Source organism: Quercus lobata, chromosome 11 (genome assembly GCF_001633185.2).
Source record: "Quercus lobata isolate SW786 chromosome 11, ValleyOak3.0 Primary Assembly, whole genome shotgun sequence".
In the NCBI taxonomy this organism is placed as follows: domain Eukaryota; kingdom Viridiplantae; phylum Streptophyta; class Magnoliopsida; order Fagales; family Fagaceae; genus Quercus; species Quercus lobata.
Genome location: NC_044914.1, coordinates 49,954,174 through 50,026,262, shown reverse-complemented (window position 1 = coordinate 50,026,262; position 72,089 = coordinate 49,954,174). Strand labels below are relative to the sequence as shown.

General features: G+C 33.2%; 6 protein-coding genes and 1 pseudogene across 6 annotated transcripts in view; 3 read left to right on the top strand and 4 right to left on the bottom strand.

Moving 5' to 3' along the window:
- The window catches only part of LOC115969206 (myb-related protein 308), a 1,439-nt gene extending 976 nt beyond the window's left edge, over positions 1–463 (top strand). Inside the window, exon 2 of the mRNA XM_031088805.1 lies at positions 1–463. This exon is cut by the window's left edge and continues 113 nt beyond it. Within this exon, the coding sequence (XP_030944665.1) occupies positions 1–380 (380 nt within the window). The 3' untranslated portion in view covers positions 381–463.
- A 21,188-nt stretch (positions 464–21,651) lies between these two features.
- On the bottom strand, positions 21,652–25,758 carry LOC115968496 (proteasome subunit alpha type-7-like). The gene is made up of 3 exons (XM_031087906.1): positions 25,433–25,758; positions 23,422–23,836; positions 21,652–22,130 (listed from the first exon to the last, which is right to left on the bottom strand). Exons 1-3 carry the CDS (start codon positions 25,603–25,605, stop codon positions 21,966–21,968), a joined length of 753 nt encoding a protein of 250 aa, XP_030943766.1. The 5' UTR covers positions 25,606–25,758; the 3' UTR covers positions 21,652–21,965.
- A 10,127-nt stretch (positions 25,759–35,885) lies between these two features.
- On the top strand, positions 35,886–39,537 carry LOC115968494 (amino acid permease 3-like). The gene is made up of 8 exons (XM_031087905.1): positions 35,886–36,085; positions 36,167–36,302; positions 36,924–37,157; positions 37,365–37,458; positions 37,655–37,869; positions 38,272–38,432; positions 38,557–38,784; positions 38,894–39,537. The coding sequence occupies exons 1-8, from the start codon at positions 36,038–36,040 to the stop codon at positions 39,317–39,319; spliced, it is 1,542 nt and encodes a 513-aa protein (XP_030943765.1). The 5' UTR covers positions 35,886–36,037; the 3' UTR covers positions 39,320–39,537.
- Positions 39,538–39,885: 348 nt separating this feature from the next.
- On the bottom strand, positions 39,886–45,312 carry LOC115967655 (annotated as a pseudogene).
- A 445-nt stretch (positions 45,313–45,757) lies between these two features.
- Positions 45,758–49,992, bottom strand: LOC115968684 (protein EARLY-RESPONSIVE TO DEHYDRATION 7, chloroplastic-like). Its single transcript, XM_031088159.1, has 4 exons — positions 48,880–49,992; positions 47,669–47,835; positions 46,644–46,728; positions 45,758–46,148 (listed from the first exon to the last, which is right to left on the bottom strand). Exons 1-4 carry the CDS (start codon positions 49,779–49,781, stop codon positions 45,959–45,961), a joined length of 1,344 nt encoding a protein of 447 aa, XP_030944019.1. The 5' UTR covers positions 49,782–49,992; the 3' UTR covers positions 45,758–45,958.
- Positions 49,993–51,305: 1,313 nt separating this feature from the next.
- On the top strand, positions 51,306–54,001 carry LOC115967812 (pentatricopeptide repeat-containing protein At2g13600-like). Its single transcript, XM_031086964.1, has one exon. It carries the CDS (start codon positions 51,378–51,380, stop codon positions 53,340–53,342), a length of 1,965 nt encoding a protein of 654 aa, XP_030942824.1. The 5' UTR covers positions 51,306–51,377; the 3' UTR covers positions 53,343–54,001.
- A 7,951-nt stretch (positions 54,002–61,952) lies between these two features.
- On the bottom strand, positions 61,953–64,677 carry LOC115968351 (subtilisin-like protease SBT1.6). Its single transcript, XM_031087733.1, has one exon. It carries the CDS (start codon positions 64,611–64,613, stop codon positions 62,292–62,294), a length of 2,322 nt encoding a protein of 773 aa, XP_030943593.1. The 5' UTR covers positions 64,614–64,677; the 3' UTR covers positions 61,953–62,291.
- Between the last annotated feature and the right edge of the window lie 7,412 nt (positions 64,678–72,089).

The window sequence follows — 72,089 nt, the reverse complement described above, 5'->3', positions numbered from 1 at the left end:
ACAGGCCAATGAATGAGGCTGCTGCGGCAGCAGCTCAGGTTGAAGCAACCACAATATCTTTTGCTGCTGTGAAAGAAGAAGAAAAAAGCACCAGTGGGTTTAGTGGGAAAGACACAAAAATCCCAGTTCAAGAAAAGTGTCCAGACTTGAACCTTGAGCTTAGAATTAGCCCTCCTAGCCACAACCAGAGTGAGCCATTGAAGAGCGGTGGGAGGGTTACTATATGTTTTTCTTGCAGCTTGGGTGTGCAGAATAGTAAGGAGTGCAGCTGCAGAAATGATAGTGTTGGTAGTAGTAGTAGTGATAGCAGTGCTACTGGTTATGATTTCTTGGGGTTGAATGGTGTTGTATTGGATTACAGAAGCTTGGAAATGAAATGAGATGGGGAACTGGGTTTGAAATTATGTAACACCAACAGATTAATGGAGAGAACTTGAGAAAGAGATTGGTATTAATTTGAATCTCCCTAAATTTCTCTTCGTTTTTTTTTTTTTTTTTTTCTCTAATTTGTATAATTAGTATTAATATTAAATAGTTATATAGTACTAGTACAGTTGATCATTATTGGTGAATGTCTTTCATTTATTGGTGTATTCAATGTTTTGGCCTTTCTTTCTTTTCTTTTTTTTTTTTTCAATTTTTACATTTTAGTTCATCAGTTAAAAGGAAAAAAAGCTCAAAGGGTTCATGTACTAAATTGTAACTATTGGTGCTACGGCAGATAGAGATAAAAGAGTTGTTGAAAATAATCTAGGATTGGGTTTTGAGTTATTTTTTTTATTTTTTATTTTTGGGGAAATATAAAATCATTTCTTTCAACTATAATTAATTGTAAACTCTTATCCTTTTTTAAGATAGTCCAAAAGGCATGTTTCTCTTTGATATTATCTATCTTTTTTATAAGATTTTCTTTTTGATGAATCTTTTATTACAGAGTAATATTTTATTCATGTGATACAGATAAATTCAATTTCATGACCACTTTCCTTCCCCTTTCTTTTCTTTTTCCCTCATTTCAGATTCTTCTGAGTTGTCTTTTTGGGGAAGAGGGTTGGATTTTAATTTTAATGGATAAGTTGTGAGAGGAGGAGAAACCAGGAAAAGATGGAAAGGTGGGTAACCTATCCTTTCCAGTTTCCACTACACAATTTAAAGCAGAAATACACTACATAAAAAACGTGAAGAAACTAACAACTGTCCTTACTAGTAGTACCATCTTTCTACCAAACCTATAAGTTGTTACATTTATTATCTAAGCCATAAAACCCAACAAATCCATAATTATATATGGCAAACCTCATAATCATTCAACCTATTGAGTATTCACACTTAAGCTCCTCCGAGTATTAATTTTCCATTTATAAATCTAAAGGTATATTTCAGTATCTAAGTTTCATGATTCTTTGTGTACGATTAAATTTTAGATCTCTTTTTCTTTCTTATGAGGAAATTTGACTTTTCCCAATAATGTATAATGAGCACAATTTCTTTTCCCTCCTCTCAAAGGAAATATTTGACGAGGACCATGCTAGTTCTTGAACATGTCACCACGCTACCAGGTGATTGTTGGTAAAATCTTGAGAATGGTCCAAAAGATTGGTTGGATACTAGTATTTTGGAATTAAGAGTGTCAAGAAGACCCCAAGTAAAGGTCTTATAGTTATAGGCGTTTCGCCCCAAGCTACAAGCTACAAGAAAAGTACTAGCTCTCAAGGTGAGAAATTCTTATGTTTTTTTATACATTTGTTTATACATATAATTTCTAGGTTAGCTCAAACCATTAGAGTAGACTTAATTTAGTGGTATATTTTGACTAGTGAGAATAAATTTGGTTGTTCACATGGTCCTATAATTAGAGCACGATACCAATTTTTTAAATATTTCCCCTCTTAGTGGTTTTGCTTCGAGATATAAGTTAGTTAATTTGTAATGTTTGACTATAGGTTTACACTCTAAACTCTAAAGTATTGAATGCATTATCTTTTTTTTATTAGCTTGGTACCAACTACATGAAAGATGGAATGAAATTATTTGATCATGAGAAGTTGTTGATCAATGTTTTCAGGTGTTAGTGTGTATTTCATAGGTTGAAGAGGGAAAAAAAATTCGAATTAAAGGGTCGTCTTGGTAATATAAAGAGCCTAAAATTGAAATACCCAAAAAAAGAAAAAAAAAAAACTATGAATAAGCAACACAAAAATTGGATCTGAATGAAGTCTCATAGTGTTGACTTGATGTGCCTATATCATGTATATATATATATATATATATATATATAAAAGATTAGTTCAAGAAATAATATTGGTGAGATAGTTGATGGAATCAAGCCAAAAGAAGAAGAAAATATAAAATAAACATTTCTTTTATGTTCTTTGTGTTACTGTCAGAAGAGATGAGCCAGACACATTTAATCTAATCATTCCAGAGTCTATGCCACACATGCCAAAAATGGTGCCAAAGAAATCAACATTTTTAACATTTAAAAACCTAATTAAACCTCTCCTGTTACAACGGTTGCAAACAGCTAGCCCAGAAATGTTGAAGTTTATTAAGGATTTAAAATTTGTTTAAAAACGTGCAAAAGTAAAAAAGAGAGGCAAATTTATACATTCTTTTTTGGAAAAAAGTATTTTGGAAGTAATAGGAATAGATGGCATAAATTATTAATTGGAAGTTTGCTTAGAAGTTATTTAATAATCAAATGAGGCTAAAAAAGTTTTCCATTTTAATATAAACACAAGTACCTTTCAAACAAAGTTTTCTTTAATTAATAAATGGCAATTAAAGTTTGGATTTTTCTTAAGGAGGTATTAGAAAGACTTTGCCACTGGCTCAACTTGATTTGCTGACCTTTTGTTTAAAAGATTTCATTTTCCCAGAATAATGTTTGATTGTTTTTGCTTTTGATTTCTTAATCTAGTCTACTCAGCATGTAACAAGATTGCTATTTTGTATTTTAGGTTACTTTAAAAAAAAACATGATTAAAACACCCGATGTTATAATGATTTAGACCTAATTTTTATTAAAGAGTTAAACCTTAGCACTGGTGAAATATAATTTTTTAAATTATGGGTTAAAAAATCAAATTTGATTACCCAAAAAATTAGGTATATAAAATATGCAGCTACGCCGAGATAACTAAGTGACATGTGCAAAAGCATGCTATAGAAGGAGATAGACATTAAGGCGTGTATATGAGTCAAAAGATTTATAGACAGCTCAGGCTTAGTTCGATAAAAAGTTTTTTCATAATTGTTTATTTATAAACAATCAAAACACAAATTTTAATTTTACGCTTGTTTAATAAACAAGTTGTGGCCAAGCAACAAAAAAATAATTATGAACAAGCCCATGAACAATATATATACATAAACAAGCTTATGAACAATAAGACTCCATAATAAACAACCTGAGTCTGGACTTTGGGGTTGGTATAAGCTTGATAAGAGATTGAAAATATCTCACTAAACATTTAATTAATTGGGAGTAGGGACCACTCGTCCAAATCAAACAAGATTGATAATATTTTTAATATGAGTTTGATAATGTACTTTTGTTGGATCTTAAGCTCAAAAGCTTAAAATTGAGCTTGAGCTTTTGGACTTTTTGACAAGCTCAAGTTTGAAAATTGGTTGTAAGCTTGGTTTGAACTTGAGTTAGGCTTGAACATTTTATTTTTATTATTGAGCTAAGCTCAAATATTTAATACTCAACAAAATTAGGCTCGTTTATAGCCCTAAATAGATAAAAACACATAAAATAAGATAATAATTATCCCTTAAGATTTGGCTTGTAACCAGTGCTGTGGAAGACTAAATGTAACATGGACTTGATACATATCCAAAATTGATCATGTATGAGTCACGTGTCCCATTTAATTCACTAAACTACATCCTTACCCTACCTCTTTAATTCTTTTTATTGGTTGCAAAAGTTAGGACACTATGTTTGAAGTTATTATAATTCTCAAACTTATATGGTAATAAAGTTAGAGGGGATAATGGGTCACCGAGACCTAAATTACCCACCATCCAAATTCTATCCACCAGCATTAATTTATGGTCGTCACTGACTTCATAGATGAGTCTAATTTGTGCTAGACCTTTCACTCGTTTTTGGGTTCAATCTATGATATTCTTCATGATGTTAGCTTGAGATTACACCTAGAAATTTTATAATCTTCTTCCTCTTGTTTGTACTTATCAAATATTTTGGTTTTTTGTAAGGTACCAACTAATCTATTAAAAGAATTTCCTGAAATTAAGATTTAGAAACTATTTTATATATTTAAGAAGAAGCTAAAACAGTGAGCAAAGAGAATCTCCAAAAGAAGGTAGAGTTCCAAAAAAGCAATCTAAAGACATCTAAGATAGGCCATGAGCAAAAAGACAAATTAGTTGCAGTTGCTAGCTATGTTATGAAAACCCAAAAAACAATGGCCCTTCTCACATAATATGAAAAAGGGTGTCACTTTTCAACTTTTTTTTTTCACTTTTTTCAAAGGTGTTAGGTAGAGACATTAGAAGCTTCCATGAGATTTTTTTTTTCCCTCCTTATATCTTGCTCTAAAAGAAAATTGTATAACAAGGCTATGATGTTGTTGTTGTCTTTTTTTTTGTTGTTTTGTATTTGTTATTAAAAATTATTGCTTCTCTCAACATCAATGGGTAATTATTCTTCTTCCTTCATTGTTAATGGCTTCAACTTCCACCAACATCACATGCATGATGGTCATGGTGGGTCCTTTAGGTTTCCTCTTGAATCCTACTTTAGCTTAAAAGCACCTTCTGGGTTTCAAAATATTCAATTCTTGTATTTAATAATTGTTTCCAACTTATAATGTTTTTTTTATATTTTGTTGGTTTTTGGAAAGTACTATTATCCAATTCTTTTTTGATAGATGACAAAATTGAAAATTTTGTAGTGCCAATATTATGGCAAAAAATTATGACTTGTGACTGATTCAGAGACCCACCTTGCAATCAAAGCCATTTTCCTTTTTATTTATTTATTTATTTATATATATAATTAAAAAGTCATTATAATACACTGCATTTGTTATTTATTGAAGTTTAAACAACAAAATCCATATGACAATGTTACGGGATTGTCATGTTTTCTCTGACAAATTAGGTTAATGAAAATGACTATTATATAATGTTTATATTCCCGGCTATTAAATTTTTTTTTTTGAAAAGTTGATATATTATATACCTAGTTAATGATATATATGAGTTTGATTCAACAAATATTTAGTTAATAATTTTTATCAAATTAATCTTTGTTGAAATATAATTCCTTCTCGTGACCGTTATATCTATCAAGTACCAACATGCTAGAAAAATTATAAAAATAGTAGGTATTTAAGATCTATAAAATGTTTTAAATTATAGTTCATTAAATTTTTTTTTTTGAAAAGTTGATATATTATATACCTAGTTAATGATATATATGAGTTTGATTCAACACATATTTAGTTAATAATTTTTATCAAATTAATCTTTGTTGAAATATAATTCCTTCTCATGACCGTTATATCTATCAAGTACCAACATGCAGCTTCTCAAAAAAAAGTACCAACATGCTAGAAAAATTATAAAAATAAGTAGGTATTTAAGATCTATAAAATGTTTTAAATTATAGTTCATTAAATTTTTTTTTTTTTTTGAAAAGTTGATATATTATATACCTAGTTAATGATATATATGAGTTTGATTCAACACATATTTAGTTAATAATTTTTATCAAATTAATCTTTGTTGAAATATAATTCCTTCTCATGACCGTTATATCTATCAAGTACCAACATGCAGCTTCTCAAAAAAAAGTACCAACATGCTAGAAAAATTATAAAAATAAGTAGGTATTTAAGATCTATAAAATGTTTTAAATTATAGTTCATTAAATTTTTTTTTTTTTTTGAAAAGTTGATATATTATATACCTAGTTAATGATATATATGAGTTTGATTCAACACATATTTAGTTAATAATTTTTATCAAATTAATCTTTGTTGAAATATAATTCCTTCTCATGACCGTTATATCTATCAACTACCAACATGCTAGAAAAATTATAAAAATAAGTAGGTATATAAGATCTATAAAACGTTTTAAATTATAGTTCATTAATTTTTAAATAGATAAGAAAATTATAGATCAAATCATTATAAATTAATATAATTTATGTGTATTAAATTTGATGTGTCTTGCAAGCATTTGGAAGATATATATAATTCCCCGATAGACTCGAAGAGTATTTATATTTATTAATTGAATGAAAAGCTTACAAAAAAAAAAATTGAATAAAAAGTTGTTAAATGCTCTTTAATGCTACAGTGTAGGTGTAGCATTCAATTAGACTGATGTGAATCAGTCATATGGTACTACCAAAAAGTAGGTGCACCCTCTTTTTTGGGACTAGCGCAGATAGATCCTAATCCAAAGTGAAGAACTTTGTATTACTCTTATTTCTTGGGATCCAAAAAGATCATAATGTCTCTCATCCTCACTCTTCTCCTAGACAATCAATTTAGGTCTCATGTAAATGTAATGGTTTTGCCAATCGCCTTGTAGGCAAGTGACACTCAGGTTCCTTCTAACTTTTATTTTTGGAGTTCTATCTTTCGCACTTATTTTAAAAAATATATATAAAAAAATATATGTAATAATTTTTTTTTTTTGAAATCTGATGAGAATTTAGGAATCGTTTAGTATATGTGTTTAAATATTTATTTTCAATTTTTAAACAATATTATATATATTTTTACATATTTTTTTTATCTATACATATTTCTATAAAAATAAAAATTATTATTTAAACACACGTACAAACTAAGATCCTTAAACATTCGGAAAAGAATTTTAGAACTATGCTTCGTTGGATGTAAAAATGGGAAAGAAAAAGAGAGATCAGAGAAAAAAAAAAATTGACCAATATGGTCAAAGAGAAATGAAAATGGTGAGGCATGAGATTTTTCACTGGAGCACATCCTTTTCTTTCTAGTTGTATATGATTTTCAAATGTAAAATAATAATAATAATAATAATAAAATAAAATTTAAATATTTTATAAATAGAATAGTTATTAATCTCCAACTATTTTTTTTACAAACAATAAGAGCATCTCCAGTAGAATCAGCAAATTTTTGTACTGTTTGGAGAATGAACAATGACTTTTACCTTTATTTATCCACCTTTTTTAAATATATTTTCCAACAGACTCTCTATCTCATTTAAATATTATTTCTTCATTCATTATTTATTCTTTTTTAATAACTACATATCTTCCAACATTTTTTTATTTAACACCTAATTATTATAATAGAAAAAAATGATTTGAAGAATAAATAGTAGCTTATCAGACCTAATGAGCTACTGTTCATTAGCAATTTTTTTTTTTTTTTTTTTGAGTTTTAGAGAGACTGTTGGAGCACTCTTTTCTTGTTTTTTCCGGTTTCACTCTTCATATTTTGGCTATCCATAGCCTGTTGGAGATGCTTTAAGGGTATAAAGATATAGTATAATTCAACGATGAACTTATTTTTAAAAAATAAAATAAAAAGGTATAAAGTTATAATCTGGTGTAATATTGACAAAAATAATACAAAATGTAACTTGAACCTAGAAATTGAATCATTATTTCATCTTTGAGATGCAAAAACATGAATCAATTTATTAATACCAAATTTCAAGAATAAGAAATTAATACATGACAACCCAAACTATAATACATTCAATATTAATAGGGTATAAATAATAATAATAAAAAGAAAATAAATATTACTTAATATATTTCTTCTTGATCATCAATCAAAATAAAACTCAACGTTTATAAATTTCAAAAATCATATATGATTGATCGCGCATTAAAGTTTGCAGTAATTTTTTTTTTAATGTACAAGATTAAAACATTCATTATAAGATCATTTACAGTTTGTTACAAAGTCTAATTTTGACATATATTATCCTCTTCAAAAAAAAAAATTTGACATATATTATTTATACTATTTATAAGATGATTTCTCTTTTTGGATTGGACTTTTATGCAATTCAAAACCCCTAAACCTTACATTTAACAAGGAAAAAAAATTTGAGGAAAATCCGATCAAAATATATCTTCAACTTCAATTAAAATGCTTACAAAATAAGATAGTCTCCTATTAATTCACGTTTTCAAAACAAACTTATCCAAAATTTAAAAAAAAAAAAGAAAAAGAAAAAGAAAATTATGACACTAAACCAAAAAAAAAGTCTCATTGCTCGCGCAAAGTGCGTGTGATGAGGCTAGTTTTGATATATGTCCAATATCCTAACTAAAGAACCGGTTAGTGTTGTCAAAAAAAAAAAAAAAAAAAAAAAAAAAAAAAAAAAAAAACTCAAACACATCAACAAAGTTTGAAATTACTCAGCCTCATTTGCTTAGCATTATATTCTATTGGATAAATTATAATTTTCGTAGGTTCGATTTTAGTAACTTAAATTTAAAAAGTTTGGATTTGGTCCCTAAAATTACAAAAAAAGAAAAAAGAAAAAAAAAGGACAATTCCCTGATTCAATCCCTCTATCCATTTTCATGTTTATGTGAAAAAAAGAAGATGTTGAAGCACCCATCTTTTTGGGGACCACATCAAAAAAATTGCATATTTGAGGGATTAAAATCCAACCAACCTCATATTCAATTAACCTAAATTGGTTGACCCCCATAAATGGTGGGGCTAAATTATTCCTTTTTGAAATTTAAATGACCTCCTTATCAAATTTGAAGGACCAATATCAAGTTTTTAATTCAAATTTCAAGAAACAAAATTCTAATTTGAGTAAAAAGAAAAACACCCAAACGAATTGTTTAGGTAGAGAGCTACACAATAACATGGCAACACTAAGATATCAAAGTCTCAAAACGTTTTTTACTTTGGGTTTCAAGTAACAAACAACTAGATTTTAAGAGACAAAGTACAATTAGGAGTGTTCGCGGTGCAGTGTGGTGCGGTTTTAGGCCATTTTTAGCACTGCACTTTGCGGTGCGGTTTAGCTAAAACCATAACTGCACCGCACCTTGTTTTTGCAGTCACATGTGCGGTGTAGTGTAGTTTAGAGTTTAACCAAAACTATAACCGCACTGCACCTCATTTTTACGGTCATATATGCGATACTATGTAAAATATGCGATTTGAAGTCAGTATATTTTTCAAATTTTGGGCTTTTCCTATTTAGCCCAAAACTAATTTTTCCCTTTTTTTGGGCCAAGTTTTTAATTATTGAGCTAATTTTTCTTTATTTTGGGTTAGCTTTTCTAGTCAACACTTGCTAGGGTTATTAAACTCTTTTTTTTTTTTTTTTTTTGAAAACTAGAGTTATTAAACTATTAATAATATATTTAATATTAAAAATAAATAAATATATTAATATATAGTGAGGGTGCAGTACGGTTTGTGCGGTTTTCTTATTATAAAACCGCAAACCGCACTGTACCATGTGGTGTGGTGCGGTGCGATGCACTATTACTTGCAGTGCAGTGCGGTTATGCCATTTTGTGGGTGATTTTGGTGCGGTTTATGTAGTTTGGTGAACACCCCTAAGTACAATTTTTTATATATTAAAGATCCAAACTTTAAAATTGTTATTGGGTCAATGGCCCCATTGTTCAATTCATAGTTCCCACTTTCCAATCTTATAAGGGTTCGTTTGGATACAACTTATTTTTACTGAAACTGAAAACTGAAAACACTGTAGCAAAATAATTTTTTAATGTGTGAAAAATTACTGTTCACTCTGTTTTTTACTATTCACAAGCCTAAAATCACTGTTCATGGACAATGAACAGTGACAGACATGCATCCAGGAAAAAAAAAAAAAAAAAAGTGAAATGCGCGGCTTGAAAACGCAGACTTTAAAACACTGTAGCCAAACCCTTCCTAAAAAATCACATATACTAACTATTTTAATTTTGTGCTTACAAACCAAGTATAATATATATTTTTTCTAATATGAATGGAATTATGGTAATAACTTAATAATAATAAGAATTAAAATTTGGGTTGTAATTGTTTAAGAAAAGTGGGGACCTCAAAATTTGGATAGAAGATCATAGATAGAGCTTGGAAGCATGTCTCTATCCCAAACGCTACCAACTCCTCTCTTTTTGGGCGGTAGTTGGCAGCCGTCCGACGTAGGATCATGTGCGTTGTTGCGGCTGTGGGTCCCTCACCAGTCACCGTCTCAGCCTATTGGGCCCCACCCTTTAATTACATACACATTGATATGTACAACTCTTTCTCTTTCCTTCTTATCTCCTTCCCAACTTTTTTTTTTTTCCCTCATAGCCCTTTTCTTTTCTTTTTTTGTACCTGCCTTTTTTTTTTTAATATATATATATATATATATTTTTTTTTTGGGTTGTTGTCAAATAAATTCTTGATTAATTGTTTGTATTTAATAAAACCCAAAAAAAAAAATTATAAGTAGCAAAAAATTAAAGAATTTATTAAATGTGTGACTTTTTTTTTTTTTTTTCCGAGAAGGAAGCTACACAAGGGTAGTGCAAAAAAAATTGTATCTTGTACCAAAGGAGGCTATTGAAGAAGATTTATTATTATTATTATTATTATTAAATTTCAACTTATATAATAGCCCTATCACATGCATTTTGTGCATGTGATGAGGCTTTTTTATAGTTTTTTTTATCTATCTAAAAAATATATATAAAATAATTGTGAGTATTTTTTTAATAATGTTAAAAAGTGAGATAGAATAGTGTCATAATTCTTAAGGCTTGATTGGTAGGAGGATTTTTTTTTTTTTTTCAAAATAGTATAAATTTTTTTTCAAAAAATTGAACTTAAAACTAATTTTCAAATAATAATTTTTATATTTTAAGTGTTTGACTCCCACTTTTAAGAACAATTTTCAAAATACTAAAAACAAAAATAATTTTTTGGGAAACTATTTCTATTTTTGAGATTTAAAAAAAAATATATTAACAAAAAGTAACGTGTAGAATCTATAGATTACTTTTTTTTTTTTTTTTTTTTTTTGTGGATAATGATAAGGGAATAGAGCTTATATATATTATGGGTACCTAAGGCATGCTTGGCAACGTCCTAGGTATGCTTGCAATGTCCTTGGCCGTCCTCGGCATGCTTTGCAACGTCCACGTCCTTGGCCGACCTTGACATGCTTTGCAACCTAGGCGTCCCACATCGAAAGAAAACCCCCCCTCCCACTTTCTTCCTTATAAGCTGTGAAGTAAAGGGAGTAGTATACCACCAAGTCTCTTGTGATCACAGAGATGCTTGGTGGTACACTACTCTCTTTGCTTCACAGCTTATAGGACAGAAAGTGGGGGGGTTTTCCTTCGATGTGGGACGCAAAGGTTGCAAAGCATGCCTAGGTCGGCCAAGAACGTTGTCAAGGCATGCCGAGGACGGCCTAGGACATTGCAAGCATGCCTAGGACGTTGCCAAGCATGCCTTAGGTACCCACATATAAATATATATATATATTTATTTATTTATTTAATGATAAGTATCAAATTTGAAGTGTGAGAATTCTTTTTGTGATAAAAATAAACTCCTAAATTTAAGAGATAAAAGAGTTTGGATAAATATGTGGAGTCCATTGTTTTCAATTTATTTACAACTATGTCATTAAAAATATTTTCTGTATCCTGAAAACACCCTTTAAGCTGTTTTCAAAATCCAGTTTTAAATAAGGAAAATAAGATACTATTTTTTGAAAATTGTATTTAAAAAATATTAGCCAAACAATAAATTCAAGTGTGAGACCTACTATTTTATTAATTTTCAATTCAATCATTTAAATCTCATATATATATATATATATATATATTTATATATATATATTTATATATATATATATATATATATATATCAGTCCTTTAACTTTAAACCAATTTCAATTTAGCCATATACGTCTAGTTCCATTCAATTTTGTTGTTAGTTTTGGTAATTTTTTTTTTAAAAAAAAAGATGATTTGGTGAACTTATGCAAATTGGATGAAGGACGACAAAATGACCTTATTGGAAACAGACGGAAGTTTAAAAATTGAAATGAAAAAAAAAAAAAAAATTAGAAAACTTATTGAAATATGTGAAAAGTAAGAAAGTGTTACATACTATTTCTTAATTTTTTTTTTTTATCAATTATGATAAGATTTGAATTTATGAAATTCGCTTTATATTGAATTTTTTTTTTTTTTTTTTTTATCAAACTAAGAAACCAACAGATTTCTTTTTAGTTTGTATGGAATTAGATCCTAAATTTTTTATAGGAAGACAATAAATTTTACCTATTGAGCTAGTTTGAACCGAGAAAATTTATTTAATCTAATACTATAAATTTGCAAAACAACTTTCAAAATTTTAATTATGACAAAGTTGATATTTGCCAGAATTAATGAGTGTGACCTCATCCCATGAAAGCTAAATGGGACCTTAGATTCTCGTACCATAATTAAACGTAACCTAAAAGAAGAAAAAAAGGGTTAGCCTACCAACTTGACAATGTTCATATTTTTGAATACGGTTTAGTTGTATAGTTTTGGTCCATTTAATTTGACAATGTTCAATTTATAACACAGTTTGCTTGTATATTAGCCATTTTAATGAATAGCGACACTTTAGCACCTTTTCAATTTTATGACATTAATGTTTGATAATACCTTTTCTCTCAAAATATATTAATATATCTTAATAAATAATGTTACGACTATAATTTTTTTCATGACATTTTTTTAAATATAATATGCTAAAGAGATAAGTTATGATTAGCGTAATATTACTTTTTTTGAAAATTAAAATAACTAATATATTAGGCTAAATAGAAATGTGTCTATTATAAACGTTTGCTGTCTTATTTAAGGTGGACAAGTTCTCTACCACATCCAATAGATGATCAAAAATTACAAATCAGAGTTTAAATTAGCGCCTAGTTAGCAATATTACTTTACTTTCATTCAACTCCACTACTAACATCGTTTTCATAATATGTCGTCTCAACATTTGTGGAAAAAAAAAACAGAAAAGAAGAAGAAAAATTTGGTGAGATTACAGTTGTTATATGTTAACTCTAAATGACACAATTGTCAAAGATAGGAGTGAATATGGTGATTTTGTCAAAATGTGAATCTATAAAACATGTGGGCACTGTTGTTAATGTCTTTTTCTCCTCAAAGTAAGGTTAGTATAAGATATCTGCAGCATGGAATTGCTGTCATTTGCTGAGTTTCTTGTCAGTTGGACCTAAAGCTTTGCCACTCAAAATGCAGAGTGACAGTCAGTCGATATTACCAAGGGTTCATATTTTTATGCATGAAGATCACATTTGGGTCATCATGACCTACGGAAATTGAGACTTTTATCAAATCCATTATATATATATCACTTATACCCAGATGGGTGAGAGAGGAACAGGCCAGGAGAGATGGGAGAGAAATTTGGGTTATGTTTGGTAACATTTTTTATTTTCTATTTTCAAAAATTTGTTTTTGAAAATATAAAGAAAAAACAATTTTTTATATTTTTGAAATAAAAAACATGTTTGGTTAGTTGAAATTAAAAAGATAGTTTTTTGAAGAAAAAAATAGAAAACACTAAAATATGTTGTTACTAGGATTTGAACTCTAATGCTAACTCATTAAATGAAACAGATTCATTAAATTAAATGTGTGTTTTCATTAACTTTTAAAAATTAGAAACTGAAAACAGCTTTTTGCATGTTTTCAGATTCTTTTACAAATTGAGTTTTGAGAACAGTTTTTGTTTTCTGTCAATTTTGGATGGATAAAGTTTAGTTACAAAATTAGTTGTAACCTTAAACTACAAACTCACTTAATAAAATAAATATTACTGCATATTTTGAAAATCTAACCTTTGAATTATATGTTCTTTACGCTCTTAATACACATGTCAATTTTTGTGTCAATCGAATATTATTTACTATATAATCTATAATCTTATATTTCATGCATAATTATAAATTACAAAAACTTGCAATTTAAAAATTTATTGATGACATAGCTATTGATAGTTAATTTTCTTGAAATTTTGCAAAAATGGAGGATATAAGAAGAAGACGTAATCCAATGGTGGATTTCTCAAAATTCACCTCCAATAAAAAAAAAATATTAAGTGAGTTTGTAGCCTAAGGTTACAATCAATTTTGTAGCTAAATTTTGTCCATTTTGGATTGCTAAACAAGCTTTTTAATCTCAAAAATAGAAAGTTGTTTTTGGAAACAGAATATATGGGAAAAAAAACAGTTATCAAGCATACCCTTGATTTTTTATTTTATTTTTAATATAGGTTAATTTTTTTAAAATATTTTAAAGAATTTATTTTAATTTTTGAAGTTTTTTTTAATGATATTTTATTGTCTCGACATATTTAATTAACGTGTCAAGATTTGATTGGTCCAATCGTCTAACTAGTATACATGACAGATATATGTGTCATTTAATGGACACATCAGTACATACATTTACAGAAGGTCTTTCAATCAAAACGAAAGATAATATCAAGGGATCGAATAAAAAATTTTAAGCTTTAAAAGAGAAAAATCAAAATCAGCCAAACTTTAAAATTATGATTTGTAGTTTGCTCGTTTAAATAAAACTAGATGATGTCCCGCGCGATGCGCAAAGTACTTTACAATTTAATTTGAAATCATTTTATGTATATTAAGACCTACATATAATAGTTAATTTGTTGTATAATATTTATATTTGCCCACAATATTGTTGAATACTTTGAAACTTGATTTTCTTAATTCATATTTTATTAAAAAATATTGTACAACACTCTAAGACTATAACATATTATAATATTTACCATTAAAAATAGATTTAATTTTTTAAATTGATTAAATGATTTTGAAATATATATAAATAAGAATTTAAAGCATAAAATACTTGTACATCCTAAAATTACATAAATTTAAGCAATATTCCAAACATTTCCTCAACCACTCTATTCTCACAACCAAATATGGGGACCTCAATTGCAAACACGCAATTCATTATCTTAATGAAATTAAGGAAATTATTTGTAAGTATTAACATAAAGGGAACGTGATTAAATAAAGAGAAATTGGTTAAAAACACATCCATTTATCATTGATTTTTATTTTTATTACTATGGCTTATGCCGCACAAAATAGCAGAAAAAAAAATTACGAAGAAACCTTCGAATTATGAGTACACAAAATAAATATAAAAAAAAATTCATAAATAATCAATTAGAATGTTTCCTTTTCTTTTTCTTTAATTCTAAAACAAAATACATTTATGACATTTCCAAACCAAAATCCTAAACACCTAAAGACTCAAAGCGAATTAGAACCTTCACAAAATTCACAACGTTTGACTTCAACATCAAAACCGTAAGCTACCGTCATTGAATAAAAAATGCAAGTCCTCTTCCTTGGTCATAGTCTACTCATACGGGTTAGGATCAGATGGTACCACAATGTTGAGTTATGTAGGTGTCATTGAAAGGTTGAAGGTAATTGACATCGCTTTTTTTTTTTTTAATTGTATTTGAGATGGAATGTCATGAAGGGCTGTAGGCATGTGTATATAAATGAGTAAAAGTGAAAATGGTGGATGGAAATGCAAAGAGTTTTTTGTGTGTGGGAGAGAGAAGAAGTCTTGAAACATTGAACCAAATTAAATAAAAAAAAAGTTTTAAAACATTGAATAAAAAATTTAACAAAAAGTAGTCTTGAAACATTGAACCAAAGAAAATAAAGAGCCTATATTTTTGAATTTGTTCTTATCTTTAATGTAGTTTAAGAGTATTTCAATTCTTTTCATAGAATGCGCCACATGGCAGAATCTCATGCTCTCCAACATGAGGTTTCTGCTTTTATATATATTTTTTGATGGACACATCAGTACAGACATTTACATAAGGTCTTTCAATCAAAACGAAAGATAATATCGAGGGATCAAATAAAAAATTTTAAGCTTTAAAAGAGCAAAATCAAAATCAGCCGAACTTTAAAATTATGATTTGTAGTTTGCTCATTTAAATAAAATGAAAAGATGATGACTTTCATTTTTTATAATGTGAAGAACTACGAAGAAGAAGCAACTGATAAATGATACTAATGTTTTATTGTTTTAGGTAAGTAAAGAAACTGATAATGGTTATAATTAGCCTAATTAGGTACAGTGGTCCGCAGAGAAAATGGTCCAGTGCTCAACTTCCCTTTACGGCTAAACACAATACTAAAAGGTCCCAATATTTTGGTGCTGGGTCAATTTTGGTGACTTAGATGAACACTACTGCCCTGTCCCTCTCCTATAGGCTTTGCTAATTTGGCTAAGTATAGTGTAGTGAGCAACACAAAATTGTCAATGGAAACCCTTTCCTAGTGTTTAAATTTGTGGAATGTGTTAATAGGTGTCCTTAGGCATTCATTAAAGATGTATGGATTGGGTCTAATCTGCATTGAAAAATAGAGAAAAAAGCGAAAGTTAATTAAAATATAAAATTTTCGGTGATTAAAAATGGCTCAACTCATTGTTTGCTCATAAAAAGTAGCTTGATTGCGTTGAATTTTTCATCAATAGGATTCCTAATTTATGCGCCGAATCCCTTCGAACTTTTACTTTTTAAAAAAGGCAACCTTAAAAAGTTTTGAGAAGCCGAATTTTCTCATTTTGATCGAGGGCATGACATGAAGTACCTACCTTGCAAAACTAATTTGTATTACTTTTGACTAAATCTTTTGAAATTTTTTTTAACATATAGTTTAAGAAATAATATTTCACAATTCACATCCACCTCTCGTATCTGATAAGACCTACCGTATAGCAATGGTGAAGAGAGTGACTAGGGAGTGAGTACTGAAATTAAAAACATTAAAAAAAGAGGTGACGAATTGCTGAAAGCATGAAGCAGGACAAAACTATTTTCTTACAAACAACTAGTAGACGTCTGTATTGGGAGCTCACTAGTATTATATTTGTAGTTAGTATACAAATAATACAATGATGATGATATTGGTGTACAATGAGTGAGAGGATGGTACCCAAGGGGTACGCACAATGTGCAGGATAGTGAAAGATTAGCTGGTTGGAAAAGTTAATAGGGTTTGGTGGGATTACGTCCTATTCATTGATGAGAAATATCATAAACACAACAAATATGTTCTATGGGACAAGTGATTGATAAAAAAATGAAATTAGTGATGAGTTTAGAGTCTCGGATTTGTTACAAAAATATTGTAAATATAACGCTTCTTTTTCTTTTTGTTAATAAAGAAAGAGGGAGAAATAAACACAAAGCTATGTTTATGTTAGAAGATGGGAGGGAAGGATAGGATTGAGAAGTATGTGGCAGAGATCCATGGATGCTCATGTTGTTAGGTGGTAGTTGCTTTGGTGATTGTGATGGATCCCAAAGTTTTTCCCTTTCATATGGGTCAACTCTATGTCCCTTTCACTATGCTTAACCTCACACGCACACACTCTCTCTCTCTCTCTTTCTAATTTTCTTAGAAAAATTTATTGGAGGCCTCATTCTCTCACTAACCTGAACCCCTTCTATAACCTAACTTTATTCTTAAATATCCCTACCTGCCCAACATCTTCCACTCTTCCAGCATCATCATAATAAAATAAGTTTAATGACATAATTTTTGTTTAGGATCTTTTGAAGTCACATATTATAATTATTACATAATAAAGATAATACAAGTAATGAGTTATGTGAAAATAATATTACTCCTATGAAGTATAGGATGCAAAAGATTTTACTTTTATAATTGATCAATATATGAGAGAAAGAGTAGGCATTTAAATTTGAATTTGAAATTCTTTTTTTTGGGGGCATATATAAGGTGGATTATTTAATGAAGATAAATGGATGTTTTTCAATGGGGTCATGATGGGATTTTGACACCAAATTTGAACCGTCCAGTGGTGTTTATTGTTTTGTCAGGAGTTTAGTTCTAAGTTCTAAGTTGTGAGGTACGAGTCAATTTTTTATGAAACATCATATCACATAATGTAGATAACTTTACATTTCAAGATAAGAAAAAGAAAAAGAAAAAGTTTGGAAGAGTCTAAAGTCTAAACTGTGATAACAGTGATCATCTCATGCTCATGCCTTGGTTTCATGGGGGTGGACCTCTCTAATACATGGGTCTTTAGGTATTTGTCAAATTAACATGTTGTGAACAGTCAAACTATGGCTATAGACACAACTGTTTTTATATTTAAATTTCACAATTTACTGATTTATGCAATTGAAAATGAAAAACGTAAAGTAGTGGGTCGGGGGTGGACCTCTCTAATACATGGGCCTTTAGGTATTTGTCAAATTCACATGTTGTGAACAGTTAGTCTATGGCTACAGACATAATTGTTTTCATATTTAAATTTCACAATTTGCTAACTTGTGCAATTGAAAATGGAAAACGTAAAGTAGTGGGTTGCACAAATCAACAAGTTGTGAAATTAAGTATGCAATTTGTTGTTTTTAGAGTTACTTTAACCCTTTTTTGTAATCTAATTGTCAAATGTTAATTAACTTTTTAATTAAGATGATTTATTGGTAAGGTTGTACAATTAAAAATCTCTGACTAAAGATATTAATTCAAACAACAATTCCAAACCGACACTGTTGCAGCATTGGAAAATTAATGCCAAAAGTGAATCACGAAACATACTCACCACCAACTGCCTTTCCAAATTGTGATGTTTTCAACATTTTGTTATCTTGATGTTTCAAAATTGCAAACTCAAATTGGGCAACTGAAGCTGTCTCTTGTTGAAATTCCAACTTTAATTTGCATATGTAATTAATGTTCTCTAACTACAACTATGACACACATTGATATGTTAAAGTCAAGAAGAATACAAGATTTGAGGTCCAAAATGACCCATCCAAAGGAAAAAAAAAAACGATGTCCAACAGCAACTTCACAGGGGCAAATGTGTTTCTCAAAGAGAAGTTGGCAAGTTAAAGAGGCAAGAAAATCTATGTTTGAATGATTTTCAATAAAAAAAAATTGCATGCTCATCATGATGTATTAGACTTTTACATGCAAAAACATTTTCTGGGTGCCAAAAAATTTCAAAAGAGATATACAGGATTCGCATATGGAGGACTTTTACCTCAGGAGCAGACAAACCTTACAAGATTGGGCAGCACAAAATTCAGTCCATCCATTGGTTTTGTTTTGAGGATACGGTGCAAAGACAAAATTCAAGTTTTTAATCATTAGTTGCATAAAGATTTCAACATAATCAAGTACAGAATTACAACAAAATGATTCCACAAGCTTATGATTCTTGCAGAATAATTGAAGCAACAAACATATGTCACGGTGGTTGATTGCCCTTTAATTATGATAAGTTCTTAAAAAAAAGGTCTTAATGGTGCTATTAGTTTATTTAGGATTAACTATGCAGTCAAATCCATGTAGCATGTGTAGCCTCCTAGGAGAATGTTCAAAGTTAAAGCTTTTTTCTTCTTTTTTTAGAAACGTTAAGGTAAAACTTAGATGCTATTTCTTTACTTTTGTATCTTAAGTTATTCAATATAATTCAACCATCTATATAGTTGCATTATTTAATAAATCATGTAGTTGAGGGGGCAAGAGTTGGTAATCAAGTCTCGAAGAAAGTTTCACATATATATATACACTTAGATTGGGTTATAGTGAAATTCTATTTCAGATAAAAAATTTGTATTGGGAAGAAAATGACACCCTTTGTATTACATTGACTAACACAACAAAATGCTTGAATTTTATTGAAGAATCTGAAAGTACAGTTGCTTACGAATTTGCCCAATTTTCAGTAACTTAAGAATTTACCCAATTTTCAATAACTTTCTTTCCTCACAAGTTTTTGGAAGTGGTTGGAATTAGATGGCTGTGTATATTTCAGCAAGTCAACAATATCATTGTCTTGTATGTGTCAAGAACATATGCTTAGTTACAGACAGCAGGTGAAGACTTGAAACCAGGTATTGTCAATTTTTCTGAACCTACAGCGAAACACTACCTGATACAGTAGCCCAGCCAGTCAGAATTGCTAAATTGTGACTCGAACTTTGAAGAACATTCTTTAGAAATTGTTTTAATTTTCCCTCACGTTTGTGCCACAACAATCTTCTGTTGAAAATTTGTTTGTCATTAACATCATATTATTTTGGAAGTCATAATTAGGTATTCTACAAATCTAACAAGACAGCTTTACGTGGAAACGAGTAGTCACAACACCGTTATACTACTTCTGGTGCCTCTTAGTCTTAGAGATGGAATGGGTAATAATATATGATGAATATGTAAAAAAAAAAAGAATAAATAAATAAATACCAAGTCACTACAAAGCATACTTAGGTTACTTCTGGTGCCTCTTAGTCTTAGAGATGGAATGGGTAATAATATATGATGAATATGTCAAAAAAATAAATAAATAAATACCAAGTCACTACAAAGCATACTTAGGTTCTATTGGGGATTTGTTTATTTTATTGTAATTGAAATTTTTTTACTGAAAGTACTGTAGATAAAAGTAAAAATTAGCTAAAATAATACAGTAAAACCCATTAATAATACCAAAATGTACAATAGGACTTATAAATAATAGCAAAAATAAACTGAATAATAAAATAAGTTAGCAAAAATAACTTTTGCCAAACACATGCTTTTACAAGCTATGTATTACTCTCACTGAACAATAATCTCAAAGTATAACAGTAAAGAGTCGCTGGTTAAAATAGGAAAAATTATTCAATAACTTGGAGGAATGGACACAGGCCCCTCTAACTAATATAAAAATAATGTAATTCTTATGCTTAATCAAATTCTATTTTTTATTTTTTATTTTTTAAAAATCAACTTCTAATTTTAAAGTCTCTCAAAAAACAAAGAATAGTCAAGAGAATTGGTATTGCCTAATCTCATTTATAACATGATTGAAATCTTCCTTCACCCGTAACTATCAAAAAAAAAACTCGATGGAAATCATGGATCAATACTGATTATTGACCACAGAGTTCCTTACGAGCCCACCTTATGATGAAAAAAGGAAAGAAACAACTTGCAACATGAGAAGCGACTAGGAAGCAAGAATCTATAATAAGGCCCAACAAAGTTCACCTTGCCGAGTCGAATATAGCATTGTCAAGCACTTCAGTTAAGAGCATACAAATCAATTTGGGCCATCATTACCTCGATTTTGATGTTAAAACAGATTGTTGCAAAATAAAATTAAAAAAAAAAAAAAAAATCCATATTGACTCTTTTGCACCTTATCCAATGAAAAGCTGATAGCTAATTAGTCTACTTAAGAAATTTTGAAGGACTTAAGGCCAGTGATTATGACTAAACACTGAATTATTGGGTGAAAATTCTAGTGGACAAACTTAATTTGGGTGTCTACCTAGTATTGAATTTTAAAGCAGCTAACACCTTCTCAACAACAAGATTAATTACGATTAGGAGAGCACAAAATGTATGGAATTCTTGAATAGCTTCTTTCCAAAAATAAGTATGTAACTAAACAAGAATTTTATTTTTATTTTTTATTTTTTTTGTAAAAGTCATGAATTTTTCTAAGACAGTATCAAAGATCTCATTGAGAACTTACAGCATCTTACCAAACAAAAAGTATGAGAAAAAATAGCAGAGACCAATTAGATCCTTTCTTTATCCATAGACTAAAGGATCTTGGCATACTTATTTCTTCAAAGTTTGACCATGAACAACAGCCTGCAAATAACAAAGAGCAACATACTGCACTGAAAGATGACTATCAGCAATTCCAGAATAAATAAAAGCAAACAGATGGTTTGAAAAGAAAAGTATTGAAATCAGGTCCTCATTGAACTCGGTGTGGATGCTAAAGTTGCATGAAACAGTGATGTTCAATGGCAAAAAATTAATTGACTCAGAAAGTGCAGTTGAAATATGATAATAAAACAGAACTAGGTTTCCTTTGTTGCAGGGGCCTTCTTTGCAGCCTCTGCGGCCGCCTTTTCTGCTTCAATTTCAGCAACAATGGCATCAATTTCAGCTTCCTCGAGTTGGTGCAGCCCATGCTCTTTTGTCATCACAGCAATTTCTATGTTCTTCCCTCCGCTCTCAACGACCTAATAGATAAAATCATAAAACATACAACAGGTAAAAAAACACCAATTAAAACTAAACTCCAGTAAAAGAAAGATCAAAATAAATCACTACCCAGTCATGTAATATATGTCAAATTTGTTCCTCCATGACAACGCACCCTAGCTGTATAAGGTTTCAGCTTGACCACCACAAAACCAAGACTGGGTTGGTTTACTGTTTATATTGCAAGAATCCGATTTGAGCTTTGGTTAGGTTGATCAGGAATCACACTTTTTTGGGCTTTTCTCTGGGGGAGGGGGGATAGATCGATCAACCATAACTAATGCACAAGCAGCCCATTAAGGGGAAGTTATGTGTGCTTAGCTATTCTTGTCTTCTGGCTTGGGTTTCGTTACTTGTTTTAAGTGGTTCTCCATATTACTTACTTCTATTAATCCATTTCAATAACATACTCTCTTTTCTGACAAGAAAGAAATGCAAAAAAACACTTGGAAAACATAGAACAATACATGTTTGGGTGCATTCATCCTTATGAGACTAAATAACCACTTTTATGCACTACAACATCTGACTAATTGTAATAGCTCATTTCAATCCACAAATAAAATGTAGAAATACTTTATCTAAGCAATGCAATGATAAATGTGACTTTAATACATAAAGATGTGAACTAAAAAATAAAAAATAAAAAATTTTGTGTGCATAGCTACAACCCAGTGATTAGTTGTAAAAGACTTTTGATAAATGTATCATGATATGACTTGATCATTTAGGCTTTAGCCAACTAGCAAGGGGCATCAAAATTACTGGATATGCTATATGAATGGACTTCTCCACAATAATTTAGTAGCTCAATTTATGTTAGTCAACGTACAAACCAAAAGGTGTAATTGCTCAGCACATACAATTTAGCATGGTTTTTAATTCAAAAGTTTATAGGCCTATTTAAATTAAATTTTTTTTTTTTTTTAAGAGATAAAACTCAAATCCAGTTATTCAACAAAGTGCCTCATATAAATTTCCACAATTTTTGTTTTGAATATCCACAGCCAAATTACACTATGTTCAAGTTAAAGGGTAAAGTATTGTAGGTTGCAGAGATCCTAATTTAAAACATCTCACATGAATGGACTGAATTGTGAGCATAGTACATGCAACATTAGTCCAAAACCTGCAATTTTGATAGAGACCAGTTTTGTTCTGGTGGTCTGAATATATAAAACATTAATAAGTCCAGAATAACAAAACAATAGCATATACAGACAGAGATTCACACGCAAGCACACAAACACAAGACCAAGTGTAACTTACTTCAAGCAAAGCACGAATTGTCAACTTGACAGTTTCTTGTCCAGAAGTTTCTTTATAATTCTTTTCCAAAAACTCCCTCATCGAATTTGAGTTTCTCCCCGTCGCATTGGCTTTCCATGCCTGAAATGTTCCCGATGGATCTGTCTGATAAAGAGATGGTGTGCCGGTGTACGGGTCAAAACCTGCAATCAAAGTTGAAAGCCCAAATGGTCTTACACCGCCACTTTGTGTATACTTCTGCTGCAGGCCTGCAATGTGACGTGTTATATATTCAACGGTTGCAGGATCCTCAACTGTAAGCCTATGGCTCTGACATTCAATGCGTGCCCGATTTATTAAAACACGTGCATCCGCTTTCAACCCAGCACATGCTAGCGCAATGTGATTATCCAATGATACAATCTTCTTAACCGATCTGAGAACAGAAGCAGCAAAAAAAATATGAAGTGCACAAAACTGGCAAGTATACTAAACAAGGGTAATGTAAATAGCTGCTGCACATATATGGTGACCAATTATTCTAAACAAGGGTAATGTGAACAGAAGCAGTAAATAGATGATGTAATTTTATTTTACTTTTGATTGGTCATATAAACTAATAAACATGCACCAAGTAGGTTTTGAACCCACAAACTAACTATCCACCCGTTCTTGTGGGAGAAGGAAGTAACATTTGAGCTATAGCTCATTGGTTGAGGAACAAGACGATGTAATAATACACGCAGCTCTTAATATACAAGGTAATAATAAAATCCAACAACAAAAACAACATCAATAATTAAGATAGAAAGCTAAGGTGTCGTTTAGCTTTTTGCTGTAAATAGCAAACTCAATCCAACAACAACAAAAACCAAGTCTTCATCTCAAAAAATTTGGGTTGGCTATCAATCCTCAATACACTAATCAGGGTCAACCACATGTATTCTTTTTTTCATTCTATCCCATCCAAAATCATATTCTCAGTTTCTTTTTTAATTTGCATGCCTATTTTACTACTTCTACTGATGTTCTTTTAAGTCTTCTTCTACCATATTTCGTTCATTTGACTTGAATCAACTCACTCTTCATCACTAGGGCATTAATCACTTTCACTTGCATATGAGCAAACCATTTCAAACAACTCTCCCTCATCCTTTTTATCAATTAGGGCCACCCTTATTTTTAAGCAAAGTTTCTCATATCGAATACTGTCTTTCCTAATATTGCAACTTATCCATCTTAACATTTTTATTTCAGTTGCATTCATTTTATTACTTCTTAACAGTCCAACATTTAGACTTATCAAAAACAAAAAACAAAAACAGTCCAACATTTAGTACCACAAAACATAGCTAATATTATAGCAGTCGCATTATATTTTCCCTTTCAATTTCAATCAATGGGCATTCCACAAACACACAATACTCCTTATGCATTTCATTCACTCTTCCTCATATCCTAAAATCTCTCGCTATTTGGTATCTCTTGATCATCAACTCTTACAAATCCCTCACATTTGTTCATTCTTTTACAAAACTTACATTCCATGTGTTCTATTTTAATCTGCCCACCTCTCCAAATTCCTAACTCCACATCTAGATTCATCCACTAAAACTGTATCTTACGGGAAAAGCATAAGCCAAGAGACTTAATCTTGAATCAATCTATTAAGCTTATCCATTGCTAGTGCAAAGAAAAATGCACTTAATGCATCCTGTCTCCACTTGTTCTCATCTTAGATACACCTTCGTCATACATATCCTTAATCAACATAATACACTCTAGACGAACTCTTCTCTTCTCTTAGTTTTCTAAAACCCACAACATAACGGTCAATAAAAACCATCTGGGTATCTTTAAATTTCTAAAAATCACATTTTTCTAGGCTTGACACTCACTGTGAACAAAAATAAACAACACTAAGCAACAAAACCCATAGGGAGTTAACCTTAGCAAACTAAATCCAAAAGCACCCAACTTTTTAAAAGTGATTTTAGAACTTGCTAGAGAGAGAGAGAGAGAGAGAGAGTACCTGGAGTCTTGGAGTTTGGGAGTGGATTTCTTTTCGACGCCGAGAACGACGGCGTCTAAGCCACGGACTCCGACGGCGGCGTTTCCTTTGCGGACGGCTTCGAGGGCGTACTCCACCTGGAACAAATGGCCGTCCGGTGAGAACACTGTTATTGCACGATCGTACCGAGCCATCTCTCTCTCTCTACTTTCTTCTTCTTCTTCTTCTTCTTTAGCTCTGTTTTTGCTTTTGCTTTTGCTTTTTTCAGTGTGCGATCTGACTTCTGAGAGAGGGAAAAATAAACTAAACAATTTCTTTTGCGACAAGGCACTCTCTTTTAGAGCGAGTTTATTCCAGGCGTTCGCTACTCAAACGGTGTCGTTTGGTTGAGTTTATACTTCTTTTATACTACTCCCTCTGTCGTTTATTTGTCCTCTATTCGATTTTGAGATGTCTCAAAATATTATCCTATTTTTAAAAATAAAAGTCATTAATTTACTAATATTTTTATTATATCCCTACTTTATTTTCAAAACTATTTTAAAAAAAACTAACAAATATTTAAAAAATCAATCTAATTGGGGCACTTTTTTAGTTGCCTCATTAAAAATAACTCTTTTAAAAAAAAAATTGATATATTTATTTGAAAGTAGTTTTGTAAACTTATACATTTTTATAAGGCAGATAAGACAATAAATAATGTTTCCTTAAAAAATTTGACTTTTCCAAACAGCTTCCCCTATTTGGATTCCTCATTTTTGAGTTCAAAAATGTCTCTACATCCCTATATTTAAATAGAGATAAAATTAAAGAACAATCTAATAAAAATGCAACTCTAACTTTCATTAAAACATTGCCTAAAAAATAGGACCACTCTCCTGTTAATTTTCAAATTGTTTTATCCACTTATAAATTAGATTTTCTAAATAAAAATTATATATATAAAATAGAAAAACACATTTTTTTTTTTACAAAATAGGACCACTAAAAAAAAAGCCTCATCACAGGCATTGTGAAGCGCATGTGATGAAGCTAATTATTCTTAAAGGGTAATTATAGGGGCTAAGGCCCAAAATCATATAGGGGGCCTTGGGGTTTCACCCGAGACAATTGACAGGTCCGAGGAGAGGCAAATGGTTGTAATAGTGGGCCTTGGGGCTTCACTCGAAACAATTGACAAGTCCGAGAAGAGGCAAATGGTTGTAAAAGGGACTTCCAGTTAAAGTCTCATAGATAGGGAATACATGAAAGATGATCCGAGGAGGAATACCTCTTCGAATGCAATGGATGTAGCTCAAATGCGTACTCTAGCAATTAGAGAGCCCTTTTGAAAGGCCCTAGCAATAGGAATGTGCCTCATAAACATACAGGGAAGAAGGAAACACAAAATATTTAAGGAAAAATTGCTACTATTGCATTAAATGCATTACAACTACTTTTTTGGTCGCATTTATGTGGAAATGACCTCTAAACAGTGTTGCCTTGACTATCACAACTCACAGAAGGCTAAAGGGAGGTGTCTGATGGGACGGACACTCAAGTGGGGACTCAGATGATCAACAAGTGTAGGATCAAAATGGCTCAAAAGGGGCTATATAATGTGAGAAACCCCCATGAGATGGGGATCGGATGAAAAAGGAGAGAGAATATTGTAACAACCTAAATTATCTCAATATCCAACTGTGACCAACAGATTCAACACATACAATTGTAACCTCCTCGGACTAAAAGTCCATGGACATCAATATCTCTCATTTGTGCTTGACTGTTATTTAATTTAAGACTTGCCGTTGTACAACTCATTAGGCCCAAGTTCTTCAACCCATTCTCTATAAATTTATTGTATTGGGCCTCTTGAACCAAAACTCCATTCCTTTTGGGCTTATGCCTCAAATTGCGAACCTGTAGGTAAAATATTAGTATTTCGGTGCTAAATTTTATTAAATTTTTTTTTTTTTTTTTGTAAACTTTATAAAATTATTTTCTTCATTTTTAATGTTTGTAAAAAAAAAAAAAAATTATCAATAATTTAGAGAGAATAGTGACAAAAAAATAATTTTTTTTTCAATAATTTATGGATGATAAAAGTTTTTTTTTTTAATTTTTTTATTTAGGGATAAAAAATGAAAAATTTTCAATAGTTTAAGGATAAAAAATAATCTAATTAAATTTTAGGGGTAATTTTTTTTTTAGTAAAATATAAGGACTAAAATAATATTTTACTATTTTTTAAATAAAAATGATAGTATTTCAAACTCATATCTCTTATTATTATTATTTTTAATGTATGTGTATAATTTTAATTTATGGTATCCACTTTAAAATAATTGCTCTTTGTTTTTATAGAGTTATTCTAATTATTGGTAATAAGCGTTTTGCTCATTGTTTTTACCATTTATGTCAAATTTAACAAAAATCCTAAAAAATTGTTGATTTTCCATCAAATTTAACGGATATCCTAAGGGAAGGGATTAAAGTGTTTATTACTACTAATAGTTAAGGAGAACTTTGTTTAGTTTTAATGTTTAGGAAGAAATTGCAATTACAACATGATTGAGGAAATAAAGCACAATTAACCTTTCTTCTTTGTTCACTTAAAAAAAAAAAAAAAACCTTTCTTCTTTTGGTTAGTGTGTGTGAGCCCAATGTATGGAGCAAGTCACTCACAATTTGTGAACTAATCCAACAAACCCACAATCCATGAGTGGTCAGCTCCAAATGCAATAAATTGGGTTGGGTCCAAAGAAATCCTAAGCCCGGCTTTAATGTCCCAAGTCCTGAAGGGAGGGCTTGGCCCAAGCTCAACCCAATCCAATTTGGGTTTCAAGATGTTTTGACCACTTCAAGTTTTGGTGAGCTTGGCTAGCTTGGGTTGGTCACGTTTTCCCACTAATCAGCTTTCATGCCCATGTCATTATCTATTTAAAAAAAAAAAAAAAAAGAAGCTTTCGTGCCCATGTTTATTTTGGGAACATGATATGACTCCAGTAGAAGCATGTTATGTAAAAGTGGAAACTGAATAGCCTTCTATGACAGTGATTGATTATGCCCAGATTCAGATGATGTGAGGCTAATTTGGCATTGGACTAATCTATATATATAAAACTGAAATATCTGCTGACACCACAATTTTTCACGTCAGCACAATATTTAAAAAATAAAAAATAAAAATAAAAACATTATAACACCTTAAAACCCTAGCAACTTTACCCCTTTCTCAAGTTAAGAAATATAAAGCCACAGTTTCTGCAAACTCTCTCTCTCTCCAAATGTAAATATCAAATTCAACCCCTTTAATTTCTCTTTATATTTTTGAGGCTTCTATAGAGTTATAGTGAGTTATACTAATTTTGTTTTTTGTGTGTGTGTGTATAGATGGTCATAAAACTTCGGTATTCCAAGAGAAGTTTGTGTTTTCGTTAATTGAAGGTCTTAGAGAGATAAGTGTTACAGTTTGGAACAACTATACAAAAGACGATTTCATTGGCAGTGGAAAGTAATTACTTTGTCTCATATTTTTGTTTTTTTAATTGATTTTGTGTGCCTTTTAGACCCTTTTGGATCAATTTTGTTAATTGGGTGTGTTTTTTTTTTTTTTTTTTTTTTTTTTTTGATAGGGTCCAATTGGGGAAGGTTCTTTCAAAGGGTTACGACAACCGCACTTGGTGTCTGTACACTAATAGTGGGGGGTAAGTCCTATAAATTACTAACCATTTTAAGTGTATAATCTGTTTTTAAAATTATCTATAATATTTTGTTCTCCGAAAATTTTATCTCTTTAATTTTAGTATATTGTGTTTCTTAAGTTATAGGCAGATTTTTTTTGTTTCTTATTTTCAATAATAAATCATTTTATTGCAATTCCGGTAATTGTTTGAGAAATCCAATATGTTCATATCTTTATAGAATAGAGAATAGTAGAAGCCAATTTTATTACAACTACTTAAATTGAGTTGACTTAATTCCGTACAATTACAAAGTATAGCATGAAAGATAATGAAATTAATTGTTGTAATTTTTATTTTCTTTCCATGTTTTGAATTTCCATGTTTTTATTGTTGATGAGAAATTAAGACTCAGTTGCACAATATGAGTAAATTGTTCAGAAGACTACTTTAAATAGTAAGTCAATGTGTCTCTTACATTTGGGTATTAGTTAGAATTATTTTCAAATGATTGTATCAATAAAAGTGAAAGTGTATAAATTTTATTTAACTATCCCGTGCATCGCACGGGTTAGCGACTAGTATAAACAAATTTTAAAGAAAACCCCATTTAAGAAAAATGAATATAATTTAATTACCTTGTAATATAATAAAAAGAAAATGTAGGAAGAGAATGTGAATTATGAAAAAAAGTTTATATCAATACTTTTTCCTAGATGTTGAAAGAGTATACACTTTAATTAAATTAAATCATTAAAAAAAAGACAAAAAATTAATTTGCAAAGGAGAGGAAAGTTTTAGGTTGCCTGCTAGGGTTCATAGATATGTTGCCGCTTTTAGTTTCAAAACATAGTCATCTTAGGGTTGAGTTTGGTTTAGAAGCTATTCTAAGACAATAATTTATGATATTTAATTTTGTTCATATCTTTTAAATTGTGACAAATTTTTATGTGAAATTTGTTTAGTACTTTAATTGAAAAGTAGACACTAAAGACTTCAAAATAGATATTGATTTTACTAAATTTAAATTTTAAATAAGTGAGGTATGGTTGTTTATAGTTAATGTAATTGTGATGTCTCAAGTGACTAATGTAATAACCAAACTGAGACTTCACTCGACTCTTGCTCAAGCTAATTTTCGCTCAACCTTCACTCAAGTGAATTTAAGGTAGTTTGTTTTCCTTGTTTATTTTCTTATTAAACCTAGAGTTTAACCAACCTATAAAAGTCTCACTTTGCACTTTGCACATTTTTTAAAAAGAAAGTAGCAACCGTTCTTTAGATCATTAAGTGAGCCGTAATTTCCTTGAACCTAAACTATCAAAATATCTTAATTTCCTTTGATTTTCTTTTTCTGAGTTATTCTCAAACCATGTATAGCCTTCATGCATTTACATATTTCATAGAGGCACTCTAGAGAGTTTGAGTAACAAAGTTTAGGGTTAATGTAGACTATTTTGTTGGTCGAGGAAGTTCGATAGATGAAGGCTGGAGTTTTGGGGTCACAATAGTAGGAAGCAAACAACCTTTGTAACTGCAACAAAAAACTTCCCAAATGGTTTCTCTTTTGAAGAGTTTTCCAAAAGTTTTTCACTTCCTAACCAAAAATGCATGTTCTTTTTAATTATTGCTTTAGATTGTGGTGATTTTTATCGCAATTGTGTTAGTAGTGTAGCAGTTAATTTTGGACATACACAGTCACTAATCCATTGCTTCATTAACTGTGATCGATATATTTTTTTATCACCATTTAAAAAATCTAAATTCCATAATGATAGTTCCGAGTGGTGGTGTCATTTTACCTTATTAAGGCAAGATTGTGACTTTGCAAAATGTTTTGTGCCTCCTAAATTAGGGAGGAAATTTTATTTTATTTTAGTTTTTTAGAGAGTTCCATCAACCTATGACGTCTGCTCTTGATAATATCTCTTTTATTATTAGACTAAAACACTAGTCAGTTTTTGGGGATTGAACCCTAGATTTCTTATTCAACCATAAATTTTTTTACCAATTGTGCTAACTGAAACTCACTTTATTTTATTTTATTTACATGACTTTTGGAGATTTACCTTATGAAAAACCATTACAGATAGTTTACCCCACTTAAAATATATATATATATATATATATTAAAATGCATATGGATCAAAATGATTGTTAATTACTATTTCTAGATTCTAGTTCGTCTTACTCACATTATAATATGAGAAAAACGAACTAGAATCTAGAAATAGTAATTTTTTCACTTTATTTGAAAACAAGATAAGAACGAAAATTATAATTTATAAATATAATAATACAACTTTTTTTTTTTTTTGGTTAACTAATAATACAACTTTTCTCAAATAAACAATGATTGAGTCAGTGAAAACTCTCTCCACTAAGAAAAATTATTTTACAAAATGACTTTACGTTACCGTCCATTCTTTCACAGTATGTGAAATTTATATACACGTGAATTCTATACTATGTGAGAGAATAACCAATAATTTCATGGAATCGTTTCACGAGATACCGCGTCTTCCATAATGCGTCAATGGTAGGACCATTGGTAGTACTGCTCATTTGGGTGCTGGACCGGAAGGTCAGCCCTCATTCAACAGAAAATTTTCTGCATGTGTGTGAATGGTGGTTCTTAACAGAGGTAAAAGGCATTCCAACACAAACGTTTTGACAGTTTTTGGGTGTGGTATTTTCTCATCTACCAATTATTCCAATCATGAATTTTGTGCTTTTCTATCTATCTTCTAGTTGCCATTATTATTGTCCTTCTTCACCACTAAAGCATCAATTAGCAATAATGTTGCTTGTCTTGCTTGAGCTTCATAATTAACATGTGCAGATGTGCCTCACATGTAAACTCATAGCACTTAACGAGCAAGCTTTTCCAAAAAATCTGACTCTAACAGGATAAACATGTTTGACTTAAGTCAAACATGTTTATCCTGTTAGAGTCAGACTTAATTTCATCGTATTGCATTGGTGGAAGCTTCCACCAATGCAATACGATGAAATTAAGTCTTGTTTCTTATTAGTATTGAACTGAAATATTCTCTCAGTTACTGAACTGTTTGACACAATACACTGAGGAACAATGAAAAATCAATCATGTTTAGGACCATTGATATGTACAACCGTACAAGTGATAGTATGATACTATATGGCTCTAAATAAAAAATCTTAAAGCCAGGCGATTAAATAGACTATACTTATTATTAGTTGAAAAATACTGTGTTACAAAAATATCATAGCAAAAGGCAAACTCTCAGCTTATATCTTTGCGCTTTAATCGTTTTGTTGAAGGTTTCATGTGTATAATCAATGTTAGTGTGAAAATAAAAAGAAAAGGAAATTGAGAATTCCACTATCTGAAAAATAAGGGTTTAAAACGAATTTATATTGTGCCCAAGAAAACCCTAGTCCAATATATTGAATTTTCTAATATACTTTTGCCATACCCCCAACTTATTGTTAAGTTGAGACGTAATAAACATAAATTAAAATTGTGGGTTCCAGTTAACTCAACAAGTGAAGTATCTGATGGTTATATTGGACCTTATAAACTTCTTTCCGTTCTACTTTGTTACGCTAAATTAAAAATCGGTGTTACTTTCTCATCGAAAACATTAGCTACTATTTCTAACATGTATCAACACTAAAAACCTGTCATCCTTTATAGTATTAGCTTGTTTTGACCAAGCAAGAGGGTTAATGTGGTCAGGAATAGAGTTGCCACTAAACTTTGGTTGTATTTTTTACTTCTAATAAAATGCTTACGGATTATCAAAATAACTGCATCTCAATCAAAAAATCATATTCTTAGAGTTCTCAACGGGAAACCAAAGTGTATAATTTAGACAAATATCTTTAATTAAGATGGTCGTTCCATAAACATTGAAACCAAATTTTCACTGAACCAATAATTAAAAGGTGCTATTAGCAAACCCAAAAAAAAGAAAAAAAAGAAAAAGAAAATAATAATCTAGTTGTGTGTAGTACGTTGGCTAGTAGGCACATATCTTATTGCATAAATGAATTTCAAGAGGCTCATCAACAATCTCAAAGAACAACAACAACCAAAAAAAAAAAAAACCAGATATAATAAATTAATAACTTATATATGTATTTTATATATATATATATATATTTTTTTAAAATGGAGTGTGGTAGATATCAAATTATCAAGTACTAGGCTTTAGGGTTCTGGTGATTGTGGTGATAGAGTCAGCAAGCACTTGGGGGTGCAAAAACCTTCACGAAAGAAAGGAGACCTTAAAAGTGCTTTATATTTGAGTCTTTCGAGACTAGTCATTGATAGTTGACACAAGATGAGACTCCACTTTCCATATGGAGTAAGATTGGGATGGTATTTGCCTCTTGGTACATTACCATAAGACCCATGTCCATGAATAGAAGAAAAAGGTCATACAAAATCTAATAATTAAATAACTTCGGACTCTTTGTATGTTGTCTATAGTGGAAGGTAGACATACTAGCACTTGGTTGTGATGAAATGAAATATATCCAAATTTAAAACACTTAATTTCCACTATGAGAATCAAACAAAATAACTATTATTTTGGATGATGATTAAGATGTAGACCCTCCAATTAAGTAGTGATTATGTGGTTCCTATTCTGCCACAAGCATTTGTTAGGTAAGTTGCTTTGCTACATGATGAGGATTAACACCCTTTATTTCATTGTATTGCATGATGTTCCTAGAAAGAATAAGATTTCTCATACTTTTATCTTCCATTTAAAATCAAAGTCAAAATTAAACCTTTTTACCCTACACTTTCATTACATTAACAATTTATCCCCCAAACTATTAATTTGCTTGATTAACACCCCAATTTCAAAAAATTGGATTAATGTGTCCAATGTTGTCTAAATTGAATGTTAAATAAGATGAAAATTAGTTTTTTTTTTTTTTTTTTTTTAAGAATACTAAATATTTTTTAACACACACAGGTAAGAGAGGAGAAGGTCTTAAAGAAACTTACAGTGGTGTATATTCAAAAGGGGCCTAACTCTTGAATATACAACACAGACTTTAAACATCTTTAACTCACATTTATTTTCCAATGTGGGATTAACCTACTGTTTTATCTATTGAGAATACTAAATATTTTTAACACACACACACGGGGAGAGGGGAGGATGGAAATTTGTTGTAATAATGAAATTTCCTGTTGGTTGCATTGAAAAACCATCATTTTCTATCTCATAAATTATGATTAGACGGATAAATTATGTTGATATAAGTCTTTCAAATTAGGGTGTCAATCAAGGAAATTGATCATTTGGAGGGGGGAGGATATTGAAAATTAGACAGAAACTAGAGTGAAAAGTGTAATTTGTCCATAATTAAATGTAGGCAATACTTGAAAATGTTTCGAAACCGAAGAATGTCTCATCTAATTTGTTTTTTTATTTATGCATTTTAATATTGTTCTTGCTTGGTAGGATTTGAACATGTTAGTTAAGGCCTACCTTAACTAATTACCAACTTGTCCCATCCCTCAATTACCCTTTGAGCCAATTCAACATGCTCTTTAAAGCTAATGAAAAAAAGAAAAAAGAAAAAAGAAAAAAGAGAGAGCATGCTCTTTAAAAAAGACATCGTCAAAATGATTGAGGGAAAGAACCAAAATGGTTGCAGCATAAACCTTTTACAGTGTTTACCATTATAGCTTTGACCTATTGGTGATGGTGTCCTTGCACAAAAATGGAAACATATTCAATGGTGGGAGCTATCTAAAATGTGTATGCGTTGGTGTCCTTGCACAAAAATGGAAACATCTTCAATGGTGGGAGCTATCTAAAACGTGTCTGCGTCATCTTGCTGAGGTCAAAACCTATTGTGCATGAGAGAAATCTAAGTATTACACTTGTAATTAGAGACACAATACGTAGCATATGTAGTAAATTGTAAGTTTGTAATAGAAAAAAGAAAAGAGGAAAAAACAAAAACAATAAAGTAAGAAGAAGAAGAAGCAGCTTTGCTTAGGTTTGTAAAGATGTGCCTTGAAGAATTCTAAAGTGTTATATGTGCATTATGCTAGCTATAGTATTGCCTATTGCTAAGAAGTTTCTGTCTCCATCGTGGGCCTCGGATCCCCAAAAATATACAAAGAGATTTGCTGCCTACTGCCTAGATTTTTCACTTTTTCTTATTACTAAATGAATAATGTGAGCAAATTTAACCTTTGTTTGATCTAATTTCTCTAGCCAAATCATTTGTTTTATTGATTGGCTAGCTTTTATAAAAGGATTAGAGAACTCTAATTAACTAGTGCTTTGCGCTTTCACCTAAAGCTATCAATGACGTTGAGCTTCTACATCTCCACACCCACATAATACATATTTGCTTTACACATGGTTATCCAATCCTATGTTATGTCTATTTTTTGGTAGCGTCTAGAACTCTTAGAGAACTTAACTCTTATCTGGAAGAGTGTAGTCCTTTCATTAAAATCATGACTAATATCTTGATTCAGTGTAGCAGTCCAAGCAATTACCTTGTGGGTGACCCGAATGCATTGGATAGGGGCACACTCATTTGGTAACACAGTATCCAATCATTCTTTTTCAAGATACAACTTTTTAAAACTTCATTTTTTTTAGGTGCAATATTTTCAAATAACTTCATTCTCAAAAAAGTTGAAAAATAAGGTGTATCAAACGGACAATCCATGATTTACTATTTTTTTTTTTAATATTTAAAAAGGGTAAGAATTGAATTTGACTTTAAATATAGGAACTTTTAGAAAAAGCACTAGGAAGTGTGTTACATGATTGAAAACAAGTATGTTGCACTACCATCTCTTCCTCACAGTAGTTCGGGTAATTATCTTCTCCTGTATATATAAGGCCACTCTCCGTATTGTGAAGTACCCATCACCTTCAACCTCTCTCTCTCTCTCAAAAGCATACCATTTCCACCATTACAGAGAACCATGTTGGCAAGAAGTCGTACTCTTCCATCCAGAATACACCATGGCGCTGTAAGACCAACTTAAGCCTTTTATACCTCTCTCCTAGTTGAAGTACTTATTTTTCTTCTTACATGTATGTTCATTATTCAGGTAGAAGAGAGGCATGACGTTAGGCACTACTTGCAAGTAGAAGTTCAACCAAAAACTCAGGCTGAGACTGAAGCCATAAACCCTCTGTCCAACTATTCCAAGTGCTTTGATGATGATGGCCGTTTAAAGAGAACAGGTAAATATAACATAATTTAGCTTTAGTTTAGAACTTTAGTATGTCTACTTTCATGCATGAGGATACCATTTTGAGTAATTTATCATTCTTTTTGGATAGTAAACTCACCACTCAAGTAGAAATAGTATGCTTATGTTTTGTAAAACTGACACCTAATCACAGAAGTACACTAATTATACCTTTGCTTTTAAATTCACAATCTGTTGAGGCTCATGGGGAATGCTTTTCTTCAATTTTTTACAATTTTCATAAGTTCCAAGCACATCATTTACTCGTAAAAAGTCATGAAAAAGCCATTTTCATTATTTCCATGTACATAGAAATAGTATATAGTTTATTTTTAGCTTATTTCTATAACAACTTATTTTTGAATATGGATCCTTAATAGACTAACTCAGGTCTGTCACTTGTATTCATTTTTGTAACTCTATTCTATTCAAAGTCATACTCTTTGTAATCTCCTTAATTCACATTATTTTTTTTATTACTTTTTACTAATGTTATTATTTCTTTCTAAATGTATAAATTGACTGTTCTCTAAGACCAACTTATGTCTTCCTTGTAAGACCATATCATCCAATGAGTACAAAAACTGATTATGATAATGATATGATTGTGCAGGGACTTTTTGGACTGCAACTGCACATATTATTACTGCAGTTATTGGATCAGGAGTCCTCTCACTGGCATGGGCCATAGCTCAGCTTGGCTGGGTTGCAGGACCTGCTGTCCTAATCCTATTTGCCCTTGTCAACATCTATACTTCGAACCTCCTAGCACACTGTTATAGGGCCGGTGACCCTGTTACTGGACAGAGAAACTACACCTACATGGATGCAGTGAAGGCAAACTTAGGTGAGTGAGATGATGTCTATAACTATAAGTGTTTAGAGTACCACATCATTTAAAATTTTAAAATAACGTGGCATTGGATACACCATTAGATTTGTAATATTTAATTTGAACCATGAAATGGATCCATTTCAAATGGAGAGGATCCTTTTTTCAGCTAGGAGAGTATTTGTTTTTGTGAATCTAAACTTGATGTCCATTTGGCTGTAGGGGGGAGAAAGGTCATGTTATGTGGGTTGATTCAGTACCTGAATCTGTTTGGCATTGCAATTGGATATACAATTGCAGCATCAGTCAGTATGATGTGAGTTTCCCAAGTATACTAACTCGTGTTTTGCACTCTGTTTTAGAATATATACATATATATTTTTTGTTTGAAGTGTTATAGAATATTACTAGTTTGTAACAAAAGCTTGCATGTTATACGAGAGAAGAGAGAAATAAATTTGTACTTGGGAAGAAATCAATATCCTTTGCTCTTATGTTTGATTTTTATTCAGGGCAATAAAGAGATCAAACTGTTTTCATAAGAGTGGTGGCAAAGATCCGTGTCACATGTCAAGCAATGGGTACATGATAACATTTGGAATCATAGAGGTGTTGTTTTCTCAGATTCCTGACTTTGATCAAGTATGGTGGCTCTCTATAGTTGCAGCAATTATGTCATTCACATATTCAAGCGTTGGTCTTGGTCTTGGCTTAGGCAAAGTTGCAGGTATATACATACTGATAATCTGTAGTAAACTTTGTAGATATATGCAAGTCACACTTGGGCCAATCATATGTGATTTATTTACTCAACTAGGTGATTACTAGATATGACATCACTCATTGAACATGGTTTGTATTAGCAACTAATAATATTGAACGCCTAGAAACTTTTACCCGCCCCAAAGTATATATTAAAATAAGCTAGAGATCACGCCTCACGAAACGAAGATCATTGTTTTCAATCTCCCTTTCCTTTTTTTTTTTTTTTTCTTGGGACCAACCTCACTCATTAAAAAATAAGAAAGAGAGGAAGAAAGAAATAAAGATTGAAACTGTTTTCTGCATAGAAGTATAGAACCAAGTCAGCAAGATAGGTATGATTAACGGCTACCTTTGTTATTGGCAGAAAGTGGGAAATTCAAAGGAAGCCTAATGGGCATTAGCATAGGGACATTAACAAAAGCAGGAACAGTAGTCACCGCTACTGAGAAGATGTGGAGGAGTTTGCAAGCTCTTGGAGCTATTGCCTTTGCATATTCTTTTTCCATCATTCTCATTGAAATTCAGGTACTTCATTTATATACATCTGGCCAGAAAATTAGATCATTTATATTGTTAATTCATCCATGACGATCATGATCAAATACCGTTCCAACATATCAAATAATTTGTGAAATGCTTGCCTCCATAGGATACAGTAAGATCACCTCCTGCAGAGCACAAAACCATGAAGAAGGCTACTTTATTTAGCATCACTGTAACTACAGTGTTCTATTTACTGTGTGGATGCATGGGATATGCATCCTTTGGAGACCTTGCCCCAGGAAATCTTTTAACTGGCTTTGGATTCTACAACCCCTACTGGCTATTAGACATTGCCAATGTAGCAATTGTTGTTCACCTTGTTGGTGCATATCAGGTATATATACACTCTCAAGCAGCAATTAGAAATAGATTGTTGTACACCTTTTGGTGCTAGTGAGATTAAGAGTCTTTGCATCTCAAATTAATATACATATAAACTGCAGGTCTTTTGCCAGCCTTTATTTGCGTTTATAGAAAAATGGAGTGCAAAGAAATTGCCAAAGAGTGACTTTGTAACAGCAGAATATGACATACCAATCCCCTTCTTTGGTATTTACCAGCTTAACTTGTTCCGTCTAGTATGGAGGACAATCTTTGTTATTATGACAACCCTCATATCCATGCTCTTGCCTTTCTTCAATGATGTTGTTGGAATACTTGGAGCCTTTGGATTCTGGCCACTAACAGTTTTCTTTCCAATTGAGATGTACATTTCTCAAAAGAAGATTGCACCCTGGACAAGCAGGTGGGTTGGGCTACAGATTATCAGTGTTACATGTCTCTTCATTTCTATAGCTGCTGCTGTAGGCTCCTTCGCTGGAGTTGTTCTGGATCTCAAGACTTACAAGCCATTCAAAACTAGTTACTAAGAGAGAGCCATGGGTTTTTTCTTAAATAGTTTTATAGATTACTTTTGGGGAATAAACCAAAACTAGCTCCCAGAAACCCCCCTATACACTTGCTGTATAATTAATGGCAAAAATCTTGTATATGCTGTGTTGCCATGCCAGGGCGCTTGGCCACAAAGCTGGGACTCTAATTTGAATCAACCCTTCATATAAGTTTCAAAAGCATGTTTATTTTTTATAACTAAAGTCTTTGTTCCTTTCTCCAATATGGCCTAACCACACATATCTACACGCATGGATCCAAATACTTATTTGTCGATTTGGTAAAAGTTGAAAAAGGCACAGTTGTACTGAGAAAAAATAAGTTTTAAAAAACTGTACATAAGCAATAAGTTTAAAAAGATAGATGAAAGAAAAAAGCTAATCCAAACTCATCATGTAAATAGCTTTTAAATACCCTGATATCTAGGTTAATGCAAATGCAAATGGACTATATGTTTTGGTGAAACTAACCAAATTAGAGAAAACATTTGACAAGCTTTATTTATATACTAAATCATCCATTGATTTTTTTTTTTTTTTTTTTAATAACTTAATACAATCACTAACAGCTACGTACCAAGAACCTTAGTCTATACTAATTCAAAAAGATAAAGTGTTTATAGTATCTCTAGATATATCTGGTATTCATACAGAGGAGAAAAACTCAATGGCCCTGCCGTTACTTCTTATATTATACTTAGTGCAGTAGAAATTGCTTCAGCAGCAGCTTTAGAGTTGTCGGTTTGAAAATGCTCTTTGGGTTAAAAGCCTTTCTGATCTTGAACACAGCCCAAACAGTACCAATAGCATGTCCTGCAGCATCAAGCCCCTAATTTGTCACCTGTGCTGCTTGTTCTCCATACCTGCAATGATGAAAAAAAAGACCTTCAATATTTTCATTGCTTCCAATTATACTCAAAAGAGATAAAAAAAGTTATACTCAAAAGAGAACAAAGAAAACCAGGCACAAACATTATATCTTGGCCAAAACCCGGATTAAAGCCTTTCTGCTCTTGGGTTTTAGAATGCTCTTTGGGTTAGAAGCCTTTCTGATCTTGAACACCGCCCAAGCAGTACCAATAGCATGTCCTGCAGCTTCAAGCCCCCTCATTTGTCACCTGTGCTGCTTGTTCTCCATACCTACAATGATGAAAAAAAGACCTTCAATATTTTCATTGCTTCCAATTATACTCAAAAGAGAACAAAGAAAACCGGGCACAAACAGTATATCTTGGCCAAAACCAGGTCCCATACCAAACATGGGAGACAGCTTGTGCTGTTTCCCCAACTTCTACCTGTTTTGCATTGAACTACTGTCCAAAAAAGAAAAACGTCCAAACCAAGTTACAGAAACTTGGAATCTTGGATGGAATTATGGTATATGGGGCACAACTCAAGATAAGGTTTTCCACATAGGTTGTTGTCTAGCAACCCAAAATTAGTGGAACAAGACCTCAACCAATGGCAATAAAAAGAATCCACTAAAAGAGAATCGCAACACTACAAAATTATGACAATCAAGATTGTACCGATATTGATTAGAGAAATATTCTTGATGACAATGATGATGCAGTTGTTGCATCAATGTTGTTTTCATATTAAGAATTACCTCTGTGAAACAAGCCTAGTAGTCACAACTGAAGTGGTTGACATAACATTCCTTCCAGCAACTTCAACAGCATCACAGACCCTGCCTGCATACATGCATAAATAACACACGCTTGAGTGGCAGAAGCATGAAACATACCATAGATTCTACAACTGGACAAACACACTTAAAGAAAGAAACACATGCTTCATATCACAATTCTTTGGTCGTTCCCATTTTCAAGAGCCTCCTTTTGTCTTCTGAAACTTCCAGTCCCAAATTAACCCTCCATAGATATGCTTTTATATTTCAGTTCCTAGGTATCTAATGTATTATAACTATATTACATCTAAAGGAAGTTTGTATTTCACAGTTCTAAGCCGAACAAATTGTAATCAAATTTGGCTGCAAGTCCTAATACTTGACTTTCTAAATAAGTAGCTATCAATAAAACTAAAAGTCTGAAAAAAAAAATCCAAGAAGCAGCCTATGAATTGAAAATTTGCTCTTCTAAAGTAACATAGTAAGAGACAAACAAGCAGCTTCACCTAGTGTCAGCTTGCTTTGGTAGCTATTAAGGCTTTGTTTGGTTAAGAGAATGGAAAAGTGGAGAGATGGAAAACTCCTTTGTTTAAAAAGAAGATGGAACTAGACGTTAAGGAAGGAGGTGAGCTCCCTCCCCTCATTTTTCTCCCCAATTCGGGGAGAAAATAGAACACGCCAAAATGGTGGGCCCAAGGAGAAAATATCCAAGCCTCACCAAAATCACTACCCCCTCACTCCCCCTGTCCCCCAAACCAAACAACCCCACTATTCAAAATCCCCCATATTTTCTCCTCTCCATTTTCCATCCCCCACAAATCACACCTACCAAACACACACCAAGTGACTTGAGAAGAATGCAAAAGCATTTTAGCCTCCAAGAGTTGGTCAGTCTAAATATATGATAAATGGAGAAAGCCTCTCCCTGCCTCTCTCTAAACATAAAATAAGGGAAAGGAAAGAAAAAACCTCAATTGACAAATAAATAAAGAATATGAGATGAATTTACTAAATCCATCCAAGGAAGCAAGGACAATCTCTCCAGGGAGGAGGCTAAAAAATTCCTTGCCCACTTTAGAGTTCACTATTGAGGTTGTGAAGAATCCTGAGACTTTGACAACCCCAGAAAGGACTCTAGAAGCCATCTTCTCCGTCATCTTTGTCAACTTTTTAACCCTAAAATGACCAACCATAAAGTAGCATAGCATTACTTATCCGTATCAAAATTACATAATCAAGTAAAAGGTAAATAAAAAATAATAATAATAAAAAAGAAAAAAGAAAAAAAAGAAGCGGGGGTGGGAGGTGAAGGGATGAATTATATCATAGACAACACAATCAGCTAAACTGACTTATAAAAGTCAACAACTATATCCTATATTCTTTAAACAAATAAGGGACCTGGTTCTAGGACTCTGGCAATCAACCATTATAAAAAAAAGGTTTGCACGGTGCAAACCTCCCCCTTCTGTGGGGGTCTTGGAGAGATGATAATAGGCAACTCACCCCAATTTTGGAGTGGCTAATACGTGGAAAACAACCATTTTAACAGCTAAATGGAAATTCAATATATCATCTCCCTGGCACTGCCAATTATTATTATTTGTTGATAAATTGTAAGAATTAACAAGGGGTAAGGAAGATTTGAACCCTAGTTCTTTTTATAAAGAAGACCAATCAATTGAGCCACAAGACTCTTGGCCTCCCGTAGTGCCAATTATTATTAGTCCTCTACTGGAGGACTGTCCAATAAAATGCGATGCCTTGGTTAAATCTTTTAACAAAAACCAAAAAAAGTATCCCAACATTGTTTAGAACCAGTTGTTAGGCAATGTAAGCAGGAAACGGATTTTCATGTATTCACCTCACCACCTCTCTAAACCGGCCTCAACACCAACAAGTTCAACATATTAACAGTCCATGTTAGTGTTGGTGTGTTCCAAACACTTTTATTCTTATTTATTGTCTAGCTGTTGGAAATTTATGAGTAAAATAGCCATTGGTCAATTATGAGAAAAATAGTTGTTAGACAATAATTGATAAAATAGCTGTTAGGCAATAATTGATAATATAACTGTTGGGCTTTTATGGGTTATTAGTAACCAATAACAATAGACTATTATCTTCATAAGTAGCCTATATAATAGGTATCATAACACCTTTTCTAAAGTCTTTTTACAACTCTATATTTAGATATACACAATTCTACTATCTTTCTCTTCCACTTATTTTTCTACAAGAATATTTGTTTTTAAGGAAAGGCAATATAAGGTTGTTCTTAAACCTTTTGTGATTGGAAGTGCGTACATCTCAAAGGTCGACGCTATAGTCTAATCTTGAGGGGTTGTTTGACCAATAGAACCAATCGCACTGAGTTTTACTTTGGATTGCACGAATCAACCTTTAAGGACAACGTTCTTTGCGTGATTCAATAGTATTGTGAGATTGTTCCTAAATTCACTTATATTTATATTTTTATTGCTTATTTACATTCTTGCTAATTATTTGGGATATTGTTTGTTGTATCAAACTTGTTTATTCATTATTATTTTTCCAACAGTCCAAACCCCAGACAACATCTATCAGAACTACACATGAAAAGAAACCAAAAACTAACAATAGGTAGAGTTTTGTCAGGATAGCTAAAAGAGCAAAACTTAGGTAGAGTATTGTACCTTACGTTTCCCAAATAAATCCAAACACATGGCTGCGTTGGCCAATGCAGTACAAACAATGTTATTATGAGCTGTAAATAAAATTTAATTTGAGAAGCTAAATTTGAGAAGCTAAGATACCACGCCTAAGAAAATATACCTAAACTTACCCTTAGTTAAAATCACAATTATTCTGAAAATGAACATATACAAACCAATCTACCACGTTAACCAAGTAAAATTAAACGCCAAACAACACAGATACAATAACAACCAAATAAATCAATTATTATTCATAAAATACAATTTCTAAGAAATTAAATTCAAACCTTTCGATCCTCCTCATTGTTTCCGGACTAATCTCTGAAGTAGACCCTGGCCCCATCCTCTTCTTCAAGAACTCATTCCCCCACTTCAACCTATCCACTGTCACATCCCCACACCACAAAATCCCCCTAATCAATTCCCCTGAGCTCGCCGCAATCAACCTCGCCACACTCCCACTATAGTCCTCCACATTGGGGGCCAATGTAGTCCAATACGCTACCGAGCTCTGCACCATCAATTCCCTCTTGTCCTGCTCCTCCAGAGCCATCTCTCTCTTCACCAAACCATTCAACACCTCACCATCCCCCACTTCCTCCACAGAAAAAAAATTATACTTCTCCAAAACCTGATCCAATTCCTTCAAAACACCCTCTTGTCCTTTAGACGCAATCGTTAACCCATAATTCAACATCTCACACTCTTTCCCACCAAAACCTTCAACCTTTACATCATTTTCCAACGACCCACTTGCGGGAACACGAAGAGAAAAGAAGTAGTGAGACTCATCAAGCTTCACAGCCGCTTCATCCTTGGTTAAGACCAACTATGACAAGTTCACCACAAGCGAGTTCTACAGTATGATCTTTCTCTATGAGATGAGCTACCACGCCAGGAACTCTAACAAGAACATTCTCAGAAGATGACATGATTAAGTTTGAATTTGGGTTTTGGTTTGAATTTGAAGCAGACATGATTAAGTTTTTTTTAAGGTTTGGGTATTTTATTAGAGTTCGAGGAGTCTAGGATTGAAGGAAAATGAAAGGGCGTGTCGGTTTAAGATTTGAAGGAATCCGAGGCTAAACAGTACCAAAGTGAGTCTTTAAGTAAGCTAAACAGTACCAAAGACTTAAGTTATTAAAAACAAACACGATTTTGAAACTTATATGAAGGGTTGATTCAAATTAGAGTCCCAACTTTGTGGCCAAGCGCCCTACCTTTCCTTGGGAGTGTATATGGCATACTAAGATGCCTAAATGGGTGTCCTTTTTATGGACAATAGTTAATGATGGGATACTCACCATTGATAATCTTATTAAGAAAGATCAGTCTCTGGTTAATAGGTGTTGCTTATGTTGCTGCAATGGGGAATCAGTGAACCGCTTTCTTCTTCATTGTAAGTTCTCTCACGCCTTATGGTGTGAAGTTTTTGTAGTGTTTGGAATTCAATGGGTAATGCCATGGTCAGTGAACTCTCTTTTCTTTATTTGGAGAAACTGGTTTGGAAAGCATCATTCAACCATTTAGAATACGGTCCTAGCATGTTTAATGTGGTTAGTCTGATAAGAACGTAATGCTCGCATTTTTTAAGACAAGGTGAGAACTTTGGAACATCTAAAATGTTTACTTTTTCGTACTCTATTTCTTTGGGCTTGTGTTTAGGGGTGTACAAACTGTACTGTTGTATCTGATTTTTTAGTTTCTATTTCCTTTAGCTCTTGATCTTTTTGTATTTGTTTTATTGTTCAAAGTGTTCACCATCGTGAACATGATGTTCAATTTTTTCTCAATAAAAGTCTTATTCCCTATCAAAAAAAAAAATTGTTCCTTTCTCTAATATGGCCTAACCACACATATCTACACGCATGGATCCAAATACTTATTTGTCAATTTGGTAAAAGTTGATAAAGGCATAGTTGTACTGAGAAAAAGTAATTTAAAAAAAAAAACAGTACATAAGCAATTAGTTAAAAAAGATAGATGAAAGAAAAAAGATAATCCAAACTCATGTAAATAGCTTTTAAATACCCTGATATCTAGGTTAATGCAAATGCAAATGGACTATATGTTTTGGTGAAACTAAACAAATTAGAGTAAACATTTGACAAGCTTTATTTATATACTAAATCATCCATTGAAATTTTTTTTTTTTTTAACTTAATACAATCACTAACAGCTACCAAGAACCTTAGTCTATACTAACTCAAAAAAATAAAGATGGAAGTGTTTATAGTATCTCTAGATATATCTGGTATTCATAGAGAGGAGAAAAACTCAATGGCCCTGCCATTACTTCTTATATTTAGACTTCAGTGCAGAAGAATCTGATTCAGCAGCAGCTTTAGCTAGATTTGTGGGTTTGAGAATGCTCTTTGGGTTAAAAGCCTTTCTGATCTTGAACACAGCCCAAGCAGTACCAATAGCATGTCCTGCAGCATCAAGCCCCTCACTTGTCACCTGTGCTGCTTGTTCTCCATACCTACAATGATGAAAAAAAAGACCTTCAATATTTTCATTGCTTCCAATTATGCTCAAAAGAGAAAAAAAAATTATACTCAAAAGAGAACAAAGAAAACTGGGCGCAAACATTATATCTTGGCCAAAACCAGGTCCCATTCCAAACATGGGAGACAGCTTGTGCTGTTTCCCCAACTTGTACCTGATTTGCATTGAACTACTGTCCAAAAAAGAAAATGGTCCAAACCAAGTTGCAGGAACTTGGAATCTCGGATGGAATTATGGTATATGGGGCACAACTTAAGATAAGGTTTTCCACATAGGTCACTGTCTAGCAATCCAAAATTAGTGGAACAAGACCTCAACCAATGGCAATAAAAAGGATCCACTAAAAGAGAACTCGCAACACTACAAAATAAAGACAATCAAGATTGCACCGATATTGATTATAGAAATATTCTTGATGACAATGATGATGCAGTTTTTGCATCAATGTTGTTTTCATATTAAGAATTACCTCTGTGAAACAAGCCCAGTAGTCACAACTGAAGTGGTTGACATAACATTCCTTCCAGCAACTTCAACAGCATCACAGACCCTGCCTGCATTCATACATAAATAACACACTTGAGTGGCAGAAACATGAAACATACCATAGATTCTACAACTGGACAAAGACACTTAAAGAAGGAAACACATGCTTCATATCACAAATTCTTTGGTCGTTCCCATTTTCAAGAGCCTCCTTCTGTCTTCTGAAACTTCCAGTCCCAAATTAACCCTCCATAGATATGCTTTTATATTTCAGTTCCTAGGTATCTAATGTATTATAACTATATTACATCTGAAGGAAGTTTATATTTCACAGTTCTAAGCCGAACAAATTGTCATCAAATTTGGCTGCAAGTCCTAATACTTGACTTTCAAAATAAGTAGCTATCAATAAAACTAAAAGTCTGAAAAAAATCCAAGAAGAAGCCTATGAATTTAAAATTTGCTCTTCTAAAGTAACATAGTAAGAGTGCAAACAAGCAGCTTCACCTAGTGTCGGCATGCTTTGGTAGCTATTAAGGCTTCGTTTGGTTGGGGGAATGGAAAAGTGGAGAGATGGAAAACTCATTTGAAAAAAAGGAAAAAAGAAATTGACGTTAAGGAAGGAGGTGAGCTCCCTCCCCCCATTTTTCTCCCCAATTCGGGGAGAAAATAGAACACCCCCAAAATGGTGGGCCCAAGGAGAAATTATCTGAGCCCCACCAAAATCACTACCCCCTCCCCCCGGTCCCCAAAACCAAACAACCCCACTATTCAAAATCTCCCCTATTTTCTCCTCTCCATTTTCCATCCCCCACAAATCACACCAACCAAACACACACTAAGTGACTTGAGAAGAATGCAAATGCATTTTAGCGTCCAAGAGTTGGTCAGTCTAAACAAATGATAAAGGGAGAAAGCCTATCCCCGCCTCTCTCTAAACATAAAAGAAGGGAAAGGAAAGAAAAAACCTCAATTGACAAATAACTAAAGACTCTGAGATGAACTTACTAAATCCATCCAAGGAAGCAAGGACAATCTCTCCAGGGAGGAGGCTAAAAAATTTCTTGCCCACTTTAGAGTTCACTATTGAGCTTGTGAAGAATCCTGAGACTTTGACAACCCCAGAAAGGACTCCAGAAGCCATCTTCTCCGTCGTCTTTGTCAACTTTTTAACCCTAAAATGATCAACCATAAAGTAGCATAACATTACTTATCCAAATCAAAATTACATAATCAAGTAAAAGGTAAATAAAAATAAATAAATAAAAGCAGGGGTGGGAGGTGAAGGGATGAATTATATCAAAGACAACACAATCAGCTAAACTGACTTATAAAGTCAACAACTATATCCCATATTCTTTGAACAAATATGGGACCTGGTTCTAGGACTGTGGCAATCAACCATTCTAAAAAAAGGCTTGCACAGTGTAACCATTTTAACAGCTAAATGGAAATTCAACATATCATCTCCCTGGCACTGCCAATTATTATTATTATCGTTTGATAAATTGTAATAACAAGGGGTAAGGAAGCTTTGAACCCTAGTTCTCTTCATAAAGAAGACCAATCAATCCACAAGACTCTTGGCCCCCAGCACTGCCAATATTATTAGTCCTCTACTGGAGGTGGAGGACTGTCCAATAAAATGTGATGCCTGGGTTAAATCTTTTACCAAAAACACAAAAGTATCCCAACAATGTTTTGAACCAGGTGTTAGGCAATGCAAGCAGCAAATGGATTTTCATGTACTCACCTCACCACCTCCCTAAACCGGCCTCAACCCCAACAAGTTCAACATATTAACAGTCCAAACCCCAGACAACATCTATCAGAACTACACATTACAAGAAACAAAAAACTAAAAATAGGCAGAGTTCTGTCATGATAGCTAAAAGAGCAAAACTTAGGTAGTTTCTTAGGTATTGTACCTTCCGTTTCCCAAATAAATCCAAACACATGGCTGCGTTGGCCAATGCAGCACAAACAATGTTATTAAGAGCTGTACCTAAAATTTAATTAGAGAAGCTAAGATACCACGCCTAAGAAAATATACCTAAGCTTACCCTTAGCTAAAATCACAACTATTCTGAAAATGAACATATACAAACCAATCTACCACGTTAACCAACTAAAATTAAAGGCCAAACAGCACAGATACAATAACAACCAAAGAAATCAATTATTCATAAAACACAATTTCTAAGAGATTAAATTCAAACCTTTCGATCCTCCTCATTGTTTCCGGACTAATCTCTGAAGCAGACCCTGGCCCCATCCTCTTCTTCAAGAACTCATTCCCCCAATTCAACCTATCCACTGTCACATCCCCACACCACAAAATCCCCCTGATCAATTGTCCTGACCCCGCCGCAATCAACCTCGCCACTCTCCCACTATAGTCCTCCACATTGGGCGCCAATGTAGTCCAATAGGCCGCCGAGCTCTGCACCATCAACTCCCTCTTGTCCTCCTCCTCCAGCTCGTCCGGAGCCATCTCTCTGGCCACGAAACCATCCAACACCTCACCATCCCCAACTTCCTTCACAGAAAAACAACTATACTTCTCCAAAACCTGATCCAATTCCTTCAAAACACCCTCTTGTCCTTTAGACGCAACCGTCAACCCATAATTCAACATCTCACACTCTTTCCCACCAAAATCTTCAGCCTTTCCATCATTATCCAACGACCCACTTGCGGGAACACGAAGAGAAAAGAAGTAATGAGACTCATCAAGCTTCACAGCCGCTTCATCCTTCGCTAACGGCCATTGAATTTCATCACCAACGCGCGCAAGAACAGCCACGGTGTTGTCACCTTGGTTAAGACCAACTATGACAAGTTCACCACAAGCGAGTTCTACACTTTGATCTTTCTCTATGAGATGAACTACCACGCCAGGAACTCTAACAAGAACATTCTCAGAAGATTGTAATGTTCTGGTTTGTGAAACAGTGTCATCGTCAGGAAAAAGATTTTCCGCTAATTCCTTCGTTTCAACAGAAGGGTATATAGTAGAAGCAGAAGATGATGATGAAAATGGAGAATTGGCATCTGGGTTTGAGTGAATGACTTCTGGGTACAGAGGATTCGGGTTTTGGTTTCGGTTTGAAGCAGACATGATTAACTTTTTTTAAGGTTTGATTTTTGGGGTTTAACTGTTTAAGGAAGCGAGAGAGTTCGGATATTTAAAGTTCGAGGAGGCTTACGATTGAAGGAAAATGGAAAGGGCGTGTCGGTAAGATTTGAAGGAATCTTTAGTTAGCGGAGGAGGGAAACGTGGCATGTGGTGCATGAGCCGCGTGACAACCGAGGAGGTCTCTTTTCTTTTTCGTTTGACAAGGTTAAAGGGTTGTCTGATTGATTGTGAATTAATAAAGCTGTTATTCTCTCTCCCGCGCTTCATAGCGACGCCTGTTTTAGTTTTGATTCTGGCCAATGGGTCCAAAATATAGATTTTGGATAAGATATTAAGACAATATAGGAGGAATTAGGCATCAAAAGATAGGAGGAATTATATAAAGTTTTGAATTTAAGAATTAGATAAGAACCAAAGAACCTTGAAGTTGTTATCCAAAAAAAAAAAAAAAAAAACTTGAAGTTTTCATTTTTTTATTTCTAGCAAATGAGTATTTGGATCTTTTTAAGTATTTGACTATTTTTTTTAAGTGTATTCGGTTCTCTTATCCTCACACACCAGTTTAGTATAGGGAGGAATCCTCTAAAGGTGGCCATAAAATGTTGATAAGAGATTTCGAACCTAGGATCTCATGGGTATCATGAGACTTTAAGAATCACTTAGCCAACTCTTCAAGTTCAAAATATTAAATCGGATTGTCCGGTTCAATTGAAAATCAGACCTTTTTCAATTCTTTGATCAATTCGTTTTGATTTTTAAAATCATGGTTCAAATTCCTATTATTAATTATGGAATTATAAATAAAGAAAAAAAATAATGTTATTAATTTATGATTATCATCTTGTTTTTATGGAATAATTTCTCCTAAATAAATATTTGTTTTAAATGGTTAGAAACTTATAAATATATATTAGTATGCTATGCCATGTAACACTTTTAAATAGCTAGAAATATAAATACATATGTTGTGCCCTATGTGGCTTAAGCCAAAACACTCTCACTCCTCCTTGCACTTAATACATGGGTAGGTACCATCCAAAATAATGAGTTGGGTGGTTCCTAATATAAACACCTAAATATTTGCATAACGGGTTCTAGTTTATAACTTTATATGTATATATATAAACTAGTCATGATACACCTTAAAAATCTTAAGAATCGATATTATGATAGATGAAACTTAGAACCTTCAAATTTATGACACGTCTTTCAAATCTATTGAACCTACCACCTAAGTGTCCTCAAACGAACGATATAAAAAAATAAAAAAAACTTAGGTTAAAAACATGCTAAAGTTAAAAGGATATAATTTATAATTTAGACTTCTTTCTTTCTATCGCTCCATTACTCAACCTTTTCTATATATATATTTTTTTTCACTTCAAGTCTATACATTAATGGGCTTGGAGCTTTGGACTGGCGGAGGCCCTTAATTGGTCCACCCAACATGTTGGACAAAATATTAGGCCAAGCCGAAGTCTCAAATGAGCCCAATGCCTGAACTAACATTTTATTAGCAACTTTAACATCCAGCTCTTTATAAACATGCTAAAAAATAAAAATAACTCTACGTGATTCATGATCTTAAAGCAGATTAAGAGAATCCCGGTTGCTATTCTGCAATTCAAAAACTTTTCCTTTACATCACAACGTTATTGTCCAAGCATTGACCCATATGACTCCTCCAAACTCTTAAGCAACTATCTGAAATCCGGAAGGATTAAAGATGCAGAGAACCTGTTCGACAATATGCCTGACAGAGATGTTGTCTCATATTCTATAATGATTCATGGCTATGCTAAAAACGGGTTCCACCAAAAATCCATGGAGTTATATTCCCATATGCGAAGTTTGGGTTTGGCTCCAAATTCTTTCACCATTGTTGGTGTGCTTGTTGGCACTGCAGGCTGGCAAAGCTTGGTGCTTGGACAATCCATTCATGGACTGATTGTTAAAACTGGGTTAGAGTCTGATATGATTGTAGGTACAGCTATGTTAGATATGTATGCTAAATGTGGAAGTATGATTAATTCATATAAAGTATTTGAGGGAATGAAGAACCCGGGTTTGATTTCCTGCAATGCAGTGGTAGCCGGGTTTGTACGCAATGGACTCTTTGAAGAGGGCCTTGTGTTTTTTAACCAGTTCCAGAAGTTTGGTTTGGCACCTAATGTGGCTTCGGTGTTAGCTCTTATAAGGGGTTGCATTGGTTTGGAGTCACAGAGGCTCTGTGAATGTATTCATGGCTTCATTGTGAAAGTTCCTCTTGTTTTGGATGTATCTGTCAATAATTCGGTTCTTGATATGTACTCAAGCTTGTTGGATTTAGATGCTGCAACTAAAATATTTGATGAGATGGAATGCAAAGATGTTATCAGTTGGACAACAATGATAGGTTTGTTGATTGATCTTGAATATGCCTCTTCTGCACTAGCGCTTTTCAGCAGAATGAGGGACAGTGGGATCAGTCATGACACAGTGGTCATCATGAATCTCATTTCAGCTTGTGCAATCATCGGGGATTTGAAGAGAGGGAGAAAAGTCCATGCTCAAGCTGTTGTTTGTGGATTTGGTTCTGAGCTCACTCTTGTGAACTCTCTAATTGCAATGTATTCCAAGTGTGATGACTTGAATTCTTCTAGAACAGTTTTTGATCAAACATCTCAGAAGAGTTTAGTTTCATGGACGGCAATGATTTTGGGCTATGCACAGAATGGACACCCAAGAAAGGCTTTGAATCTCTTAGTTGAAGTAAGACTGGAGGAAAACTTTTTCCTTGATCCAACAATGTTGGTTGGTGCTTTAACTGCTTCTGGTGGACTTGCTGCTTTAGAACTCTGCCAGCAGCTTCATTGTTTTGCTTTTGAGGCTGGTTTCTCCTTGCATAGACCAGTTCAGAACAGTCTCATATCAACATACTCAAAGTGTGGGACTGTGGAACTTGCCCACACTGTTTTTAAGGAGATGGGTTATCTTCAAGATATAATCTCTTGGAATGCAATTATAAATGGGTACGGGATCAATGGTGATGGAGATACTGCATTGGCTCTCTACTATGAGATGAGGAGTTGTGGAGAAGGTCCTGATAGTGCAACCTACCAGAGCATTTTGAGTGCTTGCAGTCATGCAGGTTTAGTGGACAATGGTCTAATGATATTCAATCAAATGGTGGAAGAGAATAGAATAAGGCCAATCCAAGAGCATTATGGGTGTGTAGTTGACTTGCTTTCAAGAGCAGGCTGCTTGCCTGATGCAATTGGGTTTGCCAGCAAATTTTTGGATGGAACAGGTCCAGATGTTTGGAGAGCTTTGCTTAGCGGATGTCTTCTTCATGGCAATGTAGGGCTCGCAGAACTTGCAGCAAGCACGATATTTGAGCAAGATCCAGAAGGATCCGACCAAGTTGTGCTTCTTTCAAATGTTTATGCATCAGTTGGTAGGTTTCAGGAAGCTGAATCATTGAGGTCAAGTCTGAAGAAGAAGGGGTTACTAAAAAATCCTGGGATCAGCTTGCTGAATGGGATTCCATATGATTTTGGATGAGGATTTTTAAGCTTTGCTCAAAGGTGATCTTGTGTGTTAGTGCCAGACTATCACATTCCTAGTGAAGAATATCAGGACAATACAGTCTGATATGGGACAGGATTAATAAATAGAGTTAAATTAATTTTATGTGCTACATTGACAGTATTACATCAAAGATCAAACCTGAGAATATCAGATCTTCGTCTACTTTCATTTGACTTGAAAGCCAGAACATCACCAAATCGATAGGCATGTGGATTGATCGAATTATAACTAAGCTAGACTTGTTTGGAAAAAAAAAAAAACCTATTGCATAGGCAATGGGCGACTCAATTGATGGAGTGCTAGCTGAACTTTTTAAAAAACTGTTAATAGTTACAAGGTTTTCCATTGTTTTAGGATTATGTATATGTCCTCAACATTGACATGCTAGTAGTGAGACTTCACAACCATAACTAAGTGTAGGTTTCCAAGTGTCACCTGTGTCTTGTATTTGAAGATTCAGCCTGTTATTTACCGAGGCAAGTGCTTGATTTTTTAATATTGGTCATATAGGTTTTTGTCAAATGTAATCACCATATTTTCTCTTCTTTGTAAAAGTAAACAATGTTAGCTACCTTTGTGCCATTGTAAATGTAATTTAGAGTTATGCAACCACATCTTTCAATTACAGTGACTTTTTCCCCTGTAATCACAAAAAATTCTATCATGATTTGAGTGACCTAATTTGGATTAAATGATTAGGATGAATGCGGGGTATGGTTTGAAGTCAACTAGGCCTTTGTTGACATATCTTGTAGCCATAGCTTATGGCAAGACTTATTATCCCATAAACATCTGAGTGAGATGTGCAAAAACTCAATTAGATTTTTGACTGGGAATCTGTGGAAGCAACTGGAAGGATACCTCTTCCTATGAGCTACTAGGAAGATAAGTTAATTTGGGTGTTGAATAAGAAAGGAGCCTTTTTCAGTTAAATCAGCTTATGGGGCCAGTCAAAGCCACAGGTTCAATATCAATAATATGGAGGTATGGAAACTCTTTTAGAAATCAAAGTTACACAAACGGCTTAAAATGTTTTTGTGGAGATTTGCAATGAATATTTTTCCAACCAGAGCTAGCTTGAAGAAGAGGGGTATTGATGGTGTTCTCCTCTGACCTCTTCATGGCACTGGGGAGGAAATGTGTCTGCACTTGTTCCGCTACTGTCCTATGGCTGAAGCAGTTTTGTTTGGTTTAGAATGGGACCTTCCTATGAATGTCTTTCACTTTGATTCTCATATGGAATTAGTATTATATTTAAAAAAAAAAACCTTTTTGATGATAACAGTTGCCCGAGCCTAGTCACTGTGACCTCTTTGTGCGGAGGCACCCCTTCTCCCAAAGTTACAGGACTCTTTTGCCAATTGCCATATTATTTAGATGGATTGTTATTGCACCTCTAGGTATTTTGGATAAAAGCATTCCTAAAAACCAATTCATCCATATGACTGATAGATTTTAGCTCAATATGGGAGTTGAGAAACAAAATGCTATTTTCAAAAGGGAAAATAAATGAAACACAAATGATAGTTAGAAATCAATCTATTTAATGTTCTTCATAGTGAGGTGGCATATGGATCCAATTTTCCTTGGAGTGAAGCAAGTAACCGTCACTATGGTTAAGACCACCACAAGTAACTTTAATTTCACAAGAAGTTTTTGTCGCCGTTTATGCTCCCCTGCTGTTGATGAAGCCTTTGCTATCAGGTGGGCTCTAGAGTTAGCAGAACATCAACAACTCCAGAGGATCATTGTGGAGTCTTAACTCTAAAGAGTGTATAGAGTCCCTTGAGAGAAGATCAACAAGCTTGCCTTGGGAGCTTTAGACCTCAATGAGAAATGTCTTGCAACTAACTAAGAAGTTTGATAAGGTTTCCTTATGCTGGACTAATGGGAAAGTAAACACTGCAGCTCACCTTCTAGGTGAATGATCTCTTTGATGTAATTCTTTTGGATTTTTCCCTTCTCTATCCTTACCCCAACTGGTACAGATAATAGAGGTTTAAAGAGGGGTTTTTGTAACTCTGTTGTTGTTTAATCCTACATTATATTATTTGAGTACCAAAAACCAAAACATGTTGAACATTACTTGTATTCGTACATTCAACCAGTCTCATCACTAATTCAAACCAACTGAATGTGTGTGTGAGAGAGAGAGAGAGGCGTGGTTTGATGGTTGTGTTCATTTTTAAAGTATTGCAGAGTTTTAAAATCTTGAGCAGTATATGCTTGCTGTTAGTTAGCTTTTATGTTCTTTTTGTTTCTTTTTATTGTCTTTTGATTAATAAAAGATTGTCTAAGCAAAATATGCTAAGAAAAATCTTATGACACAAAGTTTAATATATAGAATTTGCAAATTACTGCTTAAGTTCATGAAGTCATGGCCAATGGTTATGGATGGTCTTGGTTAATCACATTTATTTCTGTGCATGTTGTAGAACAAGAGATTACAAGAACCATGCAGTTGCACATGCAGTGTAGTACTACTTGAATGACATCAAATCGGTGGAAAAGAATGATGTTTGTTCAAAGATATTGGACAAGAGTATCTTGAGCCACAGAACCAGGCAGCCTATTCTCAGTTCAAGAAGTTTCTGCGATCACAATAGTTATGGCTTAAGATGAGTTATAAATGCGAGTCTTTTTTTATTTCTTGATCTCTATAAATGCGTATCTTATCCTCAAAAAAACTATGGAAGGCACAAAATACAATGAACTAGAAGTGGTACCCCAGTCCATTTATTCTAGTTTCTTAGAAGTTCTCGTAAATTTCTGACTTTTATTACAAGCAAGTTGAGGACTATGGAAGAATCTGATAGCTACAAGTCCATTTTTCTATAGTTTGTGACCACATATCTTTTCCTGTTGCAAACGCATAATCCTCCTCCACCCTGTTAATTATGTGTACAATTTGGTTGTGGCAAAGTGACTAGCCTAGCTACTAGGACAAAACCCAAGTGATCTGAGGCAGCCTCAATGACTAATGAATGATATAACAAAACTCACCAAGGCTCATAGATATCCACACAGCTAAAGCACCACACGTAGTGGAAAATTGTTGGGCAAAATGGATATAACAGAAAGACAAAACTTAGGTATACTTCCTTAGGTGATATACCTTGAGTTCTCTAATTAAAATCAACTGCATGGAATATTGACCAATGCATCGTTATCTTTTCTAAGAAAAATTTAATTCACCATGCAATTCATTAGTGATTAGTCAATGCTACCACATAATTGACTTCAATTGGGAGAACCTAAGGTATAACACTTAAAGAATTTAACCTAAATTTTATCCTAATAGCAATCAAAATACATAATCATACACAAAGATAATGCTTGGTTTCATCTCTTTCTTGTGCATGATCTAAAATCAATTAAATTGCGAGTTGCCCTCATTTCACTGTCTTCTTAGCCATCCAGCTAGTCCATTGTCCCATCTACATCAGCCTTACAAACACTAGACCATTCCATGAATTTCTAAGCCTTCCCTCTCATTCTGCTTCAACTTGTTCTAATAATGGACCTCTCATTTATGGTGTTTGTTGCCTATATATACTCTAGTAAGCCCTTGTTACTCCTAAGCCACATTTCATTTTGTATGTAACCTAAGCATGAGGACATCAGATATTCTTGCATCCAACTGGAACTACATCTGAGCTTTCTTTATATTGCTCCTAAAGTCCCTACAAGTTACTGGTTTTTTCTCTCTGCTAGAGGGAAAAGGTTTCTCTAGCCTTATTCTTCTTGTTCTTTCTGCAGCCATTTCTTTCATTCTTATATTTGTTGCTCTTCTAATTGACGTGCTAGTCATACTCCATTCTAATGCTAGTCGTGCTGGCTTCAAGATCAGCAATGGAAAACAGAATTGCACTGGAGGCATTTGTTGGCACATTGTTCATGATTATCATATTGTCTGCAATGACAACAAAGACTTCATTTAGTTTATATGTAACCATTGTATATTGACCATAGCATGGTTGCTGTATGAGGTCATTTAACCCTTTTCAGTATCATATATTTGGTTTAGAATTTCTAAGGTCCACTTGTTACAAATCTTCTAAACAGTGGGATTAACATTATGATAGCCAAAATGGGTGATTTAAGATCTATGGTTCTTTTAAGAGGGACCTCTAGCTGATCTTTGCCAGCTTCCATTTATCAATTAGACTGGTTTAAAAAGGTAAAAAGCTTAGGTATGACATTATATGTACTGCATTGTTTAGTAAATAAATCCCAAAAGTAGTAAGAGTATTGATGCCTTATCAAGCATTTGAGAATTTTGGTACACTAAACTAAATTCCCCTTTGGCCAAAAACTTACTAGACTCCATGCAAAGGGGGATGGGTACGTACCTTTTAAATTCATATTATAAGGGTGTTTGGATTAATTACCTTTTGCTTTCAGATTTTTAGCTTATTAATTTGTTTATGTAAAATTTTTTATAGCTTCACGGGTTCTAGATATGATTGTACTTTTGTTTGTTAACTTTTAGCAAATCAACAAAAAGTTGATTCCAATTCACACTTAATCAGCATCTCAGCGAGGGTAGGTTCAACTAAGTTTCTTTTTTTATTCTTTTTCTTTTTTAATTTTCATTTGTGGTAATTGGCATCATCGCTATAGTTTGAGTAAACTCAATAATCAACCTAGTGATATTGCTTATTGTACACCAACGTACACAGACTTTTTGCACTGAAATCGTTTGCGTACGTTTGTTTGTGCGCAATAAGCAGTGTATTTACCCTTCTTTCAAAGTGTCATAATGACATGTTATAGATGCTGCAAGAACCGTAGAAAAAAGTTCAAAGCAAGTCCTCTAAGACTGTTCTTTCTTCCTCAATTATTGCTTAGTACCACAATAGTAGAATAAACCAATTTGCTATAATCTCTGTGTGTTCTTTATATGTCTGTCTGCGTGGGGTTACAAATGTTGCAATCCTTGGAATGATTCTCAATAAGAGCACACACACTTTTTCCAATGTAATCATGACTTGAAATCACGATTTCAGTTTAATGTATGATTGTGTGCAATATATAGTAGTATGTACTAGTATTTACCCTTGGTTTAAATTGTCCATAATTACATGATACAGATGCTGCAAGAGCTGTGAAAAGAAGTTCAAAGCAAATCCTCTAAGACTGTTCTTTCTCCCTTAATTATTGCTTTACTACCACAATAGTAGAATAAACCAATTTACTATCATCTATGTGTGTGTTTGTTATATATGTCTGTGTCTGCGTGGGGTTACAAAAGTTGCAATCCTTATAATGATTCTCAATCAGAATGCATTTGGCAGTAAGGGGCATCTTAATATTCTTGAAATGTCACTTTAAAAAGCATAGTAGATACGAATCCAATCACTTCAAAATAGTTTACAAAGATAAATTGTAAATGAACTCCAGCCATGCATGAGCCACGTAGTCTGGCTATTGCCGAATACTAACATATAGTCACAATCAAGAAAAGGTGGCCTCCACACCCAATGTGCACTCACTCACATGCATTAGTCATTTCTCGCTTAGGCTACAAACAAAGGTCTTGATGGTCGTTCCAGACTGCTAAACAGTCCAAATCCTAGACATTCAGGATTATTTAACATCAATGTCTATTTTATATGGTTAAGAATCAAATTTGCTTTTGGTAGGTAAGATTTTGTTTAAGTATGGGATTTTCACATTGACTTAATGGACTTCAGCTGAATAAATTATTTGTCACACTCTAAATGTTTTACTTTATATTTTTTCAATTACATCTTATCATACATTTGGTCCTGTCTTTGTCTCCTATTATAAAGTAATATGAAAAAAAAGGAAAAAAAAAATCAGACATGATATATTATAGTTGGTGGAATAAATTTTTAAAGTTTCACTTTTATTTTACCGTTACTTATTTTTTAAGGTTCAACTTTACTTTTTGTCCATATCATTTTTTAAGCAAAATAAATCTTAGAAACTAAACTAAACCAGAACAGGGCTTAAATTTCAGTCATGGGGCCATCATCCCATATAATAATAAGAATTTTCTTAAAGTTGTGTATTATTTAATTGAAATCCATAGTTGATTGAAAATTTATAATGCATCCACACTTTTTTGTTCCCTCAATTAAGTGTTGTTGACGTTTCCGACCTTTATGTAAGTTCTAAGGGATATATATAATTTCATTGATTTTTTGCTCTGCTTACTAATAGTACAAATCCCAAATAAGCAATTTCAATCAAAAAATTGTTCATAAAGCAAGCAGGAAGTGATTTTTAACTCTACTTTACAGCAGTTTTATACATGCTTAATTCAAAGCTGAATACCCCCTTTTTTTTTTTTTTTTTTGGAGAAAAAATTCAAAGCTGAATACTAGTTTATTCTTGCTACTTGCTAGTTGTTTTCCAATGCTTTACTTTAAAATACTTTCCAGCACTTAGGAGAATGGGACAATTTACAGCAAAGTGACTTGATGGTAATGCAGCTGGCCATGTTTATGCAATATTAGGTTATTTGACTTTGTACAATATGATTATTAGATCAACATATTTAGTATTTTAACATTATGTTAGACCTGTCATTAGCACCATGAAAAGCTAAGCCAACTAGTTGGACCAAATTCATCAATTTTCACCCCTTAGATTAATTGTTTGCTTTTGGGTTCTAGGTTCACTCAAATAGATCAAATCATTGAGATCTTTAATTAGTGTTAATGGACACAAATGATCTTATCTACCTGTTTTGTTCCATTTTTTTCTTATGAGATTGGAAGGTCAGTTACTCAGCTTTCCATCAGTCCCCTCATATTGATTAATTAAACAAAGCAAAGTGGGGTCTTCCTCATTACCATTTTGTTGTATCTATGGGACAAAGATTGACTGAGATTTTTTTTATTAAATGCAGAGATTATTGGTGTTTTGTGATGGTCCTACTATCTCAATCAATTATAGTCACCAGACTGATCAGGACCTCTCAAAAAGCCTAATGGCAAAGCCACGACAAAATTAGGAAGAAGCACTTCTAAAGAAAAAGAAGTAAGGCCCTCTTCTATCTTCTACATTAAAAGAGGAATGGGCATCCATCATTTCCATCTTGTTATATATCTTTTACTTTTTCCTTTTTAATTTCTTTGTTGTAACTTTGATTAAATAAATAAATAAAATAAAAAGCTTTTTATTTACGATGTATATATATCATAGGAAACCTCAAAATTTGAAAAACATAAGAGAAAAGTTCGAAGACTCGAAATGAGCATCCAAGATTCCAAAGACAAGATAAAGAATGTCACGTAGTTTAATATTTTGCATGTCTATATAAATAAAAGAAACAAATATATAATGATTTTTTTTAAAAGGAAGAAAAGAAGGCTTTAGTGCTTTGAAATGGACAAAAATGAAGATTTGAAACGACTAGTGCATCTTTTTTATTTAATGGGGCAATTGAGACTTTGAAAGGGTCCCAACATGCTTAGTGTTTGACACATAATATATATTTATACAATTGTACCTAGTGGGAATATTTGGGAATCAAGCCTAATATTTTCTTAACGTACCACATTACTTTATTATATAAAATATAATACTTAGTATGCCTACTCTTAACATATCCTGTCTTCAATTTTATTTGGACAACGCACCATACAGTGCAAGAATTACATTCAACAAAAACAAGTGGAACCACATATCTTTGTTCTTTTTTCATTTTTATGCCATATAAGAATGATATATCAATAAATAAATGATTTAAAATTGGACCAAGAATCATATACATGAACCAAAAACAAAGATAGGGCAACTGACATTGAGTCATGCATCTTGATTCATAGAGAGGCAAAAGCAAAAGCATGGAGAAACTCTTAACCAAAGCCATTTTCATCACTCTCTGGACCATTCAAACTGCAAAAGATAAACTCTGATTAGCAAAAGGAGTCAAGGACCATTTAATTTCTGGAACAACATCAACCCTCTAAATTGTTATGATCAGTTTGAACTTTACACAGGCTATAAAGTCCTTATTCCTTAATGATTGTGCTTCCCATCCAACAATTTGCTCACCAACTTTGGCACAAAGAAGCCAAGGACAAAAACAGAGTGGAACACTAACATACCTTTATTCTCTACCTTCCATGAGAATGTTATATGATGATGATAATTAAACGAATTGAAATTAGACCAGGAATGATATACATAAACCAAAAACAGAGACAGTGAATAGGGGCAAAAGCAAAAACATGGAGATACTCTTTACCAAATCCATCTTCATTGCTCTTTGGACCATCCAGCTGCAAAAGTGAACAGAAGAAGAGAATAATAAAGTGAAAATTGTCCTCTGGACCATTTATTCTAAAATTCTAGAACAATATCAGCCCTCTAAATTGTTGTGATCAGTTTGAATTTTGCATAGGCTATAAAAGTCCTTAATTAATGATTGTGCTACCTAACCATCAATTTTGCCCACCAACTTAGGCACAATTAAAGCAAGTAAAAAGAAACTAGCATCAATGCTACATGAAACATTCAGCTCCTCTAACCATACATAATTTTCTTAAAAAAGTGCTTGAGCTAGGCATAAACAATGTCATACACATAATTGTCCCAACAACAAAATTATGAACAATTTTGTTCTGCTATAATAGTTTCATTACATAGACAAGTTATGACTTATGACATTTGAGTATCATATATAGTCGTCCTCAAAGTCTATAAATATTAAATACACAACATCTGTTAAAAAAAAAAAAAAAAAACAAAAATTATAAAAATTAAAGGAAATTACACACTACACCACCCTGAAAAACCAGTTCTAGGCACTTCCTAGTCCTAGTTCTACATTCAAAACAAAAACCCATTAAAAAAAAAAAAAAAAAAAAAAAAACTACTAGGCGTAACGACTTGTAGTCTTTCTACACCTGCAACTTTTTTTTTTCTATTCATGATCAAAACCTCTTACAAAGGAGTTAACAGTGTAACCACAATGGGGCTCCGAACAACATGCTTTCCCACTCCATCGGACCAAGAAATCGACCCGAACACCGCACCCGAGTCATCCAGCACTAAATTCTTGCTATCAGTCGTTACAGTCACAACATAGCTCAGCTTCTTCACTGCAGCCGTGAAAGCCAACTTCGTCGGCTTCACGACAATCGTCACACCCTTCGGAGACTCAACTTTGACAGTGTAAACAGCATTCACTTCACCCACATTGGTAACAGTCCTCAGAAAATTCTTACTGATCGCCCCAACCTTCGCGCTCGAAAACCACGCCGCAATTGACGGGTAGTTAAGATTTTCCGCTAACGGCTTCTTCCTAGGACATCTAGCAACTGATTTAGTTATGATCTGAATTTCCTTGAGACCGTATCCAACTCCACACAAAAAGTTGACATAATCGACATTGGTGATATCATAAACTAAGCCAGGATCCATAGCTTGTCCTAAGTTCACATGCCCCGCACCGAAACCATACGGCGTGGATGGTTTGCCATTGGCCTCATCCATCATCGGCTGGTTTCGGTTATCGAGGACATTCGCGGTGGTCATCAATGCAGACCGAATCATGGCGGGGCTCCAATTAGGATGAGCCGATTTAAGCAAGGCCGCTGCGCCACTTACATGAGGACAAGCCATTGAAGTACCGGAGAGTATGCTGAATTCGGTCCTTCGGGTATCGGAGTCTAATCCGGACGGGCCAATTGCGTCGGTCCACGCGGCTAGTATGTTCACACCTGGCGCGATCAAGTCGGGTTTGAGAATGTTCGGGTCCAAACCGTTTAATCCTCTGCCTGAAAACGAAGCTACGATCGGAGCCGGTTTGATTCCGAGCAAGGTGCCTTGGAAATCAATCGTGGCCGTTGGATTCGGAGTTGATGAGAGGTATTTCTTGACGAGATCGCCTTCGTTGACGCCGATTGAGCAAGCCGGAAGAATGTGAGCGTCGCCGACTAAGCCTTCGCCGGCGGACATTCCGTTGGCGAGTATCATTCCGACGCCGCCGGCTTTCTTCACCTCCAGTCCTTTGGCTACTCTCGCACTACTTCCTCTGTCGCAAATTACGATTTTGCCCCTGACGACGTTTGGATCCAATGAGTTTTCCATGCATAGAGAAGCAGCTAAGACCCCTGACTTTCCGGGATAGACCAGAGGATACATTTTGCCGTGAATTGGAGCTCCGGCGTAGAGCGATACTCCGGAGAATTGCTTGCCGTTACCGAGTTTGATAACGGCGGGGAAATTCCGGTCAATTGTGCCGGCGCCGACTGTGGTGAGCCAGGGAGCGAGGTTTGTCACTGTCATTACGTCGGGGCCACCGTTCCCGGCCGATGAGGACACGAAGATTCCTCGCGAAACGGCGCCGTAAGATCCGATTGCGATCGGGTCGAGATAGTAAGGTGATGAAACGCCGTCGCTGCCTCCGATTGAGATCGAGATTACATCAACGCCGTCCTTAACGGCGGCGTCGAAGGCGGAGAGAATATCGGAATCGAAGCAACCTGAGTTCTTCCAGCAAACTTTGTACACCGCCAAACGAGCTTTCGGAGCCACACCTTTAGCGATTCCAGAAGCGTAACCTGACATGTTCGCCTGAAAAACGTACCTCCCGGCGGCGGTGGAAGCGGTATGTGTACCATGCCCATCGGCATCTCTCGGAGACCGGTACTCAACCGTACCGTTGCTCACCATCGGACCACCAACACTCGCCGAAGCATCATGACCTTTGGAGAAAAACTTAGCTCCGATCAACTTCCGGTTACAGTTTTGAACCGTGAATTTCTCTCCGGCCTGACAAGCTCCCTTCCACCGAGACGGAACCGGACCGAGATTCCTATCGGAAAAGCTTCGTCGCTCCGGCCAGATTCCAGTATCGAGAAGACCGATAATGACATCGGAGCCATAATCCGAATCGGACCAGAGACCGCGCTGGTTTCTGAGGCCAAGAAACTGAGGAGACCGAGTGGTGTGAAGCTCGCGACGGCGGTCCTCGAACACGGCGAGGACTGAGGGGTTTTTGCCGATCGTATCGGCTTCGCTTTGCGTGAGAGAGGCGGAGAAGCCATGGAAGACGGTGTCGTACGTGTGGAGGATCCGGGGCGGGTCGGCGAACTCGGACGCGTACCAGTGGTATTGGGTGGGGAAAACAGACGGCTTGGATTGAGAGTCCACTCTGATGATGAAGGTCTGGACCGTCTGATCGGCGGAAAGTGATTGGATCAGATGAGGAAAACTGTAGAGAAAGATAGAGAAGAGAAAAAGCAGTATTGGTGAAGCCATGTTTTTGAGAGTGAGTGAAGTGGAAGTGTGAGTGTGTGTTTGCCGACACAGGTGTGGAGTATAATATAAGAGAGGATTTATTGTCTTTATTTTCAGCCACTATTTAATTAAATGGGGAAACCTTTGATAATAATTAATTAATTAATTAACGTTTAAAGTATGTGGAAATGATTTTTGTCGTGAAAAGGAATTTGATGAGTCGGCATAAGATATCGTGGCAGTTCTGCTGTACTTTTAAAACGACGAAATGGTAAATCCATCAATTTTGGCACAATTTTATGCCACCCACAACTCATCCAATGGCTCATTTTTTTTTTTTTTTTGATGGGATCCAATGGCTCATTGACACTGATACTGACACTCTTATCAATTACATGTAGCAAGTTGTAAAATGATTGTGTTTTTCATTTTCAAGTGTCCTCTGGAATTTTTAGATAAGCTGATCAAATGGAACCGAACAAGGGTAAAGTACCTTATTACAGGCTTTTTATTCTTTGGTTATTTCTAGAACAAGGTCAATAGGTCATGATGATACATTTTTTTACATTACCCCTTTTTACCGTTTGTTAAAAGAGTCAACTATTATTAGAATAATATGGTTTTTATGAGGTTTATTATGCACTAATCACGTTAAAGTGCATTAGTAATTATGAAAAAAATTTGTCTTCACATTTTTATTGCTATTTTTAAGAGTTGATAAAGGACCAAAGAGTAATGTCAGAAACATACTCCTTTTCACATATAAATTCACACTCTGCTTATATATCAATTTTTGATTAGGTTTTAATACTTTCACGTGAGTTCATTACATGTATTTAAAAAAAGAAAAAAAATGAAATTCAATTAAGAGTTGACACATAAATTAAAAAAAAAAAAAAAAAGGGAGTTGACACATAAATAGAATATTGATTTGGAAATAGAAATGATTATGTCTCTAGCATTATTCTTGGATTTAACAAATTTTTTTTTTTTTTTTTAAGAAGAAATCTTAATTGGAAAAAAGCATCTATTGAACAATAGACGTTGGATACGCTTTAAGTGTTTTAGATTATGAAGTCCCCTAAATCTAAAGTCCTATTATGGACCTTGGATTCGCTTGAATAGGTTAGACAACGAAGATGAGCAAAACTTTGTTCCACTATTGAAGCATTAAATGGTTTTCGAATTTGTTCGTACTACCATTTGGCCAGTGTCATTTTCACTTCAATTATTACCACACATTAAATGTCACCAAGTAAATTTTTATTAATTACAATTGCATACAAAGGAGATATACAAAGCTATATATGTATGTCCTTGAATGCATGTCTACCTCTGGTGTCAACGTGTCATGAATTTTCAGATCACGACAATGATAACCGCATGATCAATTTGAGAATGAAGTTTGCACTTATATATATATATATATATATATTTTTTTTTTGCTAAACATGAGGTTTGCACTTATACTCTCTATACATGATTCTATTATTATGCATTGCATGCTGATTGAGAGATACACCTACCTAATTTCCAATTTCTCGTGTAGATCATTCATACAAATTTTATTCTCATCTAATTAATTATTGAAAGCTTTGTGTAACGGTCATATTGAAATCAATGAAATAGGAAATTTAATTAAACATTGTGAAGCATTGATATTTGTAATTTGTACCTGAGGGAAAGGGACAAATTGATCAAGATAAGAAGGTCCCACAGTCACTCAGTGTATGATTTTAAGGAAATTAGAAATAGGGGAACCCCAACATTTAATGAGTTCAAATTCTATAATTTTGATGTTTTAATTGGTTCCTCTTAAACGTTGGAAAATTTAGGCATGGTATTTGAACGATATCTATAGCTTATAGTCTTGCTTAATATGTGCCTAGATTTGCATTTTTATAGTTTTACTTTTAATTACATACATCTAACATTAGTACAATTTTCTTATACTAGAGATATAACCACGATTATTTAGATCAAGAGCCATTTAATTAACAAAATAGCACTCGTGTGTTAAATGTGGATTGAGCCAGTTACGCATGACATCCGTACCACATGCCAACAATTACAAACCATCTTCCATTAATATAGTGTTCCATATGGAAACAAACTAGGAAAACTGGGCACTACACTACAACATTAAAAAGAGTTGAGCTTGAAAGAGAAACGTGTACATTTTTTTGAGTAGTTCATTCATCAATTAAAAGGAGGAAAATTTGACTTAAAACAGCCCAGTGTTGGTGGCTAGACGCCACATCGATGATTTAGACTTTCTTCATTATTTGTAAATGTTTTTGTTGATTTGTTTCTAAAATTACCTAAACGGTCACTAAACATTTGAAAAAAATTAACTTATCATAATTGATTCATTTTGTTATATATATATATATATATATATAATATATATATATATATATAAAAACCTTAAATCTACTTATATTTATTATCATTCTTTAAATTCATATAAAACAATGTTAAAGACAAACTCTTCTATGTCCATTCATAACTTCTTAAGTGATAAATTGTTGATGTAGCATCATTTTACATGAAAAAAATTCTTACATAACTTCTAAAATTCATTGATTCTACTTTCATTAAACACTAATTATAATATATAATTCTGAAAAAAAAAAATAGGAATTACTGTTTCCTATATTGGAGCAGCGAAAATGGTCAAAACTTCAAAGATTTAGATGAGAAAGTAGAGAAACACGTGGATTGAAAGCGCGTGGACAAAGCATATGGTCCAAATGGAAACACTGACATTTTCCTTTTAGTAAAAGCAGGAAACATTGACAAGACAATCAGAGTGGGACCAAATAAAAATAAATATAAAAGGAACTTCTGTTCGGTTTATCACTCAGTTTTTGACGGCTATGATCACATCTTGGAACGTGATGTTATTACAGTGTGGGCCACCATTTCTCCGGATTGAACGGTACAGATTGGACAACCCGTGCATCCATGTTGTCGCGTGGTGAACATGTGATCATTTCAGTTTCGTGGGTACCCATGGCCCACTGGGCCCTCTTTGCTTACATTTTCCTGACTTTTTCTGAGCTGGAAAGTTGTCTGAGGTTGAAGAGTGAGTTTAGAATTTAGATCTGAAAGTTGTTATGTTTACAATATTTTTATAATTTTTTTTACAATAAATTACATATGATTAATTGTTATTGGTTCAAATTTGAACATACCTCTAAGAATAGTTTTTTGCCTCAACAATAATAATCAATAACAATCTGTCACTTAAAATTTATTATGAAAATATTATAAAAACATTGTAATCAAATCATTTCTCATTTTAGATTTGACTTAAAAACCCTATAAAATTCAATCAAAATTATCTTTATTTGGATGGATGGTGGTGAAAAATGAAAAATATCTACGATTGGTCAAACTAAAGTGCCCGCAATTGCAGCAGGAAATGAATGAAGTTAGGTGGCTTCTTTAGCCACAATACATTTAATTTAGGTATTTTAGGTATTGGATATTAACTTTAGCATTTGAATTTATTCATCTAGTTTTTATTGATCGTTGTAGCATAAACCAATAGACAAAGTTTCCTTCTTTTTATTTTTATTTTTTAAATAGAATAACCTTTTCAACTTTTTTTATATTTTTATTTTTGACAAATACATCATTAAATTGTATTTTTTAACTACATTTTTCATGCTTGTAAAATTTTAAGAAAATCAAAGATCAATAACTATATTATTAATAAAATATTTCAATTTAAATTTTTTATAGTCTTATATTATGCATAAAAAAATAATTATGGATCGAATAATATATAATATTTAATTTGAACGAAATTTAACATATTTGTTAAGAACATAAATAACATGTAATACAATTGTTAGATTTTTAAACTATGTAACTATGTTAACTTTAAGTGAGAGTTTGAATTTCGCTCTTCAAAAAAAAAAAAAAAAAAAAAAATGGTTACTTGAGTGATTGGTCAATAGTGTACACATAATTTTCATACGTGGCGTGAGACTCACATGTTAGTGAGAGAGAAGACACATAAATCTGACATACCTTCCCATAGAGTACTTGCAAAAGAAAATAAAAATTAGATTGGAGTAACATTGTTACCATGATTGTGTTGCATAATTCAATGGACATCTCTCTAAAAGACTCTTTTTATAAAAATATAATGTGTTCTTATCTCATACCTAATTTTGGTTGAGGGCTTTCAATTTACCAATGATGCATTTCCTTTATCATAGTATCTCTTTCAATCAGGACCTTAATGGCTTCATGATAAGGGGCATTGATATTACCATCATAGGAGAGATTAACATGCTAGCTTCATCATGGATGGGATTCTAGGCTCATATCCATTGATTCCCACAAGATGGAGATCATGACCTCTCAAATATCAATATTGCGCTTGGATTTTGTGATTGTAGTTTGTCCTTTTGGTTGAGCTTGTTTAACTTGCTCGAGATTCCACGAGTGAGTTTGCTGCTTTTTGATTGGCTGCCTTGATTAATAAATCATGTGACTTATTGATGAATGAAGTTATATAGTTGAATTGATTCTTGCTAAATGGTCTATATGTAACAGGATAATTGGTTCTTTTGATGTTAGCAACTGCCCCCCCTATCTCAATGATGTTCTAAGGATGGACTATGGAGGCATGTTCACTGTCTGTTGTGTAGTTTTTTACTCTTAATAACAACAACAACAACAACAACAACAACAACAACAATAATAATAATAATTTTTAACAAGGAAAAAACTACAATTTTGGTCCATGAATATTTCTTTCCATTTCAAATTCATTCCTATAAATTTAATTGCATTCAATTGTGTCATTTAATGTTAAAGTTCAACTCATTTTAGTCTTTAAACTTTTAAAATTAAGGGTGTGTTTGGATACCGCTTATTTTGCTGAAACTGAAAACTTATTGTTGAAAGTACTATAAATAAAGGTAAAAGTTAGTTGAAATAATATAATAGGGTCCATGAATAGTATCAAAAAATGTAATGAGATCCATGAATAGTAACAAAAATAATCTAAATAATAAAATAATTTTAATTTTTCATCCCAATCCAAACGCACACTACGTTAATTTGTTTAAAAATAAAAATTGAGTTAACATCAAAAGTCGAGGGAAAAGAATCAAAGATTAACACAATAAAATGTATAAGGCCAAACTTGAAATCATACCCCATTGAAGGACTAATGGTGTAAAAGTGTAGGGCCTAATAACAATAAGAGGAAAAATTAATTGGGTGGTCCATTAGCAAAGTGGTGCGCTGGCTGGGCCATGATTAGTGGACTTTATGATTAGATAAGCTTCACTTACACCAGCCCAAGCCTCATTATTTTGGTCCAGTTCAAAGCTTTCATTACTTTTAGCGTAGGAAGAGATCACACTCAATGGTGGACTAGTGGGGTTTTGTGGCACAATTTTGGTGTGATGTATGATGTATCCTGTTAAAGAGTATCTTCTTTAGGTGTTGGATTCTGCAAATTTTCTTCTTCCTTTTTTCCTGGTTTGGCAGAGGATTGCAGAAAGATAGTTCATAATTATATTGAAACAATCAAACAAGCATGCAATTTGGCAATGACATTGTGGACAACCAGGCCCATTACATTTGTTGGTGATTGGGGTATGATTCATGTTTTTAAATGATCAAAGTTATTTTGGCTTGGGAGTGGGTGTGAGTGTGACTTAATTTGGCATGGGCTAGGCCAATCCATGCTACAAAGCCTAGAGCCTAGATTCAATAATTGAGGTGGTCCTCTTTACTTTCAAGCATTGCAGTTGCTAGCAAATCAGTAAATAACATTTTTACCCAATTAGTCCAATTATTTTCCAAAGTTTAGACTGATATGATATTCACAGTTCAATCAAAAAAATATTCTTTTCCCAGATAAGGTTAGACATTAGTGTTTGGAAGGACTTGCCTTTTGGGAACAGAGCTGTTCCATTTACTTGAATAAGACCATATAACTGCAGTTTGGTCTTCAGGGAGGGTAGGCGATTGTAGTTTTCAACGTGCCTAAAACTATGCCACGAGTCACAAAAAGAGTCAAATTTGAAGGCACTCCTGTCCTAAATCCATTTATTAGATTGTGACTCATGATTCTGCTATAAGCATGAAGGGCATCACAATGTTAAGTTTCAGTCTTTAGTCTTTACAACCTAGTGACTATGGACAATTTGACATGACAGTAGTGTGGTTACAATTTACGATTTACAAAGATTTTTACAATGAGTTGACGTGACTAATTGTGATTAGAGCAACATCGCAAACACTACTAGAATCAATCATAACGTACCACCACGACAGTTATAAAAATGATTGCGCAAAATTGTATCCCTAGACTTATTGATTTACAAATGCTAATTAGCAGTTTAGCACACAAACAAAATGATACACTTTATCACTCCCCTGTATTCATATGCACCTTGCATGTGGAATGCATCATTGCAGGTAATAGTTCTTTAATTATTTTGACTTTGATGTGTTATCATGTCAATGGTGGTTTTAGGCTTTTAGCTTGAAACTGTAATATTTTCCCGGCCCGTGAAAAAAGAGATAGACATGGGTATTTGTTGCAAAAAAGTAGTGAAATAGGGTGTCATATCATTGAGTTTGTACAACTTGGACATATTAACAGTACGAAATATAGGACTTACCAACTGCCTCACCAAGAATTTCAGAGAGGACAGAAGCAAGAGGATAAGCACCCCCTTGATAGGAATGATGTTAGATATAAGAGTTAGGTGCCAAACATGATTTTAATTGTGGGTATGGGGGCCCATGACATTATATATCATCCCTATCTCAATCGTGTACATTTGCTTGCCCTGTAGTCCTTGCCTTTTAACATTGATTTAGGCCCTTTTGATTGTAGCAACTAGCAAGTATTTTTCTATGATATTTGATACCCTTAAATTACAATTAACAGCACTGGCCTGAACTTTTTTAAAGTTTATGAGTACTAGGACCCCACATGTGTTAGCAAGGTCGTTATGATTTTAACCACAAGGCTCTTGATAATAACTAAAATTTTACAGACATGTTGCTGATTGCCTTTTCTTATATATCATCAACCGTGATCCAATATGCTTGATTTCTGTTCCAACTGCTGAGTATGCATGTGTAAGTAAAGGTTCTACCCGGAGAAAAAATATAAAAGTTGTGGAATTAATATAACATGATTGGGTCGAAATTTATAAGCATAAGCTTCTGGATTAAGTGGTTTTCATATATGTTATATTAAAGCCTCAATTGGAGACTCTTTACTTTCTAAAGAAGTTAGAAAATGTTCATTAGAAACGAGTAAAGACTCAATGAAATTGGGACGGGGAAAGATTTTAAGCTCTATTTCAGTGGTAACCCTTTCTTGCTAATATCATTGCAGGCATATAACATAGCACCATAACCATTATCAGCCTTGTTACTCTCCCTAAGTAAGTACTGCCAGTATACTGATTCCTATTGACATTTACCTTATCCTTATTGTGCTACCAA

Excerpts from the sequence above, each read along its gene's own strand:
- LOC115968496 (XM_031087906.1), bottom strand. The coding sequence starts at position 25,605 with ATGGCTCGGTACGATCGTGCAATAACAGTGTTCTCACCGGACGGCCAT. Across the intron at positions 23,837-25,432 it reads CCCAAACTCCAAGACTCCAG|ATCGGTTAAGAAGATTGTAT; the intron begins GTACTCTCTCTC and ends TTCTGTTCTCAG. Across the intron at positions 22,131-23,421 it reads CAATTCGTGCTTTGCTTGAA|GTCGTTGAGAGCGGAGGGAA; the intron begins GTAAGTTACACT and ends TTTATCTATTAG.
- LOC115968494 (XM_031087905.1), top strand. The coding sequence starts at position 36,038 with ATGTTGGCAAGAAGTCGTACTCTTCCATCCAGAATACACCATGGCGCT. Across the intron at positions 37,870-38,271 it reads TGGCTTAGGCAAAGTTGCAG|AAAGTGGGAAATTCAAAGGA; the intron begins GTATATACATAC and ends TGTTATTGGCAG. Across the intron at positions 38,433-38,556 it reads TCATTCTCATTGAAATTCAG|GATACAGTAAGATCACCTCC; the intron begins GTACTTCATTTA and ends TTGCCTCCATAG.
- LOC115968684 (XM_031088159.1), bottom strand. The coding sequence starts at position 49,781 with ATGTCTGCTTCAAACCGAAACCAAAACCCGAATCCTCTGTACCCAGAA. Across the intron at positions 47,836-48,879 it reads ACAATGAGGAGGATCGAAAG|GGTTAAAAAGTTGACAAAGA; the intron begins GTTTGAATTTAA and ends TGATCATTTTAG. Across the intron at positions 46,729-47,668 it reads TGCTTCCTTGGATGGATTTA|GCAGGGTCTGTGATGCTGTT; the intron begins GTAAGTTCATCT and ends GTATGAATGCAG.
- LOC115967812 (XM_031086964.1), top strand. The coding sequence starts at position 51,378 with ATGATCTTAAAGCAGATTAAGAGAATCCCGGTTGCTATTCTGCAATTC.
- LOC115968351 (XM_031087733.1), bottom strand. The coding sequence starts at position 64,613 with ATGGCTTCACCAATACTGCTTTTTCTCTTCTCTATCTTTCTCTACAGT.